The sequence below is a fragment of the Glandiceps talaboti genome, chromosome 5, assembly GCF_964340395.1.
Source record: "Glandiceps talaboti chromosome 5, keGlaTala1.1, whole genome shotgun sequence".
Taxonomy (NCBI): domain Eukaryota; kingdom Metazoa; phylum Hemichordata; class Enteropneusta; family Spengelidae; genus Glandiceps; species Glandiceps talaboti.
In genome coordinates, this window is record NC_135553.1 from 12,258,060 (window position 1) to 12,327,132 (window position 69,073).

Consider the following 69,073-nt stretch of genomic DNA (forward strand, 5'->3'; position numbering starts at 1 on the left):
TTTAACTTACCTCGTTACATTGATTTGCTGCTTATAATTATTCATAAATCTGTACAGGTTGGTGTATGACGTCAGCATCCGATCTCAGTAAACACAGTGTTATTGAGATCAATATGAACTGGTATCCAGTTAATAAGTTGAAACTAAGCGTCGTCAGGCTCTACAATAATCTTACTAACAGTATTATATTATAATGTTACAAACGTTGTTATATTTTATCGTCTGACTCGACATAGACCCGCCACCACGTTGGAGGTCTATGGACTCGACAAAAAGACCACAACTCATCGTCTGTCAAGACAAAAAATGAAATGCAATTGTTACATTTTACTCCATTGGTATGCCTGAAACAGTATATGTTGTTACAATAAAGCAACAACGATCTGCTTGAGATAACGTAATGAAAACGTAGCGTTTCTGATAAAATATTTTGTTAGGAGACAATGTAAACAAATAAGATATAAATCAAGCCAGATGATAAAATCAGATTGATCCTGACCCGTACAGATTGATATTAGATTAGCAGGCCTTTGTCACTACAAAAAATAATATGTAACAGAAACAAAATTGATTAACTATGTGGCCATTGAATGCAAGGTATTGTCCAATCAGAAATTAGGACTCCTTAGGATGTGTTAAAGTGTTTCAAAAATTATGTCGTGCGCACGAGATACTATCTCGTGAGCACGACTTATAGTATGTCGTGCTCACAAGATAGCATCTCGTGCTCACAAGATAGTATGTCGTGCTCACATGATAGTATGTCGTGCGCACAAGATATTATGTCGTGCTCACGAGATTATTTTTTATTTTTTATTTTACAAAATGTCCCTTACTGGCTTTCATAAAAAAGAAATAACGAAACTAAAAATTCTCACAAAAGACAATCGTTCTGGGCATGATACGGAAACAACCAAATGAAGAGAGTTTTCTCTATTCTTTGGAAAGGGGACCGTCCACAAAATGGAAAATATCACATTTACTGAAAAGTAAATACCTGGCGTATTTTCATTAATACGATGTGTTACACAGTTGTTTTCCTTTGAATCAGTCAGCTGCAGTATAACCAATTCTTGTCTGTACTAGGAGCATGTGCCACGTTCCCCTACGTGTATGCAGATATAGACCATCATTTATTAATCATATTATTCAATTTTGTTGATTTACGAACAAGTAAAATGGAGCTTACAGAGAAGAGTAATTCTACTGTTAGAAATGTTGTCATATTAATAATCGGAGTTTTCATCGGTATTTCATTCGAATATCGTATGGTGAGTATAGTTTCAAATTCGCTCTGCATCCCTCCCTCCCTTGCTACTAAGCATACACCCGAAAACGCCATTCGAAGCTTTGAAGTCAATGCACATGAAATAAAACGTCGTCTGACTCGATAAAATCATGCTAAATTTGGTAATGTTAAGATTTTCGTCCAGTTAGAAGACGTTCTTAAATGGTTTCTAATTCAGTCACCATACAATATGAAATTATTCCAACATTATTAGCCCGAGTACTAACTACATTATGTATTCGATGAACAATCATGGTGTTTCAGACATTTTTGTCCGTAATATTAGATTAGCCAGTCCCGAGAGAATATAATGGTCCATGTTACTGACTACATTCTGTCAATATTTCTATGCGCATTTCAGAAAATCTCAAGTTTATCACATAGATATACAACAAGTGGCATTGCCAAACCACTGAAAGTGTCAGAAAGCAGTTCTCGATTGGCACAAAGTCACCCAAAAAAGCAACACGTCTCTAGAAATAACCTCTATCCTTACAAGAAATACAGCTCGTTTGCTATGGACTGGATAGGTGTGATCGAGGAATTTGAGTTGTCACATAGCAACTTGAAGACAAACTTTACCCTGAAGAAATTTCCAAAGGCGTTGGTTACTGGTAAAGGGTCTTCTGGATTATTTTCAAGCACAGCATCAAAGTAAGGACAATTAAACGCATATTTATGTTAATATGTGCATTCATTTTGTAGTGACTAAAACTGTTTTATGCGAGGAGCCAGTCAACCGGATTGTATTACATCGAACAGGAGGTTGTTAATGTATCAGGTTTTGGAACATCCTTCCCCCAAACCCTTGACCCCAACAGGCACCATCTGAGAGAGGATATATTAAGGGCACAAACCCGCGGGTTTATATATTATTGCTACGTTTTTAAAAATCATTTGTAGTATTCTACTTACTGAAGCATACTTAACCATCACTTGCAATTGACTGGACTCAAACCTGGTATTAAGATAGAACTTATTAATGATACGATGACGTAATTTATCATACGTGCCCTTATAAATGTATACGTGTCCAAGCTACAGTTTCATTACATCCTTACGAAAAGGTAAATGTATTTTAGACACAATTGTACATGCATCACTTTATTTTTCGACTAATGCAAATTTTCGTCCGACGACTTTGACCCAGGATCTGGTGTGCGCTAGCTCTCATATACTCTCAGGAGTTAATATAGTTGCAGATCAGCGCCATGGGTAGGCTAGCTAACGGATCGCAAACAGTTTTTGTTCCTGAACTCACGCAATAACTTTGAGATTTTGATTTTGAAAAAATTACAAACAGACTGTCAGACAGCTGAGACAAAAAATTCTTTGTTGAATCATTCACCTTTTAAAAAAACATGTTCAAAATGATTTATTGTTTTAAGGCGCAGTTTTGATATCGTCCCATTTTGAACTGTTTTAGGTTGTACCTACGATATCCGGAGAAACCAATTAAAAAGGGCGAGTATGTCCATGTCATCGTAGAATCGTATGACAAATATGGTAATAGACGTTTAAAAGGTGGTGACTTCCTGCAGCCATTGATGTTCAATCAAGAATTACACCAGAGGACAGCAGGGAAGGTTATTGATCATGGAAATGGTACCTACAGTGTATACTTTTATGCTGCCTGGAAAGGAAAAGCAAACATCATGGTTAACCTTATGTGTCACAGGGAAGCTGTTCTATTTTTAAACCATTTGTACGCCAATGAAAGTACACACCATGGTTTTGCAGGGCGTTTTCTCATGGAAGTATCATCCGTGGGTAATACGAGTCAACCTCAACAATCGAAGCCGTGCAGTCTCTGTAACGAACGAACATGGGAAGACGCCTGCGCATTTATCAACCCACTATCCCTAGGGAGAACGGCATTTGTTTGTGAGAAGCCTGACAATTTGTCATGTGATACGTTAATAGGATATGATCCAAATGTTAAACATATGGATCATTATACTATGGAGTTAATTAAGGACAATTTAAATCTTTTTAATGTGTAAGTACATAATAATAATGTTTTCTTAGATTTATGAAATAAGATGAAATGAAATGAACGTTCATTGGGCTTCCAGCATTGACGTTTTGATGAATGTGTGCTGTTACCGATAATCCCAAGTTTCAACTACAAAATCTATTTTTGGCTTATTTGCATGACGCCAGAGTTCACTAATTTAAAAAAAGGTCGTATTTTTACTCGGCACTTTGGACACTTGTTGCTGTTGTTAGTTGTAAGGATTTCGTAGCATGGGACCCCGTCGATTTCAAGTTGGTTTAATTGCGTGATTTTGGAGTGACCGATCTCCAACACGGTACATGAAAGAATCGTTATTGTGCTGTGAATAACGAAATTTTGACATGTTTTTGTCTTATAGTAAAGAAGCATTGGTCCCTGTTGGTAAAGTGATCCCAATAAACATTGCTGGTGAGAATTGTATATATTGTTGTATAAAGCCCATAACTCACAGACACAACCCAGACGTCGACAGACGTACAATATGTATGTATGTATGTATGTATGTATGTATGTATGTATGTATGTATGTAAGTAGGTAGGTATGAGAAGAGACCACCAGGAAGGGTCACAGTTTCGAAGGGTCACTGGTTGAGGGCGCTCCGCAGAACTAACTAATAAATAATTAATAAGGTAGTCATAGTAGAGCTGACACCAACAAAGAACAGTAACAAGTGATTTAGAAAAGAACGACACCAGCTTTTCAAATCATTACTTTATTACACAGTAGGAGAAAGATGTTTAAAAAAGTGTGAAAGCAAACAATAAACAACAAATAAGTATTTGTAAACATATGTGACAATCCCAAGCCCCTGTGGTCTGACTTCTTTATTGGCTGTATTATTTTCATCCGAATTTGACATTATCGAAATAATGTTTCTCAAATATTTCAATTTCTTCTATTGAAGATTCTAGTGTACAACCTGAGCTTCCTTCATGTGGACCAGACTTGCCAGTCCCAATGTCCAACGGCTATTGGAAGAACTATGAAACATTTATACCCCTGATGTGCAAAAGTCAACAGTGGACAAAGACTGACATAGCGAAATGTGTGACGGGAAAGTATTTGCATTTTTATGGCGACTCAACTTTGCTTGGCCGATATACATCTAGTCTGCCAAGTGGACAGGGAGGGTTTAAAGTGGACGGTATGATGCTTGGTTTCAGAGCTGGTGGTGCTGCAAGGCGTATAGGACATACGATTTTCGAAGCGGATTACATTGATACACACATATCATGTACCACTTACACGCCCATGTTAGTAATCAATTTTGCTTTCCATTTTGGATCCTGGGGAACAAGGCCCTATTTGGACCGACTCTTCGCTGCAAAACTCGCTATGCTACGACTATTTGACCGATGTCCCGGTTCTATTGTCATCATTAAATTATTACATCCAAGAGACAACACTCGACCTGAACAGGCCGCTCATAGCTCTAACTATAGATTTCACGATATGAATCGAATGGCACGTAGGGTGTTCGGGGGACTTGGTATACGATTTCTGGATATCTGGGATATGGTTGCGTCACATTCTATTGCAAACGACGTTCATCCACCTGGAGTTATTTGCACTCAAGAGATCAATCTTTTGTTTTCCTACATATGTCCAGACATGGTTCAGAAACCTATTTTCTAAACTATTAAAAAACCCTATCAGAATCTCTGATGCAGTATAGTGCCATTAGGCATACATTGGAAATGAGAAATAATAATTGTTCATTTATCTATATTTGGGGTAAAATTGTTTTTAAAAAACTTGTAATAAGAAGACGGAAAGATCTAACCTCTTATAGAATCAAAAGTCGGGGTCATCATGGAAGATTTGTGTCATACATATTCGATATTGTTTGTAGTCTGCTCAATATTGATATTCCGAAGCCTACCTTGGGTACAAGAAGTGTTCAAAGGAGAAGATATTTTCATGATTCTAAGTATCACTAGGACAACACAATATAGTTACGTTGAAACGGTTCGGAGAGAGACATTAATAATTAATAATTAATAATTAAATCATTGTGTGATGGAGGTCTGTATAGGAGATGGATCAACACGGCGTCGCATTAGTTTGCAATTTACCGAGAAAGCCCCCAAAATAAAAGTTAGTAGTGATCACTCTCGGGGAAGATTAAATCATTGACATTAGCAGTGAACTACAAGGCCACATTTGTGATTTACAAGAGTGAATTGCCATTTTAAATAAGAAATTCTAATTCATAAAATCTGAAAACAGTCTCACACGTTTTCCAAATCGTTTAATTCAAGCAGATTATGCATGGTGGTTTTCAAAAAGGGGATTGGTAGCTATAGTGACTTCGTTTTTGTTCAAACTCAGATCTAGACCACCAAGATTCTAACAACTATTGTTAGCAAAATTGCCATTGTTTCTTTGCATGTGTTTATCCTTTATTCTGTTTTATCAATGGTAATTTTGTCCATCTGATTATTTAGGTTTTATTTATTGAGATTTTGAAGGTTTATAGGCAAAATATGTTTAGTTATGAGGTGTATTATTTTTAATGCTTTTCAGTTTTATCGACTTAGGTACCATCTCTTTGGTTTTATCCTCTATTTGTTCATTTTATTAATGGATATTTTGTTCTCCAAATGATTGAAATAGTGAACTGTTTTGAAAGTAATAGGCGTAGATTTTCATGGTGTATTATTACCATTATAATTTTCAAATTAAACATTACTTTTTAGTACATAGATAATATTTCTTTGAACACCTTTAGCCTAGTAAGATTACGGTTTACTTTTAACATCGCAGACCATGCTCTTGTAAATTCTATGAATATTTTACTTATTTATTTCATCATAGGTGATATAATAGAGAGAAATTATACTACGTATTAACTCCATTGTCATCAGTAGTTCATGGTGATATTTTTGAATTATGAACATTTTGGTAAATGTTTACATGACATGTTGGGATAATAAATTATATTTCCAAGCAAGAAATCTTTGAGATACAGTTTGCATAGCGCATATGCTGTGTGTGTGTGTGTGTGTGTGTGTGTGTGTGTGTGTGTGTGTGTGTGTGTGTTGTCTGTAGGGAGTAAATATACATGATAATTGAGCAATATAATTTTTTTATGTATAATCTTCAGCGAGCATTTACTAATTAAAATGGCCCATCCAACATTGCGTATCTTACACAATGTGTTTCTTATTCATTCATTCATTCATTCATTCATTCATTCATTCATTCATTCAATCAAAAGATAGATTGCGAAATGCGTTCTATATATTCAACCACCAATTATTGGGGGTTTACAAAATGGGTTCAATATTCAACCAATCATAGGGTAGATTACAAAATTAGTCTATCTCCATTGAATAGAATACAATTTATAACATTTATCGAACCAGAGATCCATAACTTTTAAATTCATGTTCACCCAATCTCCCGTTGCTACATTGTAAACTTTGTTGTATACAAAATTAGGTGATGGAATATAATACTTGTATGTATGTATGTATGTATGTATGTATGTATGTATGTATGTATGTATGTATGTATGTATGTATGTATGTATGTATGTATGTATGTATTCTTCTGTACAACTGATATCAATGCATGTAATACATTCCTGTATATATGCTTGGAACTCATTTTACAAACTACTCCATGATTGGATAAATATCAATCACATTTTGTAAGATACGCAGTAATTGGATGATCATATTTATCCTTGTATTCAAACAAACACAAAACATACCAAGTCAATGTTTAGTAAACATCAAAGAAACACACAAGACATACCAAGTCAATATTTAGTAAACTTTAAAAGATTTTGTTTTATTTGTATATAAAATCCATAAAAGTTATATGACAATATTTTCAAGATAAAACTGTATGAAACACAATGTAAAGCAAATACTTCCTGATATTAATGAAAAGCATGCACAGCAAAGATTAATTGTTGCTTATAACTGGACTAACTTTTTTCCTATATCTTAGGTTAAATAAAACATTCAACCCAGTCTTATTTCACTCTTTTCTTCAATGAAAAGACAAGATTTAAGAAACATGGTTACTTTTTTTCACATGGACATACCATATTATAATCTTATATGATGTATGACCAGAAAGTGGTGGGGACATATTTGGGGTGAATAATGAACCCCAAGATATGCAAGTATCAGAGTGGGCTCAGGATATTTGCAAGAGTGCTTGTTGTGTTTTCTGCACCCATAATTATACAAGCAAAGTGAATGTACAAGTGCAGCAGGAAATACTGCAAGCATGAGAGCAAAATCTCCCGAGTACACACAACATTGGCACAGATGTGTCATTCGGTTTTGTTAATTTTATAAAAGTTTTTCCAAAACAGCAAATTTCATTAAAAATGTAATGAGCATTCATTTAATTTAATACACATGGAAAGTTTTTGGGGTCATTTGCACACACATATGCAATGTTTTGGTATTATACTGCAGTGCAAATACCATAGTATGCACCTACATTGGTGCAAGTACTCACAGGTACATAAACAATAATAAATTGTATAGTTATGATTGGATGTTAAACTATATTATAAAAATGTCCAATTTCATCATTACATCAAGAAACCCTTTTGCAAGACAAGGTTCACATTTTTAGAAATCTGTGAAAAAACTTTGCATCATTCCATACTAGTATATTCAAAAGCAGGAAGACATGATAAGTTGTTATATATATGTTATATATATATATATATATATATATATATATATATATATATATATATATATATATATATATATATATATATATATATATATATATATATATATATATATATATATGACAGAAGACGAGTCTGAAATTACATTATGGATTTACACTACGGACCGTTTCACCAGAAGGATGGTCGGGTTGTAATAGTAGGGTGTAATAGTAGTCGTTGGCTTTACATTCTGCATTATATACATAACTTATGCGTGTTCATACACGGCTGTGTGTACACAAAAATTGTAAACAAAGCTTATGTATTATTAAGTAAGAACTTGTTAGTGTGCCTCTATTTACTGATTAATTTTGTTCTGCTGTTCAAGGTCGTTGATTTGTCAGCGGTTATAATAAAATATTTTTCCCAGAGACATAGTTGGCATTGTTCGACGATCCTTCTGGTGAAATGGTCCTTAGTGTAAATCCATAATGTAATATCAGACTTGTATTCTTTCATTTTTATGTATGATAGCTCTCCAAGGTGATTGAGCTCTCTACTTGGCGAAACAGGAATGAAACTATATATATATATATATATATATATATATATATATATATATATATATATATATATATATATATATATATATATATATATATATATATATATATATATATATATGATCTGAGTGTCTGATGATCGCAATATGCGTGAAACTCCGAGTTACACCCAAGAAAGAGTTCCAGTACTACCAAAACTATATATATATATATATATATATATATATATATATGAGTGTCTGATGATCGCACCATGCGTGAAACTCCGAGTTACAACCAAGAAAGAGTTCCAGTACTACCAAAACTATTACGCTCTGCCACTGCGGTATAGAGCACTGTCTTAGCAGATTGATACTCACCGAGTTATATATATATATATATATATATATATATATATATATATATATATATATATATATATAAATATAAAGCTCCCTAATATGTGAAGATTCTAATACCAACTAATCAAGGGTACCAATGATAATGTATTGTCATACATGTAGTGCAAACAAGTATGTCCAATTTCCAGAATTTGAATTTGTTAATAACCTGGCATTTGTGGAGTAGATATCAGCTCTATCAAAGAGATTTACAAAATGCCATCGACTAGTAGACTTAAAATGTTGTCTAGAAGCAAATGTTAGATAAGTTTTGCAAAAGTTGTATACTGTGGTCATTACAATGTACACATATATTCACAGTATAATAGTATGACCATTGTTATAAATAAAATAAAAACACCAACTCTTAAAAATAAGACTATATATTAAAGAATACACAACATTTTTTATAATTGCACAGTCTAGGTATTGGACGGTCTCAACTTGCCTTATGATAAAATACTCAAGAATTCTATAAAACTACTTGAAAGAATATTAAGATAGAATGTGCCTTAGTACGGGGACAATTTCACTAAAACTCAAAGTTGCTTCGAAGTTTGCCATTTGATAGCTTCTTCCTGGTGTTTTGGAACCCATAAACGAGTTTGGGGTTCACCATCTTGTTTTCAAGGCAATTTGCAATATTTTATTTTGCCCACAGAAATAACTAACTCAGTGATCGGTGGCCATATTGGATTCAACAATGACTCAATTTTTGATCCTTGAAAAAAATTGTAGTATGACCACTTTTTTCTTGATTTTTGGGTAAGTGTTTGCTTGATCATAGTAACAGCAAAAATTTTAGGATTCTATTCTCAATATGCATACTACATTAATAGCATGTTAAATTGATTCTTTGTACTTGTATCAAATTTCAAGATGATCTGTAGTTGTAAAAGTGTGTACTAGTTTGATCAAAGTACACTAATAGAAAGCTAAAAAGTCAGTTACAAAAAACAGTGATTGTACATAATCTGCAATATCCCATTTCATTAGATGTCATTATGAAATAGTACGGTCTTTAGGTGTACAACACAGGAATTTTGAATTTCAATTTTTTCAGTAAATTTTACATTTCAAAACTTTTAATTGAAAGCCTGAACATTTTAATACAGTTAGAATGGAAAGATATCACTGAGACAAGCCAAAGCAGCTATATTTTGTACTTGAAATTTATATGCATGCAGCTGACAGTCTGTGTGTCTTGTCAAGAATCTCAGTGGATGCTATTATAAGTTTTTTAATGTTGTAAAATTTATATGTTGCATTAATCATTCAAAACACCTATGCAGAATACCAAAACAGCATACTATTTTGCAATGGATTGTATACAGTTACTGAACCCCTGCATTGTTTCTGTAGTGCTAATATAGAATAGTTCTAAGATAGCTAAATGTTAAATTGTGTAAACTTGAAGAACATTGGTAGTTGATTGAACTAAATACACAAGCACAACTTACTTCGATAATATTAACATTATAATTAAAAACACTCAAAAAGTTGAATTGGTAATGTTTTTCTTTGATTGAAGGGAAGAATAATTTCTTAAAAAATTGATATTCGTCTTAAGGTTGATAACGTATTCTGTCTAAACGGCACATGCTAAAAACTCAAGATATGGCCTGTCAAAAATTGTGATGGAAAGGACAAATCTAGTACTCGTATCTACTGTTGTGTTCACTGCATGGACTAGAAAGAAAAATCTGTGTACATCACCAATTTTATGATCTCGGTTTACAAATGTAGTGCACAACTTATCGGTCATAAACATTTTCCATTCAAAAGTGATTATCATAAAATTTCAATAAAAGAATAACAAAGCATTGAAATTAGCACAACAGAATAATAACTAGCCTTGGTTTGTGTACTATGGCTAGATTGTATACGAGGAATCTTTACAATGTGCATTTTCAATCACTTAGATAAGGAGTACAAAGCCCCTTAATTTGCTCACTTTTTCTTAGATGGAATGGAAACAATGAATACTTGAAAACATATGATTAAAATTGACAAATGATGATTGTGAAGATCAAAACTGAGAATCTACTCCAACTATACTCCTGTATTAGACTTCAAGTCTACATCAAGCACACACACTTGAAATATGGGGGTCATAAAAAGACAAAAGAATCACAGCAAACTACCACTAGAGTGCATGGTTGCAATCAATGCAAACAACTGCAATATTCTTGTAATATTGTAAAATTATGAATATCATTAATCAAACTTCAGAAAAGAACAGTCTAGTATCAAAACACAAGAAAAGCTCCCATTATAAATTTATAATATACAATTCTTTTGTGAAGTCTACACAATATAATAGTAACTTTTTTTAATCATTAGATTGCATTCTTGGTTCAGTTTTATTTACAAGAAAATTCTAAATTTTATTACGATTAGCTTGTTCAGTTATTATTACTACAAAGTATGTCATTCTGTACATATATTATGATAATTTTTTTTTACATTTTTCTTCTAATTTTACAATTCTTTCAAGGTATTTATTTAAAATACACTGAACAAATATGAAAATGATATTTCTGTGATAGTATACCAAAAACAAGTACTATTTTTGTACCGATGTCAAAGTTCATATCACACTGGTTGAAACCATTATTTTATGTGGGTATGAAATCACTACAACCCAAGGGTGAAATGGTAATATTCTTTAAAAACTAAATCCTAATGGTACAGCAGATAATTTCAATGATACACTTATGCATATTTATTGTTTTAATATTCAAATTGATTGCTAAACTGAGTTTCATTCTCTTATAAAATTTTATTTTGTAAAATGTGTGTACTGTTTTGCTCTTACGATTTGTATTTATCTCAATATCAAATAATGGTTTCAACCAAAAACAGGACGCAATTATATTTTGATTATTTCACGCATATCTAAAAATTCACAACTTTTAGTTGGACTCAATTTACACAAATGTTAATGCAAACAACAGAGGTCAAAATTCAACTTTTTTTTTTGATTTAAAAGATTCAAATGTGATAAAAAACACTGGCATACATTTTCATAAGTGTGTACTATAAAGACGTCCTTGGTTGTTCAAAATCTTCTGTGCTGACAGGCCATGGATTTTCATAACTATTAATTTCGGCAACTGTAGACCTGCAATGGATGAAAAGTATCATCATGTCAAAGTTGAAAGGTGAAAGGTGAAACAAATATGGTAGCTGTGTATGCATTTTTTGCAGAGGGAATCATGGGAAACCTATATGAACACCATCTGCTCTGCCAGTGTGTGTGTGTCATTTTCTGTATCATATTAAATGCCAAATGTTTCTTAAATTTTTTCTTCTCCTTATTTAATACATATCTTTTTTTATCCTCGTTTCAAAATATATACAACTAGAATACACAAAAATACTTAATATATGTATAAGATAGTATAGATTCTACGAAAAAAAGTGTTAGTGACATCACAATCCACAGAATTGAAAAGTAATTACAGCAGAAAAGTGAGTGGCTTTAACATTTCACTCATCGGACATGACATTTTTCCACAAACAACTTCAAACCCAAAATAAATGTAATAGAAGTGCTTTGCAGAGTTGTGAAATGTAGAATCAAACAAGTAAAGTAAACAACTGATATCGTTAAAGCAATTAGTTTGAAAGTAAACAATTGATACCATTAAAGCAATTACTTTGAAAGTAAACAATTGATATCATTAAAACAATCAGTTGGAAAGTAAACAATTGATACCATTAAAACAATTAGTTGGAAAGTAAACAATTGATATCAGTAAAGCAATAAGTTGGAAAGTAAACAATTGATACCATTAAAACAATTAGTTGGAAAGTAAACAATTGATATAATTAAAACAATAAGTTGGAAAGTAAACAATTGATATCATTAATGGCTGGGATTTTAAGCCCAGGTTCTTCTGGGATCTTACATTAGTCTTGAGATTTACACTATTATTATTCCCTTGCTGTGGATCATTTTTCTTTATAGTTTTACCAGACAACTAATGTTCACACCAGAATTTTAATCCTAATCCAAACTTGGCCTTTAATGCTATCAAATCCATGTGTAATCATTTCAGAGAAGCAGTTTCTACTGCACTGTCAGAAAAGCAATGCTTCTTACTCGTCGATGTGACGGGGTACAGGACCGCGTTATGTATGTGGTGGTGCTTCTGTTATGTTAGTTTGAGGTGAAAGTACGTCTATTAAGTTTATATCAGAAATGTCATATCCCATCAGTGAAACACCACATCAATCCAGATTCTGCTGTAAGTTGAAATGTGAATTGCATCTATGGTTGGACAGTGAAAAGAGCCAAACTATGTTGCAAAGAATACAGTAGACTAATAAAGTGAGAAAAATGCACATAGAAATTTGTTTATCAAATCTTACAACACAACATGTAGTGGTAAAATCAAATCCCCTTTACCTTAGCCATGGTTACATTCCAATATAAAATGAATGGTTGGCAAATGTCAGAAAATAAAAAATCCAAAGTTTCACATTTTGCAAGTCAAAGTTGCGAGGTAGTATTATCGGAACTTATAGTGAAATATAATGGCTGGTTTACTTTATACTTTTAATATATACATGTACTGTCTATAAAATGTTGCTTTTTGCCCCCCCCCCCCCCCCCCCCCCCCGCCCCCTCGAAATAGAACAAGCAGAGTGTATATATTAAGCTTTCTTTATGTTTGTGGTTTACATTTGCATAAAACAGTAGTTAAGGTACAATTTGTCTCGGGGATGAATTTCACAGAAAATCAAAGTTATTAAATTGCTCACAACTGAATCCCTCAACCTTTTATCTTCCCATAGATCTAACATAGTATTCGGTGGCCATATTGGATTTAAAATAGCTTAATTTTGGTAATATCTTTTTCTCTATTTCTACAATTTATACAGTATATCCCTGATTTTTTAAAATGGTAATGGGAGGGAGATTTCTTTAACAAAGTCACAGCAAATGTTTATTTCTGAGGTACATTTCACAATTAACTGATCTGGTATAATATAAATAGTGCTGAATAACATCCATGTCATTAAAATAAGTCTCCTGGAATTGTGGGCACAGTTGATGGCATATTACAGGTTTTACTTAATATGTAAATTATGTCTGTGTGCCAATATATAGTTAAGTACTGTGGCTGAATTTGATTTCTGCAAATAGCGAGTGATGGACAAGTATATTTCAGTATGTACAATACAGGATTATTCTATACATTTTAATATACAGCAAAGATACAAATTAATATTTCCAAGAAAAAACACATTACCTTTGAAAAAAATTATAATTCATAACACTATGTATGTTCATTATGGACGTACTATGATTCATACATACTTAGGCTCTCTTCTACCACTTTTGATTGAGAATCAGACATGTTTTGAACAAATCACTTGTGCTTTTTAAGTGTCTAACCTGGATCTGACAGAATGACCCAAATTTGCTAGACGTGTTGAGTAAACTGGATTTGTGGAAAGGTTAGCTTCTTTATATGCAAATTCAGGAGTGAAAGTACTTGTCAGTTATGTATGTCTAATATGTCTGTTTGCCAATCAAAAGTGCAAGAAGAGAGCTTGTGTGTGAATGATAATTTGTAAGGACCTGGTGAATGTTCCAATAACAGTATACAGTTTTTTTTTTTTTTTCAAATTTGACATTTTAGGCCACACTGGTATACTGACTAAAGGATGAATGATTTTTACCTGCTACCTCCATGAGGTGGTATAAAACCATATTCATTTTCTGTGTTATTTGGTCTTGGTTTATTGATTGATGTATCAGCTGAGGTGTTTGCCTGACCGTCTCTGTGTTTCTTGGCTGCTTCTTCAGCATCATACAGTAGACTTCTATCCCTGTGATGAACATGAACAGAATATTGTGTTTAAAAAGTAAAGGAAGAGTGTGGAACATTGGACTTACTAGATACTAACAATAAATATACATTTGCAGTAAAGCTACAGAGTTAGTCAGACATACTGCTGTCATAAGTTTTTGGTGCTGGATTTATTTTTAGCATATCCCCCATCATATACTTTACTATATAGAAATAATGACATGTGTTGCTTATACTGTTAGTGACTAAAATGATGATGAAAGTTCACACTAACCAATCACTGGGAACCTTGTAATGGCTTCAAATCATCCCCTCCTTATGTAGTTATACATATTTCTTATGAATATTCATCTATATGCCATCAGTTTGAATCAATCTTAGCCACCAATATGCACAAGTCTATGCACATTAATTAAAGTCCAGGGTGTGACTCCCAGGTTCTCATCTTAGTGTTTTCTTATGCGTGTAGCTATGAAGATTGCTAAAGAATTATTCTTTCTTTTTTTTTAGCTCTGAACATTAACTGTTTTCATACTTAAACTTCAATCATAGTTTGAACCGGACCTATAAAAAAAAGGAATTTCCTTCTTACCTTGGTTTACACTTGTAGTACAGTAACACAAACAAGGTAAAGATGAAAGCCAAGGCCAAGATGACAATAATGGCTATCCAGTAGTCAGCCAGGATTCCTGATTCATCAGTACTAGCACTACCACTGGCTGCGTCAACTATTGGCAGAAGAAAGTAACTTGATTGAGTAATGATAAGCACTTTACATCAGATTATGTAAACAAGTCTTTGTAGAAGACACTGTCTTCAACTACTCATGTAGAGGGTATCTCACATTTGTACAAAGTTTGAATTAATTTGAAATTAGCTTTCACATGTTACAGAAGGACAGAACATATTCCTATATAAAAACTTGTTGAGATAAAGTGTCCACAGTCCAACAACGTTACAAACAGCTGACAGTTTGGGAGTATAACCCTTCTATGAGTTAATCCTGACATTAATGAATGTGTAAGAAATCTCTACACTTTCTTATAAATGTACTGTTATATAGCCCATGGCGGTGGGGGTGGGGGATGGGGGCTGCAACCTTATAAAATATTGCTGAGATACCACTTACATATCATTAACTGTACCTGTCAAGTTCATTGTACATATGAACCTCACAGTGCACAGTAAAATGAATATAATGTGACAAAAAATAATTGTGTATTTCTGATAACATGGCCTCAGAAAATAGGGTACGTAGCTCGGGAATTTATTCTATTTATCTTTAACATTTTAATTGTTTTTATTGTTGAAAAATATTGCTTCAACCCAAAAGCAAACACAATGTTGGTCAGAATACCGTTTACGTTATAGTTTGATGAATTATGAACAGACATAAAGAAAATAGGTGTGCATGAAGGTCAAGAAGCAAAGAATTTCGTATCTTTTTGTTTTAAATGTTTAAAAAAAATGTTAGGGTCGGCGGCTTAAACTAGGGTTATTGAAAACACATTTTTTTTAATTTGGTCTAAATGATTATTATATGACTATTATATAGTAATGTATTACCTGGAAAGTAAATATATAATACTATTTTACACACACATCTTTCTGAACAGTTTTTCTAATTTTGGTCACAGTGATGCATTTGAAAAGCATACCTCTTGTTTCACAGCGGGATCCTCCAAACGCAGCAGGGCAGCTACAGGTGTACGCGTTTTCATCAGATATGCAGTTACCACCATTCATACAAGGATTGTCAGCACAGGGGTCTAGAAGTAAGAAACAGAATTATATCCATGATGAATTCAGCAAAGAAAACTAGCAATTCAAACTTGCCATGATTCAAAGAATTGCAATGAATCGCCGAGAGGACATTAGCAATGATAATTCTCCTTATTCTAGTAAAGGTGTACCAACCATCATTTTTAACAATACATTGAGGAATTTTTTTCTTGAACACCTGCTTTATGTAGGAAGTGTATAAAATAAACAAGTCTTCAAACATGACGCACCCCCTCAAATACTTAAAATCTATGTGACTATTAAATGGCAATACCATTTCAAAGAAAGTGTCAATAAATAAATACTTTACAGTAACCGTCACATAGATAGATAGATAGATAGATAGATAGATAGACAGATAGATAGATAGATGGATACACATAACGTGACAAAGATGTTATGGAACAGAGAACCAGATATAGTGCATTTCCATACCTTGTCCTATTTGGCAAAGCAAACCAGAATAACCTGCTAGGCATTCACAATGGAATGAGTCTCTACCATTAAGACAAGCTGCACCATTCAGACAGGGTTCTGATGCACACTCATCGAAATCTGTTATTGCATATACAGAAGGTAAAAAGCAGAGTTAGATATAACTATGGGGGGGGGGGGGGTGTACTCACACAGTAAGTATCACATGTACTGCACTTTTGAGATATCTTTTTCAAATCATGCACACTTTTGACTCTAGATTTTTCAAGCATGATATGGAGGTTTGATCCTCTCTTTGATTGCATGACTTTTAACCCCATACATTGTTTCTTTGTTGCCAATTTTCAAATGTTACCAAGATTTTTCACAAAAATATAGTTCCAGGTTGCTGATTTACTCTAGGCTTTTGTTTGACTCCTATTTACAGGCAGAATGTAGACCTCTCCAGGGACAGAACATCACAATGTGACTGAAAGTCATGTACACTTTTCAAATGCTAAGACTAGGATGTTGGTTGTTTTTCTTTGATTAGTTTACTCACTGTGTCCATGCAGCCATCATAGCAATGGAACTATAATGTTTATTCAATCCCTTTTCATTAGGATTGACTGACCACTCAATACCATTCCATTCAATATATTCAGATATTTCATTCCATTCTCTTCCGTTCTAATCTTCCCTTTCCCATTTTGAATTCTATACTATTCTCATTTGTGTTTCTATTTTCTTTCTTATCTTATCTTATCTTATCTTATCTTAACTTATCTTATCTTATCTTATCTTATCTTATCTTATCTTATCTTATCCTATCCTATTCTAAGGTCACCATGGTTTTCTTTACTATCTATTTTTCCCAATTTCATCCATTCCAATCCATTCCATTGATTTAATTCCTGATTGTAAGATACAAGTACATACCTTCTGTACATAATGTCCCTGTATATCCATTCGTACAGTGACAGATGAATGTGTCTCCATCGGGAACACAGGTACCATCATTCTTACATAGACCAACGCTACATCCTTGGCTGGGAATTTCTATACAAAGAAAGAATTCAAAATCAAGGTGCTGCAAATCTTCTTGGACAACATAGTCTTCAATTTTTGCTGACACAATATCTCAAAATTGATATTAAGACTACATCTCAAAATTTATCATTCAATTTTTATTTCAAAAATGTCTATGTACATGTACACATAATTTTCTTTTAAACCAGTGTTAAAGGGCCCTGGAGTTTAAAGTGGCTATATGGATGACATCAGAAATGGGTATTTATTTGGATTTAAGAACAATTATGCTCTTTTCCACTTGAAAAACATAGACAAATGTTATTTATTAAAATAACTTGACTTTGCAAAAACTATTTTTTTTTAAGTGTCAACATTTTGTTACTGTACATGCAGCAAGTAACTTATAAACAAATTAGGTAAACGTGTTTATTATAAATTACAAGTAATCACAAGTAATCAAACTATTTATGCATGGTGACATTTCTATTATAGTGAAGTGACCGACATATGCATAGACATGACATAGTGATACCTTCTCCCCCAGTCTATGAAATCGAGACAACTTACCCGTTTCACAGAATGTACCCTCATAAGATGGTGGACAGAGACAGCTGTTACCATTACTATTTGTTACACATGTGCCACCATTGGCACAGAAATTAGCACTGCAACCTGCTAATGTAATCATAAACATTCACTCTTATTAGTCTCCTGAGCCAAATTCATTCGAAGTTATATCGCCATTTTCCTTTATAAATTAATGGAAAAATCCAGTCAGACCACAAACATTAGAAAAGAAGTCCCTAACACCTATCTTCTGACTTACTTCTGCCTTTCTTTGTCTTGGCACAGATTATGGCATAAACTATGATGTCATTTCCTGCAAGGTTTTCTAACAAACTCTTGGAAGATGTAGGAAATCCCAAAAAATGGTAGAACACATGTATTAAATGTGCAGTAGGGCTTCTTTATAAGATTTCAAAATTAAGATACATTACCAAGATGCTATTTTAGCACCAAAATTCCTATATAAGTTGATACCAGTAACAAATAAAGTGTGTTTAAGGCAGTAATAAACCAGACTGTGTTATTCTTTTAAATTTTTATGCCAGCTGGATTGGGGATGGAAAGAGAACATTTTGTTTATCACCAGCGTGCAAAATTAACGCCGGTTCTTCGGTCCGACACCAACAGATTTCCGTCCGGACTGACAGTTTTCAGAATTACAACAACTTATCGGTCCTTATGACCAATTCGAATTTGGAGTAAATAATAACATTTATTCAAAGATATATCCAATTTCACCTACATGAATCTGATCTTGTGTTACCTTTTTTACTCTCGACATCTCGTTCAAGTCAAGCGACAGAGCTAGCTCAAATGAGAATATTGATATTGCATTACCCTGTATGAAATATCACATCTGTGTAGTCAAATTTATCAGAGAACTGACTAAAAATCTAATTTACAATTCCTTAAAATAACCAATTTTACTTAAAAACAAAAAAGGTACTAACTTCAACTACTGTCCATAGGTGACTGCAATGGCAACAACCTGAACACATGCATACTATAACCATGGCAATGGGAGTTACCCTGACATTACAAGTAATACTGTTGCCATGGTAACTACATACTGCTCCCATGGCAACTGGGTACACACTACCTCAAGTGCAATTAGTAGAACTGATACGGGTTGACTTACTTGTTTCACTGCATGTAGGTCCTGAAAATCCCGCAGGACAGTTACATGTGAACGTAGATCCAGTTTGTGTACAATAGCCACTATTTTCACATGGATTGGGGGTACAAACACTTGTTCCTGCTGTACAAAAATAATGAAACTATTGTTAGTCTTCTGAAAAATACATAAGAACATGACTGTATACAATGTACCTCATTCAATGAATGTTCTTATATAACCTTACCTTGTTCATAGAATGTTATAATATAGCTTTGCTCACAGATTGTTCAAGTAACACAGTGACCTTACCTTGTTCAAAGAATGTCGTCATAAAACCTTACCTTGTTCATAGAATGTTGTAAATATATCTTACTTTATATACACAAAATGTGTTAGAATATAACCATACATGTACTTTATTATCTTTGTTCACAGAATGTTCATGTTTCCCATAGATTGTTCAAGAATACCCTTACCTTGTGCACAGAATAGTCCAGTATACCCTTACCTTGTTCACAGAATGATCCTGTATACCCTTACCTTGTTCACAGAATGGTCCAGTATACCCTTACCTTGTTCACAGGATGGTCCAGTCTGAGTATACCTTTGCCTTGTTCATAGACTGTTCTAGTATGTACTTACCTTGTTCGCAGAATGCTCCCGTATACCCAGGAAGACAGTTACAAATGATTCCAATTCCTGCTTGTTGACTGTAGTAACAAGTTGCACCATTTTGACAGATGTTGTTAGAACCACAAGTTTCTGAAATGATGACCATAATTATGCATTTAAAAACTCTCAACTATTTGAAGGTATAACAAAGGTAATAATGATTGCCTAAAAATCTTCCACTGTCAGTTGGTTTGAGTGTCATTGAAAGTGTACATTATGTAAAAATAAGAGATGAGGATGCAGTTGTATAGTGAATATTGATGAGTCATTACCAAAAAGGAATGCAATGGCATTACAAATCAATGGCAGCATGCCTCAGTGTATTGCCTTTCTCTATACTTACCAAGTTGAATTTCACAGATTGTTCCAGTGTACCCTGCTGCACATCTACACACATATGTACTGCCACTTTCAACACATGCACCACCACTCAAGCATGGATTGTTTGAACATGGGCCACTCACTAGAATGGAAAAACATAATCATGCATTGTTAAAAATTAATCAGTGGCAAGCAGTGCTGCTTCTGTTTCCTGTATTGAAATGAGAGATAACACCCTTTGTTGTGTGGTATAATGTTAATTAAAAAGTCAGTTTTTTTTTTGCTTGAATGTATAAAAGAACATTAAAAGACCCATTGGGAAATCTGACCCAGACAGTGGACAGGATGGATAGGAGACATCCAGACAGTGGACAGGATGGATAGGAGACATCCAGACAGTGGACAGGATGGATAAGAGACATCCAGACAGTGGACAGGATGGAAGTTTATCAAGAAATGATGACCAGGAGTATAAACTTTTCAGAAAGAAGAAGTAAAGCAGATGTAAAATGAAAATTGTCTCAACTGAATGCAGTACAGTTTTAATTTCATAGTCTAAATATTTCTTATGAACTGAAAAGATGTCTATTTGTGCATATAACCATTTATAGAAAAGAACTCACTACTCTTAACTGGGTATTACATTTCCTTATACTAAGTAATTATCATTATTACACATGTACTAGTGATTACTTGCACCAGTGTACACACATACTAGTGGTATTTGCACTGCAGTGCAACACACGAAAACATTATTGCATATCTGTATCATATAAATGATATGCAAATGATGACGCAACTGTTCATAGTACATAAAAGCACATGATGACACAGTATCATTTTTTATGGAAAATTTGTTGTTTCGGATAAACATATGTATTAATAACAGGACCCCATGCTGCATGAATTCCAGTGTGGGTACTCAGGCTTGTAGTGTTTTCTACTGCATTTTCACTTGCTATGCTCATGAAAATATGGCCACAGGGAACATGGTAAGCACTCGTGTAAATATCCTAAGTATGCCACACTTTATACACTTGTGCATTCACTCATGCGTCATGGGGGTTTTGTCATAGTACTGCATCAGTTGATATCCAATCTCATAATGAAAACTTTTTCACATATCATTCAATGTTTCATTCGTGCTACAGTGATGTTTCTTTAGCTTTACCTTGCCAAACATCAGGATAAATTTATGAGACGCTCTCATTCACTTGTGCGTAATTGAAATTCGACCGTTGCACAGAGAATAATTTAAGTTGAAGGTGATATTATATTGGAAATACTCAGACAGAGGTAATGGAATAAGGATGAGAACTTTAGAATCACCAAAATCTAGCCTGTCTACAGATATTGGCTCTGATTTCTGGTAGGACATAAGATAACAGAATCTCAGTCAATGTCAGTGGACAGGCAACCCCATAGCACCATTTGTGACTGTGCCTGCCAGATTTCTCATAACATACATTATCTGTAGTTAATGAAGCCATGCATTTAATAGTTAATGGCAATTTATTATAACATCTACCTGGGATTTGTAATTGACAAAATATGCCCATGTAACCACTTGCACATTGACACTCAAAAATATTTCCACTCTGAAAACACAGTCCTCCATTTTGACAAGGATTGCTAGAACATGGGTTACTGACAATGACTATGGGAAGAAAGTACATAATCATAAATACATAGTGAAGGAGATAAAAAATACATTGAATAATATCTGTGATATTATTAATAACTCTATACAAAACATGAACATCACAACATGAACAGATGGTAAACAAACACAGATGGTATGACAACAATGTATGGTATCTGATTGGATAAGCATCTATGTTATTACACCAGTGTCACAAAATTATGCAAATTGCAATTGTTAATGATGCAATACCAGTTTGAATGAGCCAATAAAAAGTTGATATGCCATAATCAGCAGATGGATCTTCCATGACAATGATGTGGACAGGATGATTGAACAACTATCTTCAAGTGTTCGATAAGAAGAGATATTGTCGTGAGACAGAAACAAGAAACTCATTACAAGTCTAAAATGATAGAAATACACATTCTGTGAATGATGGTGTACCATGGATATGCCAAATCTGAGAGCCATGTAAGTGTAAGATAACCATGACAACAATAACCATGAGGACAAGAATTTATCAAATGGAGTGAATTCGATATCATTCCCATGCAAAGATCTCATTGTCAAAAGTTAGTCCTAAAAGGAACATATCATAAGGTACAAAGATTTATACCCATTTCATCATCATGGTAACAATAACCATGACGACACTTTACCAAGTGGAGAATATTTGCTGTATCATTCACATGCAATGTTTCCAAGTGTAAAAGTAAATCCTCCAGAAAAACCAAAAACGTACAAAACCTTGAGAGATAATATTAATAATAGCCATTACATCTAATACAACACTCATTGTTCTGCCTAATGTAGGAAAGTGGAAACAATGATCTTCATTACACAATGAGATATTACTTGCAGTGTATAGAGAGCTGATCATGTGCATAACATGCCTGTACACCAATCCAAGGACAAGGAAATCTTTTCCTTGCTGTGACTTGCCTATATGAGAGATCTTACACAATAATGTTCCATTGTTCACCACATGATGGTTCCAATTCACCAAATGATAAAATCTATCATTCCATCAAGATAGCTTATTCTATATTATGGTTAATGTTCCAAACCCAATATGTTTAAAAAACCTGCACCAAATAGAACCGAACTGCTCAGGATAGAATATGGTTGTTTTTACCAAATAAAGATAATCAGGATGTATTTTGATGTTTTGCTGTTAAGGGCACAGGTTCTCTATTTCAGTCATTCTGACATTTCAGAAGCTGTTTTTCTTTACAAACACAAAACTGCAATATTTTCATAAGGTGATGCCCTTATTTCCATTTGAATGGTCAGATGTCTTTCTCAAGTTCATGTAATTTATCTTCTTGTACTTTATCACATGCACTGGTATAATTGATCAACACTTTTAAAAGAAACTTTGAGCAAAGCACAAAATCTGCACCCTTCACAATAAACATCATAGATATCCCAATCAGGAGAAAAGCAGTATTTCAAAAAGCATGGAACATTACAATTTGGGATGCACATGATAATGAACTTTTAAATTGTGAATTGTGTCCATGCACAGATATCTGCTTTGTTTGATTTCTACCTTGGGTTTCACAGGTTGTGCCACTATAACCACTTGGACACACACACCAAAAACTATTTCCAATTGTAAAACACCACCCTCCATTCTGACATGTACTGTCAGAGCACACACTGTCACTGTCACTTCGCTTAGTACGTCTTATAACTTTGAAATAAAAGTAAGTAACAATTACTTGAATGTTGAAAATATATAAAACTTTTATCCCAAAAGATATGTGTAAATTTAGCCCCGCTTGATTAACTTCCATGCTTCAACCAAAAAATAAACACAAACTAAAATCAAAAGTGAAACCAAAGTGAGAAGAAAATTAAAAAGAATTATCATTCATGCCTTTGAGTAGATTTTTACTACATCACAACAAAATCCTAGTTAAAATTACTAGCTGAATAACAGATGATTTTAATCAATCAATCAATAATTAATTGATACATTTTATGAACTACGAAAATGACCTGAAGCTGAAAAACTAAAAATATTGAAAATTTTATACACCAAGTAGAATAGAAATTTATACAAAGAATTTGCAAACTGAAAATATTGCAAACTTTATACACCAAGCTTCTGCAAACAGAAATATTAAACTTTAAAGACCAATATTCCGCAACCTGAATATATTGCAAACTTTACAACCCAAGGACCTGAAACTTGAATATATTGCAAACTGTACAGACCAATTCAAGATTCTGCAACCTGAATAAAGTACAATCTTTACAGATCAAGACTCTATGTACTAATATTTTGTAAATAGACTTCAGACAGACAATATTCAAACAACCCAAAACATGTCAAATTCTTGCAAGAAAACAAGCAATCATATAATATTTAAGATTCTCATACAGGCAAATGTATTGAAACCATTTCAAACAAACTCGAAACCAAACAGTTCCACTTCAGAATTAGTTCAGTTGGCTGCTAAGCAAAAAAGGTCTGATTTGCATTACACACTTGCTTCATACATTTGTAACGGTAAATTGTAATAAAAAAATGGAAATGTGAAATTTAATATCTAATGTCAATGCCCTTTATATATGTCTATACCCATTCTTCAGCAATCCCACACCATGCTCATTATAATGTAAACATTTGACTTCACAAATACCTTTACCACTTCCATGAATCCTTATTTCATGCATTTCCTCAAATACATGTTATACTATCTATATACCTGGTCTTTTAATCTGACACCTGTATCCTGAATAGCCATGGGCACATATACATTTAAAAGTTGAGCTCCTCCCAAAACACCAACCTCGACTTTGACATGGGTTACTAGCACATTGGCTAACTATGAATGGAAAACACACAGATAACAAAGGTGAAAGGGTATATTAGACATACATACAATTAATATACAGTTATACAGAGACAACATTTATGGAACTTTTATATTTTGGGATGCATTTAACAATGATCTTTTGAATTGTGAAAAATTTTGCCCATGCATGGATATCTGTTTTGTCTGATTTCTACCTTTTGTTTCATACATGTAGGTTGTGCCTACATGATAACATAGGTACCAAAAACTAGTCGATCCAGTGGACATGCATTGACACTTTGCTTTAGTATGTTGTATAACTTTGGAATAAAAGTAGGTAACAATTACTTCAGAATGTTAACAAATCCCAAAAGTGCTTTGAATATACTTTAAATATATTTTGAAGATTTTATAAATTTAGCCACACCCGATTAGTGTTCATGCTTCAATCAGAAAAATAAATACAAACTAAAAACTTAACTGAAGAAAATAAAGAAATTATCAGTCATGCCTTTAAGTAGATATTGACTATATATCACAACAAAATTCATGTTAAAATTATTAGCTGAATAACAGTTGGTTTTACTCAACGAATAAGAAATTGATAGATTTTTACAAACAACTATCAAAAAAACCTGACCCTGAAAAACTGAAAATATTGCAAACTTTATAGACCAATATTCTTCAACCTGAAAATATTGCAAACTCTATTCACCAAGATCCCACAACCTGAATATATTGCAAACTTGACAGTCCAAGATTCTATGAAGTAAATATTTTGTAAACAGATATCAGACAGGCAATGTTCAGACAACCCAACACATATCACTGAAATTCTTGTAAGAAAACAAACAGAGAGATTCTCAGACAATCACCATGATGAAAATCATTCCACGTAAAAATTAAATAGTTTCAAAACCATGCAAATAGTTCAATTTTACTAATTTTTCAGAATGAATTCATTTTGTTACTAAGCTAAAAAAGATCTTGCATAACACTTGCATCATACATTTGCTGAACAATATCAAAACACACAAATCAGTAACTGTACATTGTAATCCATTTTCTACAATTGCACTTTGAAATTTAAAATCCAATGTCAATACCCTTTGCATCATATCCAATCTTCAGCAATCCCATAACATGCTGATTATAAGAACTAATTGAAGCAGTTGATTTAGCAAAATCTTGTAGAAAGTATGTACCATTTGTAACTTCCACGAATCCTTATTTCATGCATTTCCTCAACTACATATCTATATACCTGGTCTTTTAATCTGACACCTGTATCCTGAATAGCCACGGGCACACATACATTTAAAAGTTGTGCCCCTCTCAGAACACCAACCTCTACTTTGACATGGGTTACTAGCACATTGGCTAACTACGAATGGAAAACACACATATAACAAAGGTGAAAGGGTATATTAGACATACATACAATAAAATAAACAGTTATACAGAGACAACATTCAACATAAGAAAGGAAAAAAACAATAACATGGACATACCAAACAATATTCATTAAATGTATGAATCAAATTTACAAGGTTACTACCAGACATTTCAAGTACTTTTTCTCAGAACATGACATGTCTGAAAGAGTATAATGATATATAATAAAGGAAAATACTACTTGTGATTTATACATGTAGATAGTACCTGACGATGAAAAATTATGTGTTTAGAAGAACAAAAGAAAATAAAAACTTCTCATTTGGAATCGCTAATTTTTGGAAACATATACAGTACATCTTGATGGTGTGATGATCTGTGCAAACTTATAACTGATGGCTGAATAAATGTGAGGAAAACTTGACCAAGGCAATAATTACTCTTGCATCAGAAATATACCCAGTCGATGTGTACAATGACAACCACGTCACCTACAACAGAGCTTACACTGTTTTGTATATCATTTGGCTTAACAAAAATTGAACTCCAAGTGAAAGGTTTGTCATTGATCTGCTAAAATAATGGCTTTCAAAGATCTTTGTCAAGCAGGACATGAGACTTTAACATTTTTGTTGAGCCAGCCCATGAATTGTAGCAATGTTAGTCAAGGTTTGTAAAGGTAGACAACACTTTGTTTCAGGTGACATAGTGTTCATTGTATTTTTGTACAACAATAGCAAAGATATAAGGAATTATTAGTACGAAAGTTGGAAAACGAAATTAAAAAGTTAGTAAGTGAAGTTCCTATAGGTCTGAAAGAAACACAGATAATGTCAAGTGATACTGACAACTATAGTGTACATGTTTGAGAGCAAGAGTGCTCTATAGAGTCAGGATAGCATGTTGCAATTTTTTGTACCAATAATATACAGATTTCTGACACAGATAATTGTAATACATGATCGTTTATATCAGAAATATTTATCAGAAAAGTTGCAGCGTAGACAGATCAGCTGGCTAGGCTGACAGGAAGTAGAGAAGATTTTGTAATTTAGAGATTTTTGTTTCAAGTCAGGACAGTTTTGGGAAGGCTTTTCTAAAACAGATAGTATAGCCTGTTATAACATACTGCTAAAATATTTATTTTGATGCATGAAAGAATCAGTGGAACAGAATTTAGGACATGTCAGAAACACTTTAATTTGGCACAAAATGCAAGTAGCTAAGAGAGTAAATACTATACTTGTAAATAACTCATTCAGTCAGTTTGCTGTATTCAGGCAACTATTGTTGGCACCCGTCTATAGAAATATGACTACATGTAAGTATAGCTGAATAGAAATTGACACTTGTTCAGTATGTTAGCAGGTCTTGTCCGTGGAAAATGCTTTGCACATATCCAGTTAAAATAAACCCAGCGCCACAAAACATATGACTACAGTACATCACAAAATGTTTGCCAGAAAAGTTTGCCATGTGGACAGACCAGCTAGCTAGTCAGAAAGGAGGTAGAAAAGATATCATTTAGTAATACATGTCCTACAATATTAAGTGAAGACATGAACCACTTCTAAATGAAAGTTAGATACCAGAATCACCACTCCATTGGGTGATGAGGACTTTGCTAGTAGATGAACAAACACTGAACAAGGAAGAGGGGAAGGGGAGGGTTGAGGATCAATATATTACCTGCAGTTTCACATCGTGTTCCTGTGTATTGGGATGGACAGCTACAAATATAGGAATTGGCATTGGAGAGACATGTACCACCATTCAAACATGGACTGCTAGCACATAGATCTGCTGTATTCAAAATAAAATGTTTGATATTATTGTGATTGCTGTGTAATCAACCTAGACTTCAAAACAGTGGCAAAGCATTAGAAGCACCAAAAGTTTTAGCTATTATAACTACCATTACTCTGAAAAATAAAGATATGATATTGTTGTGTTTTTGCATGTGCATTTATATTTTGGTACAAACAGCATTGCTTTGGTGTTTCACTCATGTGACATGACATTGTTTTACAGACAACTATTAAATGTAAAAGAAACAATTATAAAACCTGGTGAGCCACAATTAGTAGAAAAACGGATGTTGTTAGTGTTGCATTATGCATTATTGGTCTAGCAGTGTCATATTGCATGTTACGGATGGCCCAAAAAATCATGCTTGTATTATACAATGAATTCTTGAAGCTTTTCATGAACATTTAGTGTATACAGACATATATTGAGCAGCTGCAGTGACTGAAAAATAGGAGCTATTTTGAACTTTAGTGTAGCATTGGTACATGGTGCGCACAGGCAGTTATTATATTTACTAGCTAATGCTGCTTGTGCTATTAATAGACTGACAGATTCCTCATTGTGGGCATCCCATATAGGTTTTGTGGAACATCCTCAATGAAGCTCCCTCAGCCTAATTGTGTTACATTGCCTGCTGCAATTACTGTATCAAGCTGAAAGTAAAATGTGGGATAACAAATTATTGAATACCATACACAATAGACTGAACAGTATTGACTATACAATCAGCAAACAGGGTATCTTTCAATCACCATTGGAAACACCTAAACAAATTAAAAATTTGATGTTAATAATGATGTTCTTTGGTTTTAAGGTTGCATCATTGTAACACTTTAAAATTGAAAGACCTAGTTTCGATTTGGATTAAGATTTTGGTGTGAAAAACAGTTTTTTAGCAGAGCTCCATGTACAGATAAGGTTCGTCCACAACAAAATAATGATCATATGTAACCCTTATGGCTCCACAGATAAGATGAGTAAACCTAGAATTCACAGCCTGGCCTTTAATATACAAAATGAAAGTCTGATTATCAGTTTCAAAAATTTGTCTGTTGGTGGAGATCTGATCATTGGAAGTAGTAGTCCATGAAAACAAGCAAAATTACATCAAAATTCATTATACTCAAAAAAAACAAAAAACTTAGAAAGTCAGTGATAAGTGTTACTTTGGCTTTATGGTTGGCAATCTGCAATCTGTAGAGAGCTGTTATAAAAAAATGAAGTTTGTGAGAGAGTTGTAACAAAACTCAAAGTTTGTACATACCCAATGTCTGACATCTTAAGCCTTGATAGTCTGGTGGACAGTCACATACAAATGAGTTACCAGTGGTTGTACACATGCCATTGTTCTGACATGGATTAGGACTACAGGCATCTAAAACAGAAAATGAATTCCAAAGTTAGTACGTACTCCAGTATATTTCTGAAACTTTATCGACAAACAGAATCTATATTCAATGCATATTAATATTGTTCATATCATACAGGACAACTGTATCACAATTTTTTAATTTTTTCTGTCAAATTTGATAAGTTTGAAATTGAAAAAAATTGTCAATTATTGAATCATTTTTCTCATCCAAAATTGTGTTTATAATATACTTTGATAGATTTCAACATTGGTATGAACTGAAACATTGGTGTGAACAGCGTATACAGCTGTCAGTTCATGACAAATTTGAATAATTTCGTTTCTGTTTTTTTTTAGAGAAGACATGTGATGTAGAGGTGGTGACAGTGACTTTTTGTGACTTGCTGATATCAAACAAAGCAGTTAGGATGAAAATAGCCCTTTAATAGGTATTTCACATCAAATTCTTTGAGAAGTTCTCACTTTAATAACTGGACAAAAACATCTTATCAAACAATTTAGTGTTATGTTATGCAATGGAGAAGTTTGAAGTAAAGTTGATCATTTGGGGTGATAGGAATCCAATCTGAGAGTACTTACTGACTACGAAGCTATCACAGTTTCTGCCGGTGAATTCTGATGTACAACTACATGTATAGGTGTTCCCAGACCCTGTACATGTTGCACCATTCAAACATGGATTACTATAACATTTATCTGCAGAGAAAAAAAACATCACATTTTTAGGCCTACAAAAAAAATTGTTTGGTTCTGGTTACCCAACCCCACCTAGTTTTTCATTCTGTGTTTTACGTATTTGAGAAAAAAATAACAAAATTGCAGAAACTGTGAAGTCTTGCAAGAACTAGTGGATGCAGAAACTGACATCAACTTAAAAAGAGCAATGGAAAACATGATTACCTGAACTAGACACTCATATATGATAAAAAATATTTTAAACAATAAAAAATAAAAAATCTAACTACCCCACCTATTCTAAAATTGAACGTAATCGGAACCACACAATTTTTTTGGTTAGGCCCTATTACTCTGACAAGCTTTAAAGAATGGGGTGTCACACCCCTGGAGAGTGACTAATATTGCTGTGATTACACTTGTATTTCACTACTGTATAAATTTACAATACTACAGTTGCAATCAAGGTTTCAGCTTTAATACTAATCTAGACTACCGGTAATACTTATATTTAGCTATATGGTAGATTACACAAATCAAGATAGTGTAAATACTGGAAGTCCCCAAAATGTACCCAGCTAACTAATGAAAGTCATCAGAAACACCACACTACTGTGAGTATACTAACTTCCATTCAATAGCTTATATCAACATGTCACAATAATAATTTAAATCCGTGTCTATTTTAGTTTAATATGTGAGACCTCGATTGCAGTTGTCATAATTTGGACAACTTTAACATCATGAATTATAATTTTTCAATTTCACAAAGATCTTAGATTTTGGTAAATACACTACAACTTATAAACAACACTGAGCTTTTATATAATCATGGTGACAGGTCATCTTTAGAACAGAACTTCACCAGTTTTCAACCATGGATAATCACACATTAAACGTAAGTCTTATTGAGAAATAACCTCAGAACTCTGCAATGTACCAAGCAAGCATTGATGAATATTTTTTGGGATAATTAAAGCATCATCTTGGTCCAATTATAATGAAGTATGTGTCGTGGCATAAAAGTTTGGAAGTTTTAAAGTTCTGTTGTTACTTTGTTCAGGAAGTAACTACACTGAGTGATAATACTTACCCATGCATTCGTCTTGGAACTGTACAGAGAACCCAGTCATTGCTTTACTGTTATCTGTTGTGAACCTGACCCACAATTCATTGGTCAATGATGTCATCGGTTCAGGAATTTCTGATCCACTCAGATGCAAAAATCTTGATGATATTATGCCTTCATTTAAACCACTACCAATTTCCAAGGAATCGTAATTTTCCTCGGTATCAAAGTCAGTGAAGACAATGACAACCCTATGACCAGGCTGTGCTGTTAAGTGCCACAGACACGTAGCATCATTCTCATAATAAGAGGGGTAATTGGGTGATTCTAATGTCACCATGTCACACTCAGGTATGTCAAAATCATGTCTGCATCCTACAGCTGTAATAAAACAAATAACATTTTAATATTACCCATCTGTGAAATTTTTAAATTCTTAATTAAACTGGCTCTGTGGATGGGCATGGAAATTTAATGAGCTAAAAAACTTAAATATGTTTTCTCATTGAAAATACAATGTGACATAACTTAGACAAAGTATGTGTTTGTAACTCAATACTTTGCACATAAACTTTAAACAATGTACAAGTTTGTTGTACATACAGGAAGTGTAAACAAACTGAGTAAACACAAATCACTTGTAATTGCAATTTATTACAAGCAATCACATTATTTATAGATGGTGACGTTTTAATACATAAGAGGAAATAAACTGATGTAATGTAATGTAATATATGTACACTACATGTGTTTACCCAGCATCAATGTAACTATTACACTACCCGTATGTGTTTACCCAGCTACAATGTAACACTCAAATGTGATTCAATTGGTGAAAAGATTTGTTTTGAATAATACCTCAGACATGGCATTGGTTGTCAGTGATAATGCCAAATATTTTTGATATTGAAAATGTTACGTCTGGTCATCTTTAATTGATTGATTTTGTTGAACAATAGTATTTGCATGCAATGACACCAGACCTTATAAACCAGTGCCCAAGCTCACACTGAGCAACTCTTCAACAGAAAAACAATTGACAGTTGATTCAATTCTAATGATGTTTATCAGTGTACACTTTTAGACAAAACAGTCGCATCTTGGTTGTATTTACCTGTTTCACAATTCAGTCCAGCCCAACCTTCAGCACATGTACACTTATAGCCACTAAGTAGGTCTTCACAGAACCCTTCATTATTGCAGGGATTTGGAAAACAGTCATTTATGTCTGTAATATTCAAAGGAAAAAGATTACAATCATATAAAAGAATTTTTTGTTGTCAAGTTAGGGAGCTTAATTACAGTAAAGGTATCACTGGTGTGCATCATTCAGGTAATGAAATGAGGTCTAGTAACTATTTTCACATTATATTTTGGTCAATTTTTGCCATCTTAGTGCGCAAAACAGACACATTATTGTACACATTGATAATGTACAATATACAAATTTCCTTACAAGGGAAAATTCACCTGATCAATAGACTTGTGGCTTACAGTGATTGATAAGATGTTTGGTTATTGATTTGTACCATTTACTGATTTCAGATGTTGTTTCACATTGCCAGATATAGTTATCACCCTTTTCCCCAAGTTTAAACTTTCAATTTCTCAAATATATGTCAGACCATATTGCCCTTTTTACCAGCCCCTCTAGTGTTCATTCTGAGAAATTGACATCATTATGTCCTAAAATGATAAGCCATAGAATTTTATTTGACTAATTCTGTATTACTTGAAAACAAAATTTAGATGTGTATGTAACATTAGAATGCATGCAGTTGTCTAAAATCATGTACTCTTTCATTTGATGGTTATTGAATTTGAATGTCTGCAAAACATTTTTAAAAGTTACCAGCTTGAGTTCATCACCCAGAGAGAAAAATATAAATCTGATGGGCACAATTGTATGACAAAACTTCCTACATATAAAATAATTCAACATCAGTCTAGGAATTGTGTAACTAAATTTTTTAATCATGTGTACACAATGATCAGACTGTAGTGTATTTGTGTTTGAGTAAGTATGATTCATATCTGATGGGCATGATGAGATAGATATTTTTTTCATATTTGATGTATGCGATGAAATAGACTCTTTTGTATGTGTCCCTCAAAATTCAGGATGATCCCAAACTTAAAAGGAACAGTGGCCTACATTTTGGAAAGGCTTGGTGCAACACTATGAAAAAGTGCTAAAACATTGGGAAACTTATTGGTATGAAACCATAAATGTCTGTCAATGTTCTGATAACAAAAAGATATGACAGTGAGACAACAACGTAAACTATAAACTCACTAATGTGGCAGAAAGTGCCAGTCCATCCGGATTCACAGGTACAAGTGAATGCATTGTTGCCATCGTTACAGTAACCATTCTGACATGGACTGCTAGCACATTCATTGACATCTGTGGAGTAAAAAGCAACAGTCAAACTAACAGATCACATAATGATCTTATCAGGTCATATTTCAGTAACCAAATTTGAAATGCAAATGAAGATATTGACCTTTGTCATGACACATTGTGAAGGGAAAATTGTATACATTTGCTGAGTCTATTACTTCCAGTAGAGAATTATTTTGTGAACAGCGCCGTCAGTGGCCAATGTATACAATCTTTTGTCTTTTTGATACTAGTAATTGGAATGTAGCATATTCATATTGTATAAATATTACATAAATATTTTTATTTCAAGTTTACACATACATGAAACTAAAAAGAATAGTCTCCAAATCTTGACCTAATTCATTGCAAGTCTTCTCAATTTAGAGTCAGAGTACATTATATTACCTGTTTCACAGTTCTGTCCAGTTTTACCACTTGGACAGAGACAAGTATATGAATTGACACCTTGTACACATACACCGCCGTACAGACAGGGTTGGTTTGCACACTCATCAATATCTATGGCAAAGAAAATGATCACAGAAAAATAAATTGACAGCATTTTCGTCTGAAATAAATGCCCAAATCATCTGTTGACACAACATGGAAGTACAAAGTGAAATATGATTATTTGCAATAATACTAATAGCAGCTGATCAAAAACATAAATCATATAGAACATCCAATACTGAAATTTTTTTAAAAGATTTCCTGTTAATTTCAACTACAAATCAGGATACTGAATCAAAAAATCAACTCAAAAGACGAGTTCTGATTGTGGTGTATATCTTACCATGTTCACAGTTCTTGCCTTCATACCCAGCTGCGCAAATACAGATGAAGTCATTAATTCTGTCTTGACAAGTGCCACCATTGTAACAAATGTTGTTGGTACATTCATCGATATCTGTATTAGATAGAAAGAAGGATCAAAAATTAAACATCAATCAATCAATCAATCAATCAATCAATCAACCAATCAATTAAAGAATTTGTATAGCGCCAAAATCCGATATGATTTAATGTTTTGCTTGTGCTGAACAGGAAAAAAAGTACATCATTGCGAAAGTTGGAAAGCTCTTGCAAACAGATGTATCTCGATATCCTTCTTGAATTTATCAACAGTGGGTGATAAAACATATTATATATAAAGGGAATAAATACAGCTTTACGTAAAATCTATACTCATCAGAGTTAATGCCATCTCATAGAGAAGCAGTCCATTGCAGCAGTTGTCTACAGATCAGAATATTGTGTTAATCAGTGGTGGGAAATTAAAACTGGCTTTGAAGGTGCCATAAAGTCTTCTCCTTTATCACACTTATATCAACATGATATACATTGATAAAAACAATAGTGGGTGCCCCTGATGTAGGTTCATGTCAGTTTGTTTATGTCTGTAAAAGTTAGTCATATCATTCCCAGATATAAACAAACTGGTAAAAGATCGCATGACTACATCACAGGCACCTGCTGTTGTTTTTGTATATCTATCAATACATGCCAGTTTGATCATGTTGTAAGGAGAATAAGACTTTTCAGCACTTTCCAAGCCAATTTTAATAGTCCACCACTGATAAAACAATGTTCTTATTAGTGACATTTCTAGATAATTGTTGCAAGGGTTGTACCTAGTTCGTTTATTTGTAAAAATAGATTGAGAAATATTGTTCAGGAATTTAAATTTTATACATTTCTATAGGTTTGTGCTTGGGATAATAATTCCACAACATTTAATACCTTCCCCTCCCCCACCAAGGCACACATCCTTGAAATGTATACACAAAGTGACAACCAACCCTACATCCCTTTAAAACTGCGATATTATAAAATACCTGACAACTTATACTTTGGCAACTAGTATATTTGTTTAGTAGCTTTGCTGTGTTGATAAGAAGAGAAATGGGAACTATTTTTTGTATATTGAGTACTTACTGATTTCACAATTGATACCTCCAAATCCAGGTGCACACAGACATACATATGCATTGACAAGATCTGTACATCCACCTCCATTTAGGCACGGATTACTGGAACAGTCGTTTATGTCTATGAAAAGGGTTAAGATACAAGGTGATTATAGTGAAAACAAGGTTGGTGTGGTGTTACAGTGATGAGACATGGTTTTTTTTAGAGAAAGATAAAAACTGACAAAAAAGTATGTCAAACTCTAAATTGATGGTACCAGTAGTTGATATCCTTGGCATATATTCATGATGGGTCACCTAGTCTGTAAGGTATGTCATGACATATCACATATAGCCCTCACATATCGGTCAACCCCGAAGGAGGCCAGTGAGTGCGGAGTGATGCGACATATCTTACAGTCTGCCCTAATTGATATAAATAAAGTCCTTTACTTTTTGTATACATCGTTGCATGATCAAAGGCTGTATCAGACAGATCAAAACATCACACAATTACTTCTAATTTACATGTACTGTTCCAAAGTAACTAAATTTCACTTTCTTAATGATTCATGGCTGGACACAAAATTATATTTTCTATACTGCACTTCATTGACACTGACAACACTTGTTGTTGTTTTGAAAACACAAACTTCAGGGGGATGATTCCCGAGTTATACTGCATGTAGTCTGTAATTTAAGATACACCATGACAACCATCAGCCTGTAACCTCTCTCATAGGATTTGTCAATGTGGGTGAAATAATACTGCATATCTAAGAGTTTATACTGTAAAGTTGTGTCAATTAAGTGACTTACTGATAGTACAATCAGTTCCAATAAATCCAGCCTGGCACTGACAGGTGTAGTATCCGAGGCCTTGCGAACACTGACCATTATTTTGACATGGATTGGGAAAACATTCATCAATTTCTGAAAAGAGAAAGATAAAAGTCAAATCTAATGTGATCAAATTGGAATCTAAGACTGAACAATAAATGAAATATCAAATTTGAATATAAAAAAAAAAAGCGGAATTTTAAGCTTATAAGTAATGAGTCTAGTGATATCTGAACGGCATGATATTTTAACTTACCAAGTTCACAGTTACTGCCAGTATATCCATAGTCACAGATACAAGTGTAGTCGTTGGTATCATCAATACACGTTCCATAAATACAAGGATTACTGTCGCACTCATTTACATCTAGGGGTAACATTAACAAATATATATATTAGATTGTTTTACTTAAACAAAAAAATTAAAACGTTTTATCTATCAAAATGTTGAGGAATGTCATCATAATGATTAATATGTTCGCTGAATAGATCTAGCAACTAGCATACACCAATATTTGAACTTGTGGTGTATTGTTCCATTTTAGTATATAGGTATTAGTTACCACCTTAATATATATCTGACCTTAGCCTTTCGTGAAAGAATATTAATTTGAAGGATTATACATATTGATAAGGACTATATTGTAAATAATGAATTAATTACAATCTATCCTACTGGTCCAGTTGGTATAACTGGATGATTGAGAACATTCACGGACTGCATTCAATTTGTTACATTTGCATTTCTTTTACTCCCCAGGTATTTAGGTGTGAATTGAAATGATCTCATGGCATAATTGGGGAATGATGTACAGTATAAATTGTTTATATAATATTGACAGCAAATGGTAGCAAAGTATGTACTTACTATCAGCACATATATCTCCTGTCCATCCTGGTGTACATTCACAGATAAACTTGTTGAACGAATCTCGGCATGCTGCACCATTTGTACATGGATTGCTAGTACACTCATTGAAGTCTACATGGAATGACAATAAACACATTACGGTCAAGTAATTATATAAATTTTATCAAGACGCTGTTTAGACAGACTTACAGGAGAAATGAAGATGCCTTTTGGTGTTTCATTCATGGGACAAGACGTTTTTAATGCAAAGATAGACACAATTTGATTCTAGACTAACAATAACAGAGACACCACACAGCAAAGTCCTTTACCCATTTACGTTAAAAAGTGTTACAGTATTGTTATTCTTTTACAGTGCAGTAGTATTAGGCCTCTGCTAAAAATGGCAGGGAGGGACTGATCCATTTTCTTTTTTTCCCTACGTTTTTGAACTGGTAAAAATCAACAGCTAAGTGGAGTTTTAAATCTTCTCCATAGCTGTTTTTGCAGATAGGTGTAAAACTATAAATGAGAAATGAAGTGGTACTGAAAACTCTGAACTTTTAAGTTGTCTAGTATACACCAAACTTTAAATATAACAATGGTACATTACTGGGTGACAGCTAGACTTACCATCCATACAACGTGGTCCAGTCCATCCGGAGGGACAGGTGCATGTGTAACTTCCGGGATAATCCGTACATACACCACTATTCTGACAGGGATTACTATTACACTCATCAACATCTAAGACATATAAAAAATGTGGTCGATACAAGTTTTAATTTTTTTCATAACTCATGTAGTAATTAACAGGGAAATGAAATAATGATCCATTCATCCATCCATCAACTCAAATGATTGATCAATCAATCAATCAATCAACCAATAAAACAGCCAGCCAGCCAACCAACCAACCAACCAACCAACCAACCAACCAGCTACCATTCAAGATTAGTAGTATACTGAAATGCCTGAATGAATAGAATATGTTTTGAGGTCACTCTTGAAAATATATTCATTTTAATTTTAGTTGGTTTCTGCTGATGAACATGGTATACTCCAGTCATCATCACATTGTAATTTTGGTAGTAAAAAAATCTCTTGTACTTGATGTTACATTTCACCTGGTAGCAGCAGATGACATTAACTGGTACATTTTACAATAATGAAGTGCTTGTTTTAATTTTTAATTTAATTTTTGATACATGTAGAATAAAGATGACACAGTCCATGAATTTGAAATTTGATGAGCTAATTTCACTAAGAAAAGAAGTTGCATCATTATGAGTATAACTTACCCATTTCACAGTTGACACCCTGGAAACCTGAAGGACAGTTACAAGTATAGGACTGGAATCCATTCAGACATGTACCGCCATTCTGACATGGATTGCTTTGACATTCATTCACATCTGTGGAGTAAAGAAAGAGAACTCTATATTCAGAATGAAATAAATATTTTGAGAATTTTACGTGATCAAGCCAGCAGGTTTTGGAGATTTTAATGAGACAGACAAACAGACAGACAGACAGACAGACAGACAGACAGATTGAAAAACATTATTTCATACTGAGTTGATTTTTTTTACCTGCTCAAAAATCTTACAGAAATGTTATCAACATGTAGTTTTTACCTTGATTACAGTTGACACCACTCCATCCATCAACACAGGTACATGTATATCCATTTTGACCATCATTACAAGTACCACCATTCTGACATGGGTTACTTTCACATTCTTTGATATCTGGGGTAAGAGTTGGAAAATAACACAACATGATTAATACATTCCAGTTCAAAATTAAAGCACAATAAGACTTCTTCTCAAAGCAGCTTTTTTTTCCATAAATTTAGTTTTTATGTTTAACTATGATGCTGTAAACAGTTGCACTTGCTGAAATCATAGATGTTTATGCTGAAATGTAGAATTTGATGTTATGCGCCCTCAACGGTCAATGTGGATAACCCAATCTCTTTGTCGCCTGTAGAACAATAAGCTTGTAAACTACACTGTTAGCAATGCATTTAACCCATCTGTTGTGCAATGCCCAAGATCTACAGATCTAGGAAATCCAAGAAGCACCCCTAGGTCAAGATACTTTGGACAATATGTATGATTGCATAATGGTGCATTCCCCTATCAATGGATAGAGGCCAATGTTTTCTGATCACCAATGTCTTTTTATTATATTTGTTGACTCATCAATGAATATTCCAGACCATTTATTTGACTGTTTACATACAGTCATCAAGCCAGTATACATATTAAATCAAACAAATACTGAACAGACAATTACACTAGTGAAAAAAGGTTCAGCCATTTCCAGTAACGTTTTAGTCTACAGGTATTTGGGAAAAAATTGTCAAACAAAACTGAAAAGGTACAGTTACTTGGGATTGAACAATTCAACAGATCCAACAGACCATCATCACAAATGTGAATAATTTTCAGCTGCAGAATGGTAATCAGATTCAAGTTCAAATTCAAATAGAAACTTTAGTTGTGACAACAACTATCAGTACATGTGTATACTAATATATGCAACAAGATCTGTGTGAAAGCAGGACTTTCAGAATTACTACACTGGATGGTACTCCTGACTTCATATACCGGTCGGTAATCCGGGAGAAAGTCAGATTTTTTGTTGCTGAAAGCTATGATACATATAAAGGTCAGAATACGTACCAAGGTCACAATTAATACCGGTCCAACCATCTCTGCATGTACATCTGTATTCATTGACTAAATTGGTACATATACCACTAACGCATGGACTGCTCGAACACTCATCGATTTCTGCAAGAAAACAAACAATTCACAAATTTTTAAATCAATGGGCCTCAAATACACTTTCTTCTTCTTCTTCTTATAAAGTCCAGGACGCAGTGTTGAGTAAAACTGAGTAAAAAACTTTGAACGCTTGAACTTATAATTTGAGTTCAAGTGTTCAGACCAAAATGGTCAAATATACACACAATGAAGAGCTTACGGAGGTGTGAAACTTGTTGAAGGTTCAGACAATTTTTGTAGTCATCTACTGCTGTAAGATTCACACCATTTGCACAAGATGGCTATTTTTATGACATAATATTGAAAGTCATGATTTAGGTACTCTGGGTATACCCAGTTTTTATGCAGCTGTCTTTGAAAGGAGTGTCCCAGGAGGGCACCCGAGACAACAGAAAATGTGGGCTAAAACTTTGAGCATAAGTATGCAGTACTTTAAGCAGACAACAAAATGTGTCTAAAAAGGAATTCCTAAACATAAAATTATCCTGAACACCATAAATGGGGATATTTGGATGTACATGCCATGAACTCAAAATGATAAAACTGGGAAGGACATGACAGTTATCCAAATGAAAATACAGAATTCAACAACAATAACCGTGGTGTAGTTCTAATTTCCAGTCCAAAGCTGCATTTGAACAGTGGTCTTAGTGGCCAAACTTTGCAACCTTTTGTTTTTCTGATAACCACTTTATATTACAGTGACCAACTTGCATATATTATATATATACATATAATAAATAGTGTGAAATATTATTATACTATTATTTTTAGGGGAGAAGCCTAAGTGCTGTAAAATATGATAAAAATTTAAATTTGAAAATTAAAAATTGAACTTACCAAGTTGACAGTTGGTGCCGGTGTAGCCAGGTACACAGGTACATACATAACTATTAAATGCATCAGTACAGGAACCTGCATTCTGACAGGGATTGCTGGCACATTCATTCACCTCTGAAGATACAAAACAAATATTGCATGTATGAGTCATGTGACAGTCAGGTGACATATAGTATACTGTTTCCATGGTGAATTTAGAATGTCGAGCATATGACCTCAAGATCTAAAGTTGCTGTTTTTCATTTGACGGAGCCTGGACCTCAGCTGTAGTTTATGTTTTCAAGTTGACCTACCTGTCTCACAGTTGTAACCTTGCCAACCATCAGGACAATCACACTGGTAGGCGTTCATCATATTTAAACACTCCCCTCCATTCTGACAGGGATTACTTCCACATTCGTCGATGTCTAGAGAGATAAAACAAACAAATACACAGGTAAACAACCAAACAAACAAACAAACAAACAAACAAAGAATATGAAAAACACTGCAGTTAACTAACATTAAGACATCCACATAAATGCAGTTGTTTGCTTACCCTTGTGCTCATATATGTATCCTATATTGATTGAAACTGGTCGGGCAGAGAAGTTAAAATTGACAAGTGTGTGTGTGTGTGTGTGGGGGGGGGGGGGTGCTAGCTTAGCACTTTTCATAGCACTTAGGTTGGGCCCATATTTTCCTATATCTAATCTCCTTACATATGTTACTAAGAGGATCAACCCAGACTGCCTGTACTATCAGCAGCTACATATCTTAGTCATCTACACATAGATAATATTGGCCAAAATAACCAACAAAGAACGACATACCTGATTCACAGACTGGACCATTCCAACCTGGTTGACATAGACACACATACTGGTTCTGTCTGTTGTCACAGTATGCATTGTTCAGACATGGGCTGCTTTCACATTCGTTGATTTCTTTGAAATAGACAAAGAAAAGTTGGTAGATATAAAACCAGTTAGAAATTTGTAAGGTTCGGATGATACTAGTATGAACATACAGTACTCTCATCCTAAACTTAGTAAAAAACAAAAGTGATTGTCTCTGATATTCTAACCACTGGTGGCGCTCTTTACTGTTAGTTGAGAATCAACGCTTTATAACCTTTTCTTGTTAATTTGGTTTGGGTCAAATATTGTAGAATAAGATTGATTGCTGAATCTACAATATGCAAATTGCATGACTTCATGAAGCCCCCTCCATTATCATGATTATCCGTTGATTTTTGGTGAGAAAACTGTTGTGATGTAGAGGTATTGAACTATAAAGCTCTAGTTCAGATTAGGATTAACATTTAGGTGTGAAAAAAGTTGGTCCCGAAGAAAAGGATGATCATACCTAACGTAATGATAAGTACTACTCCAAGAATATGGGATTCAAAGGTTGAGTTTTAAATAAAGTACAATGTAAGACAGTAAAAGTTATGACACATACCTAGTTCACAGTTGATTCCTGCATAGCCAGGTCTACACTGACATTGATACTGGTTTATACCATCAACACATGTAGCACCATTCTGACAGGGGAAACTAGAACATTCATTGACATCTATGGGAGAAAAAAAGGACAAAGAGAATGATACTCCATCACCTGAAAACATGTCTCCAAATGATATATTCTGGAGAAGCAAAATTAACAGTATGTCATTCTCCTTTGAATTAAAGATTGATAAATTTTGCTGTTACTTTGTTCAAGAAAACTCCAACCCATTTTCAGTTAAAATCATAGAAATATCAGAGGTCAATGTACAGATTTAAGAAAGCGGTCAAAATGATATCAAAATTAAGACATTTTCGACTTGAATATGACCATCGAATACTGTATTAATTCTGTGAGAAAAAAATGATTATCGTTGATTTCCTTGAAAACAAGATGGTAAACCCCAACATTTTCTTTCATTGTATAAACTGGACCAGAAACAAGTATTCATATGGCAAAATTTGGAACAAATTTACAAACTCTGATTTTCAAGGAAAGTGGTCCCTGTGGTGCATTCTGCCTTCACTATCAGAAAGCTATAAAACTTTGACAAGTGAAAGGTCAAAAGGTCAAAGGTGAAAGGTGGTGACACTTACTTGTTTGACAGTTGGTTCCCGAGTAGCCTGGTAGACACGTACATATATACATGTTTACAGCATTGATACAGGTAGCACCATTCAAACATGGGTTACTAGCACATTCATTGATATCTGAAATAACAACAAACAAAATCTCAGCTATCACTTTACAAGTCTTCCTTGCTTACGGGGGTTAGTCAGTCAAGGAATGTATGATAAAAACCTGGTAGAGTCACATCCTTTCAAGTATATCCTTGATACAGGAATTATCCCTTTAAGCCTCATGTCTCCTTGAAACAAACTTTATTCCATGATTCCTGACTTATCATTGGCCCATTCACTGTGTTGTTGAGATACACCATCAGCGGGTCATTACCTCGTGGCTCTCATATCAACAGCTTGTCTTGAGAATAGTTTAAAAGCTGGTAATTACACAATTGAATGTGTTTGTCTTATATAGCTTGACTGATCAGTGTACAGTGCCTACAACCATAACAACTAGTCAGACTATCTATTCAAATGAAGTCATTATGTAAATGATCACGCATTACTGAGATGATCACAGGAGTTAACATTAAAAAAGATTAGCATGATTAGTGTAGTGGCATGTGATAATAAATTTACATGTAATTATGTACATTTAACACACAGGTGTTTGATAACAATTTTTGGGGGTGTGGCTATCTGAATCAGTTTAACTGCAGGCGATGTAATACAATGATATTTTCACTATGTTCCCTGTATCAGGCCTGTAGTATACACTACTGCTACAGAATTTACATGACAATTTTTAGTCCAAAGTTTAAAATAATTTTCTTTCTTTTTCTTATTCATTTCATTTTTAAAAAAAACATTGTTGCTACATATTTTGTGGCAATTTTGATTCTAAAGTTTGCATTTTTTTTCTTTTTCAAAAAAATAAGTTAGTTAGTATGAATACAGCTATGGGAATAATACTACGATGGGAAACAGTACATTGAATGAGCTGCTTAAGATATTTCAATGTGTATTCTTAAAAGCCACTGGTTGGAATTACTCACCGACATCACAATTATCTCCTTGCCATCCAGGTGCACAATTACAGGTGTATAAATTCTGTCCATTGATACATGTAGCACCGTTCATACATGGATTACTGTCACATTCATTGATATCTATAGATGCAAATCAAAGCAGAAAAACGTCACTAGCAACAACTTTGTACAATACAACATAAGAATGTCTTTCTAGTTTGTGAATCTAGCACCAGTCTTATACCAGCATAGTGTAAACAGATAGGGTTGTGCAGTCGTTAACCATCCCGTTGTGAACACATTGAGGTGTTGGTGTAGCTGCTGGTAAGGTGTTCATGCTAGTGTCAGTCATAGGATTGTGCAGTCGTTGACCATCCCGTTGTGAACACATACTGGTACTGATAGTAAAGTCATTAAAATGATCATCTGAAAAGTTTTGTTTCAGTAATAAAGTATTTCCCATTTCTGACAACATAAAAAAATTTAACATCAAACAGGAAGGCATCAAATATATGTTGGTTTGAGAGTTTCTTATTACTTTGATAATAGCAGATTGCATTCAATCAATTGTAACAATTTTTTTTTTTAATTTTCACTGTAAGCAGAGTCAATTTTATATAGTATAAACATTAAACCATGAATCTCTTCATCATGGCAATGCTTTGTTTGAAGTGTATCATACAATATGTGAAAACATTAATCGAGGCCCTAAATTCTATTTCTATTCCAAAAGCCATTTCTGAACAGCACTCCTAGTGGCCAAACTGAGTAATCTTTTGTTTTTCTGACAACTGGGAAATGGCATATTGAAAGTGTGTTCAAACCTTGTTGGCAGTTGATTCCCATCCATCCAGGCATACACTGACAGCTGTATTCGTTCTGGCCATTATGACATGTACCACCATTCTGACATGGGTTGCTAAGACACTCATTACGGTCTAGGAGGCAAACAAGTAAAACAAAAATAATGAAAGATGATATTTAACAGATTTTCCCCTGGTAATAAGTGCTATGGTACAAAATTCAATTTGATTTATATATACTCCTTCAAAAAATATGTTCACCCATAGATGATTCATTACTGTTCAGGGTGTATGATATTATGTGTATGTTATTGTATTTAGCAAAACATTTTTAAAAAAATGTTCAGTTGCAGCCAGCGCAGCTAAATGAATGCTTACTAATGAGTCATGACATGTGAAATAATATTAATCTATTGATAAATAACAACACAGCTGAAGGAGATATAAATGTCATATTTCACAATATATATTTCTTACCTGTATTACATATGGTTCCAGTCCAGCCTGAAGGACACACACATGTATACTTATTTAATCCATTGAGACAAGTAGCTCCATTCTGACATGGATCGCTAGCACATTCATCAAAGTCTGGAGGGGGGAAAAAGTTACCATAATATCAGTATATGGCCCCAGGACTGTATGGTCATTATGTCCTTAACTTTTGTTATTATTCACTTACTGCATCTCATTCTGACTTATTAATAATGACATGACAATGTGTGGACTCTAGAGGGCGCTTTTGTGGAGCATATATTCGACTAGCACGTGAGGAACAGATTAAATACTGCAGTGTGTCATGCAAAACTTTGATGAAGTCCTCTACCAGCTCAACTACTTATCAGCTTTTATTTTTTTTGATTCTGCATGTCTTTCAGTTCTTTTTACAAAATTACAATAGTTGGCTGATGTTGCTTCATTGAGATTCATGTCCATGATAAAAATCTTAACCCTCAGGTTTCTCAATTAGGGGCACCTGGTGCAACAATTCTTTTTAAAAATAGCAACAAAGTGAAAAACGATAGTTTTAAAGTCAACCATTTTAAAACTAAAGTATAACATGTACAGAGAATCAATCAAAACCCCCCTACGCATGGCATCACTACTGGAAAATTAAAGTACCTTGGTGCAGCATATTCATGGCTCAGCTCTGTTTAATATAGTCAACCATGTGACATAAACAAACTGTGATAATTTCAGTGTGTTGTTACCTTGACTACAGCGTATTCCTGTGTATCCCGGCGCACACACACAACTCCATGCATTCTGACCATTGATACAGGTGGCGCCGTTCATACATGGATTACTAATACATTCATTCACATCTATGGGAAATATCAAGAAAATTCATAGAATTAAAATGTAATTTCAGTGGCAATTTTCACAAAACGTTCATTCTTTGTTTTCTACAAGCTATTTTAAGACACCGGTAATGTAAATAAAATCTTTGATTGGATATTTTCCGTTGATGTAATCGTTGTGAAATCACTTCATAGTAGCACTTTTGATGATGATTTGTCTGGGAATTTGATTTCCCAAAACAGGTACAAATGAAAAATAAATCACACTCAATATTAACACAATTGATTAGCAATGGGAAATATACAAACAGAAGGTGTATTTCATTGAAATGATCATCATTGAAACTAATCTTTAATGTAAATACAAATTTTAGTTACCCTTCAATCTTGAAATGATTTGTTTAAAGAGATTATTTCGTGAATTTTTTTTCTTTTAAGTACAGAAGTATTTAAGTTCAACTTCTCCACCTCATTAACATTACAGTCTATGTCAGACTAAATTACCAGGAGCTACCTGAGAATGATGTTACAGCTGGGTTGAGAATGAAATCAAAATGGAGAAGGAAATGATGATGTGATTGTCATGGTATGTTACCTTGGTTACACAGTGCTCCCTGCCATCCTGGAGTGCAATAACAGGTATACCGATTGATAAAGTCCCTACACGTAGCACCATTGTAACATGGGTTGCTGGCACATTCATTAACATCTATAGAGAAAGAGATAGAGACAAGATTTAAAATATTGACCAACACATATAATAAAGTTTATTTTGGATTTTTAATTTTTAAAACAACTTATCACATTTTATATTGGAAATACAATGTCAAACAACATACATCAAGTCCTTGTTTGTATCTCAATAAATTGCAAAACAGTGAAAAATATGTAAAATGTATGTTATTGTACATACAATAACAAATCTTTTACACACTTTTCAATGTTTTGAAATTTACTGAGTTACAAACAAGGACTTCATGTATGTTGTTTGACATTGTATTTCCAATATAAAAATGTAATAAAGTTGTTTTAAAAATTAATAAATACCCATTTGTGATCCATATGGCCACTATAACTTATCTTATAAGAAACCAGTCAATATTTCCTATATTTTCCCATCTTTACTTAAATCCAGTCAATAATGTCTATATTTACCTGTCTGACAATGTGTTCCAGAAAACCCGGGTAGACAAGTACATGTATATCCATTCAATCCATCCACACAGGTGGCACCATTAAAACATGGGTTGCTGCTACACTCATTGACATCTATGGTAACAAATCAAAATAAAACAGATACAAAAGTTAGACCAAATTTTAGCATTATTCACATATGTTTTTCTAAAGGTCTCGATAAACATTTCTGTTTTAGGAGACAACATTTCCCTTGACTATGAAGTAGATTGTATAAACCACAAGATAGGGAATGTTTATGGGGAAATTCTTATACAGCCAAAGTTGTAATTGAAACTATTTTCTCCTAGGCAATTTTCAACATATGAAGACATACTAGTGGTATAGTCTACTTTCTCTATCTACTAGTTTTCTAGAGTGTAAGATATGTTGTGTCCTTCAGTCCCAACCAGATTTTTCTGACATGGTACCTGATAGAGTGGTATATACACAACGTATCTTACAGACTACAATCTCTCTTGATGAGAAGGTTGCATTGACTACATTCAGTCACAAACATCAGCAATAGAACTTTACGGCCCAGACCATAAGGTCTTCTCTTTTTCCTGATGTTTGTGATGCCATACGATGCTGCACCTTTCCCATAAGGAAGTGAAAGTATAACTAAACAATACCAACATTATAAATAACAAACATTTCAAGAAAAAGTTTCAATTTCAACACTGTGGCTTGAAAGACATGACTATAACACATCTGTGTTTCAAAGATTACATCACCAGCTATTCGATAAAACTTAAAATGTACATATCGTCTTTAACATTGACAATCTGACATTGTCATTGTACAAAACCCAGCAATTTCCTGATGAAAGAAAAAAAAAGGATCACATTGTTCCAAGAATGAGTGCAATATTTGCATTTACTTGCTTAGTTATTGTTGACATTTGATTTATAAATTATTGGTATATTAAAATCATAAATGTCAAAAATATTTACACATTATCGCATATATCTAATTTATATCACTTTTATTTCCTGACTTTATATAGTGGTTGATAAGCTGTATGAAATCCCACCGCCACCAATGAGGTTATATTGCAAGTATGAAGATGGCAGAAAATGGTTTGCTCGGTGGTTTACAGGTTATCAAAATTTCCCTTATTCATGAATGGAAAATGCAATTTATGTTACAGCATGTGAGCATAATAGCAGGCAAGGCAGCTGAAAAATGATGTCATGTGAATAAATTAAAATGAGCATTAAAGGTGAAAGGTCAAAGGTGAAAGATGACAGGTGAAAGGTGATAGGTGAAAAGTTCAACATTGCACCATATTAACACCAGAGAATGGCAAGAATCATGTACACCACTCACAAATAAAATAAAATAAAAAAATGACCCCATGAAAATGTGGATGAACAAAAATAAAGGTATCCAGGTACACCAGGGTGTCAATAGACTTGAATCAGGTTTCTTAGTATTTGAATTATACCCTTGAACTTCCCAAGAAGTCTGAAAAACATGAAAGAAGGTGGTTATCATATGCCATAAAACGATTTCATCTTAGAAAAAAAAAAACATTAAAAAATTATCAACTTTACAACAGCAACCTATAGCAAAGGTGTGAACATGCAAATTATATGTTAATTAAATGATATGAAAAATAAGAATAAGTAGCAGTGCAATTACTGTGCAATCTCTTGACTTTTTTTTGACATTTTTGGCTTTGTTGGTTTGTTAGTAGTGTATTACTTGCAGACTATGTACAGTAAATTTAGACTATCTTTTAAAAATTCAAGCTTAAAAAGTTTACAAATCAAGATATAATATAAAAAGGCTTTAAATACATCCCATTAACAACTAAACTTGTATGCATTCATTCATTGATGACATTATATATTAAATTAATAAAAAGTATAATTTTTTGCTTTTTAACAGAAATTTGAATTTTAAGATTATGATTAGCAAGAGCAAACTCAAAATACCATGTATTAAACCAGTACTACTATTAACAGTGCAAACAGAAAAATTTGCATATACTTCTTAGCCAATGAGATTGACTCTTAGACTTTGACTTCAGGAAAATAAAAGTTAATTAATTTATTCATTTACATATTTAAGGGGTTTCTATTACAAGTGAATTAGTTGCATATTTGTGGACATTTTCTATGGAAACTGTGCAATTGAGATTTACAATTCATAGGAAATCAGTGCAAAACACAGCTTAGAACCTTCACTGGGTTGATCTTGACTATACATGCTCAGTACCTCAGCATCATCACCATGCATGCTCAGCACCTCAGCATCACCACCACAAGTATATTCTAAGTATACTTGAAATGTACTTGACACTGAAAAAGTATACTTTTAGTGTAGAATAAGTATACATTAAGTATATTTTTTACTGTTAAAATTTTAATAAGGGACATTTAGGACTTTGTCTAAAAGCTCAATACTCAAACTTAACATTCGGTTTCAACCATTTCACTTATATATAGCAACTTCTCAACCAACTCAGATATTATAAAGTTATGTTGTGATTATGATTGCTGCTGCATGTATCAGATATATTTGCCTGTGATTGGTTGATACAGTCTATTGAGCAGCAGCTGATTCATTAATCATTAATATTCATAATACATAGGGATGCTACTGACATCTAGTACAGTGGGTAGATTTGAAATCTACTAGGAATTTTCACTACTTTGTGACTGACACCGTATCAATGTAAAGCAATGAAATTCATTTTCCTATTAAAGTATGCGTAACAAGAACAGCCAAGATCAACCCAGCAAAGGTTCAAAGTTATGCAAAACAGCAATGCCTGTTCTGTGACATTGGCCTCATTGTGACATTGGCCTTGCTGTGTCATTGACCTCTGTGTTAATGCCCTCTCTGTGACATTGACCTCTGTGTTAATGCCCTCTCTGTGACATTGACCTGTGTATTTAGTATGTCTTAGGTGTAGATTACCTATCTCACAGTTCTTTCCAAGTCTACCCTCTTCACAAACACAGGAGTAGTCATTCCTCATGTTAGTACAATTACCATTATGTAGACAAGGACTGCTGTCACATTCATTGATATCTGCAGAGATAAGTAAGAAAATCATAAAAATATAATGTCTGTCAAATTTCTTTTTGAAATGTTCCCATATTAAAGTAAGCATTCCAAATCATATAAATTCTGTTGTTCATGTTGTTTTACAGGCTCGTCTGGGTTGAACATGGGATTCAATCATGGGCCTTTCTTTAATGATAAGGTCTTTAATATCTGATACAAATTACAATCACAAAAAAATATGGTCTGATAAGTTTATTTTGGGTATTTTTTTCACTTCAAGTGAAAGCATCTCACAAATATCATATGTAGAACCAATGTTGTCGGGAGTTGATTTCATATCGTTATCTTATATATATCAATAATTATATCTTCTGAAAAGTTGACTTTCCCAATATAAACTCTTTTAACAACATGAGGATGAATTTTTTTTTCACTAAAAGTGAACTATGTATATTTGGCTATATTTTCAATTTTATACACATAGCTAGCTCTATTAACCCCAAAAATAGTTTTCATTTATGTGAAATGTCATATATGACTCACAACCTTCTATGAATTATCACATATATTTTCAATACATTTTCCAGCAATTTTTCTGCACAATATGACATTGCATGCTCTGTTCAACCCCCAAAACAATCAATTTACTGGTACACAAGCGCTATTCATTTCAATTCAGTTATATAGTCAGCCATCTGGCCAACTAAAAAGTGAAATGCTGTCATTTTTACATCTCACATGGCAGGTAAAAGTTGGATAAATGATAAAAATACCTTCTTCACAAGTCAATCCTGTCCATCCTTCAGTACAAACGCAAGTAAACTTGTTGAACTGATCAAGACAACGCCCGCCATTTTGGCAAGGATTGTCTCCAGCACACTCATTAACATCTGAGTAGATAGAAATATCAAGTAACATAATCAGTGTGCATGTATGTACAAGATATCACATGGTTAGGTCAGAGGCACATTTCTATAATTAGGATTAGAAGTTAGGGTTGAAAAACAGTTGTCTGACAGAGCTCTAGAAGAAGTTGGTCCAAAACAAAAGAATTATATGTAACTCAGATCTACACTAGTAATACAACACTTATAACCTAGGAATGAAATTTGACCTTTAAAGTACTCAAAGAAGACACAAGCAAAGTACAAGATATGATTGTACAATAACAACGACAGTATCACAAGTTGTGCAAGACATAATATTTTGGTTATCCACTAAAAGGAAGTGACAGTTGTACAAGGGTTCCCAAGTAAGGCAAAGAAAAATATGGATTTACACTTTGAACTTGAAAAATAGCACTCCTAGTGACCACATTGTTACATTCTCTTGTTTTTACAAATTGCTAAAATATGGTATATTATAAAGATATTATCATCATGTCCAAAACTTGTTGATAGTAACTTGTCATCACATACCATAATTGAATGGTTGTTTACCTGGCACTAAGATTTCAGTCATAATAATTGTGGCACTGATTGATGAAAATTGTCTTGATGCTATAATAAGTTTAATCTTACCAAGTTCACAGCGGGTTCCTGTCCATCCAGGTCTACATGTACAGGTGAATGAATTGATACCTTCAGTACATGTACCACCATTCAAACAAGGAATAGTTGCACATTCATCTATATCTGCAAAAATAAAATATGTCAGTATGCAAACTCTTTAAACTTTATTGATAGACACCGTATGTATGTATGTATGTATGTATGTATGTATGTATGTATGTATGTATGTATGTATGTGTATAATATGTGCGTATGTATGTATGTATGTATGTATGTATGTATGTGTATAATATGTGCGTATGTATGTATGCAAGTGTGTGCATGTATGTATGTATGTATGTATGTATGTATGTATGTATGTGTATAATATGTGCGTATGTATGTATGTATGTATGTATGTGTGTGCATGTATGTATGTATGTATGTATGTATGTATGTATGTATGTATGTATGATTATCATTATTAGTTTTACTCAATGCAAGATAGTAATCATATGTAAGTTGTGCCTAGAATTCTTCAGTGTGTAAGCAATTGATCCTCTGGATTACAGAATTTCAATAATATATTTTTACCTTGTTCACAGTTTGATCCGTAATAACCAGGAACGCAAGTACAGAAGTAACTGCCGACAAGATTCACACACTCTGCTCCATTCTGACATGGAGTGCTTTGGCACTCATTAATATCTATGGAAAAATGCAAAATGGAAAAATATTAATTACTTCTTCACCCTGAGCAAATAATTAACTTTTAAAAACAAGTTTCAAATACAGAATTTTAATTTGTTGCCAAACTCTACTTGATGGTAGCGTAAGACATAAACATACTACATCCCCTAATTATGGTATTGAGATGTCAGCAAACTTTGAAGTTTGGGATTTGCTTCTAAAAATCTGTTTGACTCTTTGAGTAGAAATTCTCATTTGATACAAGACATAAATCATAATAGATACATAATGCCATCACACAGTGTTCACTGGATCAATTACCACTGAAAACATTATAATGAAATAAAACTTACTTTCAAGGTTTAAAATCACACTGACAGATTATTTTTGAAATTATTAACACAATATATAGTTAACCTATCAACAAGTATTTCTAGTAAAAAAATTCTACAAAAATTAGCATTTACAAAATTTTTCAATTTGAACTTCTTGTTTTATCAAAAGACAGCTCAGACATAGCAAGGAGGTTTAGTGCCCCTACCTTGTTCAGAGGGAACATAAAAATTATAAGTGGGAGTGGTAAGTGTCCCAGTTACCTTGTTCAGAGAGAACACAGAACCAGAAGGCTCAGTACAGAAAGAACAGCAACTACAAGAGGGCTCAGTGCCCCTGTTTGTTTGTTTAATAAGAGAGAAGATAGAAACAATACCACTCAGTACACCTGTTTCCTTATTCAGAGAGAACACAGAACTAGAGGACACCTTTTTCAGAGAGAACAGAGAAGTTAAAAGAGGCCTCAGTGTCCCAGCCAGCTGTTGCCTTTAAGCGAGAAAAGAGAAGATACAAGAGGGCTCATGTCCCTGTTACCTTGTTGAGAAAGAGCACAGAAGTAGCAAGAGCACTAATTGGTGTCCCTGTTACCTTGTTTAAAAAGGCATTTTAAGAGAAGTTAAGTCTCAGTGTCCCTGTTACTTTAAAGTTTGTTAAGAGAGAACACAGAAGTAGCAGGCTCAGTACCCTTGTTCCTTGTACCTTGTTCAGAGAGAATAGGGAAATTACAAGTGCATTCAGCACCATGCCACCTTGTTCAAGGAAACATAAAAGTTGAGCTATATATGGTGAAATAACACACATTATCAAATTGGAATAGCAATTAATTGTTCTTACCTATCTCACAGTTGACTCCAGCATAGCCATTTAAACATGAACAGCTGTAACTGTTTTGACCATTAATACAGGCGCCGTTATTTAAACAAGGTCTGCTATTACATTCATTAATATCTAAAGATGGAAGTAGACAGTACAAGCAAAACACACATAGATGAAGAAATGGACGTAACACCACATGATAGATTTCACATAACATACGGTACTGATAGGTGATAACTCCACTCAATGTTTAGTAGTCTATTATAAAGTAACAAAGATTGAAGTTACTTAAAGCTTAATTAAACTGTTAGATTGGATTTAATTATTAAATATAACAGGAAATATGTAGTAAATATACAGTAAATCTGCAAATTATATGCTAATTGAATGCAAATCAATTCTAATTGAAACCCTCCCTCTGATTTTCACATTAGTGGACAACCCTAGAGCTGATAAATTATTGCATGGAATGGCTGGCACTGACACTTTTTTTTGGCTTTTATACCTTAATCCCAGTTTCTTGAACAGTGGGTGAGTCCACCTTGCCAAAATCCAAGATTTGGCTCTTGTGAGCTGACTATTAAAATGGATCTATTAAATACATGCAATAATTACTATATCAAGTATTAATAACATCACAAAATTAGACAACATACAATTAGTGTATTGCAATATATTTGGCTGATTGATCATTTTGTATCATATGCAGTTACTGTACGCATCTCCCCCCCCCCCCCCCTCCTTCCTCAAATCTTTAGATTGTTAAGATCACTTTGTGTTGAAACTATGGGAGTGATAAATGAATTGGGATGGCACCCCGGGGCATTGTTAGTACGGGTATGAGCACCCATGAAAACTAATCACCAAATTATCATGTTACCGGTAGAAGCAAAGACATGACATATACTGTATATACCTTACAACACCAGTTTGTCAATGGTTCAAACACACTGCCAAAAACCACATTGATAAAATAACAAAACCAAACAACACAAAAAGAACATAAATATATTGATGAAATAAATAAATAAATAAAATAAGACACAGCTACAAGGACTTGATGTAACAAAGACAATTGACATAGGTATACCTGGAATAAAGTACATGATGTATTATACAAAGAAACCCTTATAATGCATGGTTGGACCACTTAGTAATGTGTATATTAATGTGTGACACCTTGAATGACCCCTTAAGTTAGTAGTATAATAATATTATGGAAAGTCAAGTATATGAAAGAGTCAAAATGTTAAAGGAGACAGTTTTTATTGTGAGATGATGATAACACAAAACGTTGTAAAGATGAGATGATGGGAGATTTTATGATGACGAGTGTTTGATGTGCCAAATCTAGCAGACATAATGCCAATTCTTCGATACATACCATCATAGACTCTGTTATAGGTGGTGTACGATGGATTGCTATGACGACCCATTGTATTACCATTGCCACAGCCATCAAATATATAAACCCTAGGGAGGGGACACAACACAAAACAAACCACGAGGGATGGGTCTATATACAGACAAGTTACTCTTTTGCCAATATCAACCAATTCATTTATACTAATTTAGGTTAATTTAAATATTTAATTACTATCTCTAATATCATTGATTCAAAATAGTCAGGAGGTATTTTTTTAAAATTATTAATCAATAACTGCCATTAGAGTGGTAGACATCCATATACTAGTACTTGTAGAAGAGGAATTCTCAGTACATGTAATAGCATTTGACCTCATGCTATTATTGTCACAGATGCACATGTGAAGCTAATGCAACAGAAGTCATGAAATTAATGACATGCCTAGGTGGTAAAATTCTACTTCTGGTATTAACAAAAATTGCTTAACTCGCTGGATGAATGACAATGAATTATGCCCTCTAGTGTCAGGTATTGGAAATGAATGCTCTGTTTGAATATTTAATGAGATATCCTATCCTATAAGTATCTATTTCATAGATATGTACTGGTAGGAATCATCATTTTTACTCTTTTCTGTTGAATACTGTGTTAGCTATATATATAACCTTGTAGTTATTCTCCTGAGCAGTAGCTTGACACTCAAACGCCTTAATCATGTATTAAATGAATAATTAATTCAAGAACTAATCAAATTGAGTTGACACAACAAGGCTAACATTTGATTGATGGCAGTATGGATTCACAATACAAATAAGCTTGATAGTGTCACCATGGCAACACAGAAGGGTCGACATAGCAACACAGAATATGGCACCTTAACAAAACGAATGATGGTTTCGATGGTCTACATTATATCTGCCGATATCTGTGAATGAAAAGATTATAATTTATGAAATATGAAATAATGATAACCTGCTTCATGTATGCCCACATGCTTTCACCTGAGTAGTGATGCTGAATTACAAAATACCTGAACCCCAGACTGAAATTGTTTAAATATAAGTGTTATTCAGTTTGTTTTCGTGTTAATATTACCTATTTCACAGTGGGTTCCAGTCCAACCGTCCACACAAGAACAGGAGTAGGAGTTGGCACCGTTGATACATGTAGCGCCATTCTGACAGGGGACACTTTCACATTCATTTATGTCTGCAGACAAAAAGTAAATGATATGTCTTTATTATACAGTGTGTACACAGACTAAGTTATGATAAACCCATAATAGGATTACAGTAGCTGTAGAGCTCCATAAGGTCTACGTGTGCCTTTATCTCGCTACTCATTAGTCTAAATGTACATATTGAAGAACTGTGTAAGCCCTTGTTGCAGTATTTGCTTTTATTGTCAGCATTACGGCTTATTGTGTTTTGAAATCCCTGATGAAGCACACTTGAATGCAAAGCCTTCTTGTTATTCATTTTTTGGGTGAGTTTCATCTGTATATAGCAATTTTGAATGTATATTTATATATATATGACAATTATCAGTCGTCTGATGATCACTGAGGAAGCATGAAACTCTGAGTTATAATGACTTATAGCATCCTTACTCTTTTGAATTAAGTCTCTCTCCCTCCCTCCCTCCCCCCTCTCTCTTTCTCCCCCCCTCTCTCTCTCTGTCTCTCTCTCTCTGTCTCTCTCTCTGTCTCTCTGTCTCTCTCTCTCTCTCTCTCTCTCTCTCTCATTCTCTGTCTCTCTCTGTCTCTCTCTCTCTCTCTGTCTCTCTCTCTCTGTCTCTCTCTCTCTCTCTCTCTCTCTCTCTCTCTATATATATATATATATATATATACATATATATATATATATAATCTCAGTATATGTAAAATGTCTATGCTGGAGTAAACATATGTATCTAGAGCGGTAATTATTATTATATCTTTTTATATACCAGTATACATATCCCCATATACAATGATATTAGACAGAATGACAGACAAATAGGTATTCTGCCTGGTCTTCTTAAATCAAGATTTAAGATTTGATTAAATCTCTGACAGTCTTTGATAAGATTTGCTGTATTGAAGCCTGTACCAATAAGTAATGAATTTGACTAAGTTTGTCATCTGAATGTGGCGAGAAATGCCAAGACATACTAATAAAACTCCAGTATGATTTCTTACCGTCATCACAGTTTGTACCGGTCCATCCAGGCTGGCACTGGCATCGGTATTCATTGACAAGATTCACACATGCTGCATTGTTCTTACATGGATTACTAGGGGTAGTACACTCATTGATGTCTGTAAGAATGTAAACATAATGGCAAAATTTTGATATTTTAACAACTGAAGAAAGCCATCTCATATTTGTCTATAATTTCATTGCATATAATGACACACAGAAGCAGTTGAATCTGACAGTGAACGAGTCTCAATAATGGCAAAACTTTAAATCTGAGAATGGACAATTGCTTTTGTCATATATTGCATGTGATGATAAATATATTTGAAATTGTTGAAGCTTCTAGCAAAGTCAGCAAAATGTACACAAAAGAGCAAAACATTATAATTGAGAAAAGGCAACTGTTTTAGTAAATACATAGCATAGATTGACTTTAAGCATTACACATTTGTACATACCTGATTCACAGCGAATTCCATCATACCCTGGGGAACATATACAGCTGAATTGGTTTTCTTGATTGACACAGGTGGCGCCATTTTGACAGGGATTACTGACACATTCATTGTAATCTAGAAAACAATAATATCAAGATTTGATAACACATCAAATATACACCAGTCATATAAAAGTGACAATGTTAGAAGTACAAGCATCCAGAAATTATTTCCCTCAAGAATATTGTACAAATTTGCTTAAAAAATAAAAGATGAAAATATTTTTCAAAGATATGGTAAAGCATCAATGCAAAATTTATTTATCTTTGAGAGGCAAAAGCTGAGTTTATAAGTGTTTGGGAATAATTTTTCTGCATATTCAAAAGGTAATTGCTGTATTCCACTTACATAATGAAGCATGCTGAACCATCACAAACGTGGTACTAGGATATAACTTGTAAATGATCCAATGACATAATTTTTCACAATACATACAAAAATGTCAAGGAATTTCCTACTATGTAATTAACTGTTGAAAAGTTTTAACTGCCAAGGAGGTAGTTGTAATGTCATCAAAAAACATACATCGATATTGACATTATACTAAAATAGTGTAATAAAATTTTATGTAAGTATTTCACTTGAGCAAATTTCAAGCTTTCATCGTAACCATTCATTTGTAGATGCTGTTGCCACAGCAACCTAATCTTAAATATCTAAAGATTTCTACATACCTAGTTCACAGGTGAGCCCCTGCCAACCACTAGCACATTGACATAGGTACCCATTGATGAGATCAAAACAAGTACCACCATTTAGACATGGATTACTGTTACACTCTTGGATGTCTAGAAGTTCAAAAGAAATGTAAAACATTAGTAAGACTTGTATACACTAATAATGAGGTATTCTTTAAGATTCATAGTCAGAAGGTCAAATCTACTTTGAGTTCCCAAGGGTTTTTAAATCTTAGGTTGATCCTCATCAAAATTGGGGTGACTATCACCATGATACCAAAACTAGATTTTGTGAATGAAAAATACATCAATTTTTGCAAATTAACATGAAGATGTTAAAGTAACACCAAAGGTTGTTAGACCATTGACCAATATATCCAGTCTTTAGATACATTAAAATACATAACACAGACAAAGTGTATGTATGTCTGCTTTGGTCATGGTCTTTATAGAACCTTTGATGTTTTGTGTTTTTTGTTGCTCTAGCTCTAGCTGCAACGTTTTTGAAACTGTCTTGTTAGATATAATAACGCACTAAATATCATACACCATGCACAATATTGAATCACCTGTATGGGTACATGTAGTTTTGTAGCTGTATACATAGTACGGTACAATATATCCAATCAAATCAATTTTTGAGTCTGCACCCAAAATCAGTGCTCCAAATGAGTCACAATTTCAACTACACTACTTACAGATAAAAATTTATTATGTACAGTGTCTAATTATCGGTATATTTAACAATTATATTGCCGGTTGTCTTATCCCAAAAATAATACCCCAGTTTCTGCTTGTGCAGGTTTAAAAGCCAAAGTTTAGAATTGTAGACTTACTTGTAGCACATGTAACACCAGTCCAGCCACTAACACACTCACATGTGTATCCATTAACACCATCATTACACTGTGCATTGTTTTGACACGGGTTACTTATACATTCATTAATATCTGGATGGTAAGAAAAAGAAACAAATTATCTATCAAAATGAAATCTGTCATTTTTTTAAATTCTGTATTACTAGTCAATTTGATTAATTCTCATTATACCTGTTTCAGTTGTGTATTATTATTCAGTCCAGCTACATACATTAAATTTGTCGGATTTTTTGCCCCCCCCCCCCCCCCCCCCAACCAACCCCCACCTCCTACCCCCACATCATTTTTTATTCTGTCTGAAGGATCACAATGGCAGTGTTGTCTATTTTCTTGTACTGTCCTCAGACCTATTTTAAATGTAAAATGCAAGTATTTCAAAATATCATTTTTTCAAATTGAATGTAATTTCACCATTAATAAGGTGATTTATGAGCTATAAACAAAGGAAGACAATATATTAGTTTCTTGAGTTAAAAACTGAAAACAACACTGTCAAAAAATCATTTATCATTTGTTGAATTCGCAACATTAAGCAACCACTGAGTGTCTTTACAAGCCTAATGTCTGAGAAATGTTGATCAACCGTCATGAAATATTTTCAAAGCATAAAATTACAACCAATGAGTTAATTGTACCAATTATAGTACATGATGATAGCAGTCAGTAAACTCACAGCTTTACATTAGAGTAAAACATATTAACACTAATAGTTGTGTCTTTTTAAATTCTAAATATTAAATGTTAAATTACTTGTTTCACAGTTAGTGCCAGCAAATCCTGGTGCACAATAACATTGGTATCGGTTGGTGTTATCAATGCACTGACCACCATTCTGACAGGGGATACTGGAACACTCATTGATGTCTGAAATAAAAAAAAATAACAATCAATCAATTCTGATCACATTGTGTTCAATCAAAGTATTTAAATTGATCCACAAATATTGGCAGAGTTGCATGAAATTAGCATAACTCTCACCGTATAGACCTAGCCGGTCTTTGCGCTAAGTTACAAATCAATTATTACTTATCCCATTTGCCAAAAACAAATGTTTTAAAGGAATCTTTTGAGTAGCAGTGCCTACACTTTACAATCAACTACCAGCTGCAATAAAACCTATTTCCAATATTAGAGGTTTAAAATAGCATGTCACAAACATTTTCAGGGTTATAAATAGTTGACAATAGTTGACAATGTAAATTTTTTCAGTATGTACATGTCTCCTGTATTTGTCTGTTGCTGTTCGTATTTTGGTCTGTTGTATGCTTTGTATCATAATTGAATATTTTGCAATTGTATGTAGTTTCATTTTCTGAATTGTATTGTTATTATTCATTTTTATGTCTGTTGTATATGTTCTCGACCCTCACGAAAAAAAGGCTTCTACCTGTGAGGTTATTATTATTAAATTTTATTTACACTTGATAGACTTTTGAGCCAAAATCTCTTTTCACACATTGCCGAGATAAAAATATACACATATACCTATCGAGTCTAAATAAAGTTTAGTTATTATCATTATAATAATAACTAAATAACTTATGATGTTCATAATTTCTATTATTTTTGAGAGAGTTTAGTAAAAAGATTTAGTGGACATACACACAGGACAGACCCTATCCTGGTTTATGTATACATCTGTCGCTTGATTGGGACTGCTGAGATTCTCCCTGATCAGTCTATATACCGCCGGTAACTGACAAGTACAGAAGTACAAGCTCTTTAGTGAAACATTCCATAGGGAGAACACTGTACTGGTGTTATCAATCTTAGCTTCAATCACAGTCCCTCTATCAGTTACGGTACATGTACCCGTGTCCAGAAGATGAATAATTTTGCTAAGCGAGGGCCTAAAAAAAATTGTGTGGTTCCAATTATGCTCAATTTTTTAAAATAAATATTTGTTCATATGAAGTGTCGTTTTCCGTTTTTTCCATATGGTCTCTGTGTTATTGGTTTCTTAAATTCTCATCAAATGTACAGCCATTAAAGATTGGAACAACAGTTTTATATTGTCTTTTTAAGTTGTTGTCAGTTTCTGCAGCCACCATTTCTTGCGAGACTTCACATAACTAAAGTTTAGTATCAGCAGTGAAAAACTAAGTGGGGTCGGGTAACTGGAACCAAACAATTTTTTTAAGACTAAACAAAATCTCAAGATTAAAACTTGACTACTACAATTATTTGAGCTGTGTAATCGTATGTGTAGGGTAATTAAAGTGTGATTGATTGATTGATTGATTGATTGATTGATTGATTGATCGATCGATTACTGATTGATGGACAGATAGATGGGTCGATTGACTGATAAAGGGAATGTGCTTCAACTTGCACGATATAATATGACCTGTATATTTAGTAAAAACCTTACCAACTTCACAATTAGCTCCTGTAAAACCAGCCTGACAGATACACGAATATTCATCGATTGCATCAACACAGACACCATTTTGACATGGATTACTTTCACATTCATTTATATCTGAAAATAAAACATACAGAACAATTTTAGCTGCATAGTAGTAGTGTATCATACATGATACTGGTACACTTACCATGTACCGTGTTAACATTTAGACTTGCTTGCTTGCTTGCTGCAAACGGGGTTTAGGAACATTGTAAGAATCGATTCCAGTACCCGTCTGCAAGCAGTCTTACAACATTATACTTGTAATTCATAGCTAGTCCTACTTGCAGACTGAGTAAAGTCGGAACTCGATTCTGACGATGTCCCTTTCCTTCCCCGTCTCGATAGTACAGTTCTCCAAGAAACTCTACTGTGACATTGAAAGTCTGTATAGATATTACACTTATATGTCTAAATCTCATCGATGATTGCCTTGACAACACAGTACAATGTAAATCGGGGTACAAACCGTGCACAGTCCTGGAAAATCTCACAACATAAACACTCCCGCGGGCTCTTGTTAAATTTGACCTTTGACCCATTAGTCTGGTGACCTCAGCTCCGCCCTGTACCATCGTTTCTCACTCGAGTCACTGTGTGGATATATAATATATATCTGTATGCTATCGTAAGATTATCTCTAAATGTACTTACTCAGCTGGCACCTAGTTCCGCTGTAACCAGGTTGACATGTACACGAATATGCATTTTCCAAGTCATTACACTCTCCACCATTCAAACAGGGAAAACTGCTACATTCGTCAATGTCTATGAGGACAAACCAAAACATGAAAATAAAAAATAAGTGAGAAAACTGAAGAGAAGCTTAATTAATAATAGATGCAAGAATATCATTTTCCAAAGATAAACAGAATTAAAAAAAATGTAAAGCGAAACAAAAAGTTACCCTGGGTCATCGACTTATTAAATTGTGGGTAAATTTATTAAAACTCGTGTTACACACCGTTACATTGTAAACAAAGACGGCATTTTGCACACTTCTAGTTTATGCAGTTGCTGAACACTTTCAACAAATTTTGATTATTCTGTCAGATCCAGTTTAGACACTGAAGAAGGTCAAGTGATTTGTTCGAAACATGCTTATTTCCCTCTCAAACATGGAAGAAAAGAACTTGTGTACGTATGAAAGACTATAAATATGCTTAGGGTCGACTGAGGACAGCTTACAGTTACGGGAGCCATACACTACTTTGTTGAATCTTACCGGAATGAATAAGTTGGCACTGCCATTAGCTTCATATTGAAAAGTTGGGAAAAGCTCTAAATATAAGTTTGTAATATTTTAAATGAACTTACCAATGTCACAGTTGACACCCCGCCATCCACTATTACATTGACATTCATAGTAATCCACTCTATCGATACACGTGGCGCCGTTCTGACATGGGTTACTGTCACATTCATCGATAGCTAAGAGGGAAAAGATAAAACGTGAACACGACATCTGATACTCGATGTGTAGCTTAACAACAACAATTTGATGTGATTATTATACTATATATATAGCTACTGATCATGGAATTAAAAGCGTGATAGACAGTTTGGTGTTGTTTCATATATAATTAGGTATTTGTTTGTAATTCCCATTATTCGGCAGTAATTTAGTGATACAGTGATAAACTGAAAGAAGTTTTTTGTTATTTATTCTGAAATATTTAATAATTCAAACCAAATAATTTATTTCATAACAACGCGGTACACACGCATAAAATAGTTGACACGTTACCCTTTTTAGCCAAAGCATACATTTTTGTGCAATATTACTTTACACTTTATTTGTATTCAAAATAATTGTGGCCAAAATGGCCAATATTCCACAGATAAAACATTCTTATCAGTAACATTTCTAGAGGGTTGTAAAAGTCTGTAAAAGACACTGAAAGGAACATATACTGTATATTATCCATTAAAATCCGACTGTCGATAGGTTAGTACTGATCTCTTGAATTTGAACTCACCTATTTCACAGTTAACGCCTTGCCAACCACTGGTACAGGTACATGTATACTGGTAACGTGAATCATAACAGGTTCCTCCATTCTGACAAGGAAAACTTATACAATCGTCCAAATCTGTGGATTATTCAAGAAAGACGAGTTTTAGTAAGACGAATGGCCCCCAATTGATTGCTAATTGTTCCTAATGCAGTTATTTCGTTGAAAATATAACTTGATCATAATTTGTGTTCGCATTTCGGATTAGACTTTTGCTTTGGATCTTCTGTATTCATAACTCCATTTTATCATTCTGGTGAATGCCTATCATTTGAATTATGGGCAGATTGCCTTCTCTTTGAAGTGAGTAACCTTCTTACTAGATATTCGGCTGTAGTCGTTACAGGCATAAAATAACTTGAAATCAGTACTGACATTTTCATTGAAACTCAAGCTTGAAATTTTGTAAAAGCGAAACTAATGTTTTCGTCAACACCTGTAAACTTGTGTTCACAATTCTGAGGTTCTAGGTTGTGAACGGTAGACAAATATTTAATTGTCTATATTCCACGTACCTGCTTTGTAGTTGAGTGACCAACCAGATCTTTGGTTATTGAAATCAGAACTAAAAAGAATCCATGCGTGATCTCCTGTTACTGTCAGTGTTGATGGTATTGTACTTCCAGAGTACTGAGCCAGGGCTTGTTGATAATCAGCTACAGGTCCACTCCCATATTCAAAGAAATCCTTGTCTATTTCTGTGTCGAACGAGGTAAAGGTGAAATCTATGGTCTGAGCACCAGCTATACGAATCAAATAAACACAAGACGATCGGGCATCGTAATTGCTCGGGAAGTTTGGCGTTGAAATGATTCCTTCTTGGACGTAGTGATTTGTTCCGCAGTTTTGGGCTAAGGAAGATAAGAAGACGTAGCATAGTTAACAGTTTAACCATTAGAATTGCTAGCTCTATTTGGATGGTTTTGATGAGTTAGTCTTCAAGAAACGTGTACGTGTACTGTCAAAATAGACCTTCTAACAAGTTTAGGTAGAAATCTCCAACACCCATAGACATTTTCTCTCCAATGTCTATGCAGTAACCTCAAAGTAGGTTACTGCTGTGGTCTGAATTGTGATGTAATACAAGTACATGTTGATCACATCCAAACACAGGTGGCATGTCTTCAAAGTTAATGATTACAAATGTCATTATTCCATGTCAGAAAGAGATAAAATGAAATAGCAAAACTTACTTGTTAGTCGGATGTCACAATTGGTGCCATGGTAACCGTATTGGCACTGACAGATGTATTTACCCGGTATTTCTTCACACGCACCATTGGGTGAACAAGGACTACTCAAACACTCTGTGAAATTAGAAAAAAACAACATTAAAATTAATTATAGTTTAAATGAGATTGAATGCAATGAGTTACACAGTGACGTTTGCATAAAATTAACAGCTTATCAAGCACTTGAATATCATCAGAAAATAATCGCATATAGTCGCAACACGTGGTGAACTTTGTGTGTCCATGTTCCGAAGTTTGGGCAGGCAATGTCTTACAACCGATGAAATCTTCTTGCTATAAAATACAGAGCAATAGCCCCCTTGAAGATCAATGACAAATGCTTAGTTGTACCATACTTGACATATATGTTTCCAAGTTAAACAAATATTCCACAAATTTGTATAACAAATGCGCTTTTCAACACATCCATTTTCAAAAGTATCCTTTATTTTCTTTTAAAGAATGGCTCCATATTTTTATTCGTGTGTACATAAGATAAAACTGATGCATGCATATGGTAATGTACTTAAAATGTCGCCACTACTCTCCTAGTATTTACTAGCTTAATTGTTCCACTCTTAAAGCAAAGCTCGTTGATGACTGGGTCTATACCTAGAAATTCACATAATATCGCCGCACTTTCAATCAATGTAAAGGGTGAAAAAAATACGTGATTTCTCGTATCTCGTTCAAAAACAAAAAAGAAAGACTCAATCTATCGATCGATATTGTATATATGAGTCTGTTCTGATAGGATTATAATTGATGGAAAACTGGCAATCATGTGACCTGAATAGTAATCCCGGTTCGTATACTTTGTCTCAGATATCCTTCTTTAGCATTTTGCTTGATTTTTTATGTCATTTTTACATATTTAGTTATTCATCCACGTCACAGTATTTTATTTCTTGTGAATTAACCAACGATTTGATATTCATGAAATATTACTTTTCTTTTTCAATCCCCATATGGTCTAACGTTGAAATGAATGGCTCTTGTTATGATGGGTTGATTTAATTTACAATTCTATATTCTGGTCATATAATATATCATTCGCACCACGTTACAATATCTGTATGCATATTTGAACCACAGCAGTTGTAAGTGTTTACTTTTTGCAATGACAATATTGTATGCAGTTGAAGTGTAGAAATTAGGTACAACTCTTTATTTGCATGTACATACTCCAGATCTAGAAGCTGAGAAATGTTATACGCTCTCACGAAGCATCGTCGAAAACCACAGCCTCTTTTACGGCACTGTAGACGCACCGTTGCTTCAGCAGAAATACATATGCTTTGGCTAGTGAAAATGTCACGAAGGGGGTGACGTTCTACTTGTATGCCGCAAACAGGCCACTGGCCGCCATCTGAGTTTACGACGTTGTTATATGTAGAGCAATTTCTACATTCTATAGCTGGTAATAATTATTCATTAATCGAAATAATGCATAGCCCAGAGTCATACAATGAGTTACCATGGCAACATGAAATGTAATATCCGGTAGGAACACTCACAAAACATGACTGTAATCTTTTTTTTTTCAAAATCGAACTTAAAACGTAGCATCGTATGATATTTTAAAATAACCAATTAATTTGTGTGTATCAAGTCATATTGTAATAACCATATTATGAAATGAGGTTTCATATAAAACCATTTGTGTATAAATTGTTAGCCCTACAACTATAATCTATGGCAATTACTTTAGGTCTCCATAGAGACATGTATTCCCTACTTACTCTTAATTAGAAATAGTGAATAGGTGGCAATCAAAACATTATGGTGATATTCCATGAAAGTATAATATAGCTATAGTACGTTATTGAACTATTGTTAACATAGTCGAAGAAATTGTTCCCTTTACAGTTTGATGTAATTTGAGTATGTTAATAGATATTACCTTGCCCCGTTCAATTTATGGCACAACCGTCAATGGATAGTTTGATTGCCATGTATTACCATGTACAATAAAGGCTGACTAAGTACTTCTTGAAAATAAAACGTTTTTTTTTTTCTTAAACGATGGTGTCGTTAACACTTAAGGCCACCATATGGAAGGCCATTGTACATTTGTACTCGCATATATCGTTAATATTACTTGTATGGGTCGCTCCCATTCATTACATACCACATTAAATCGGATGGTGCGTGTCTCTCTCTTGAAAGACATATTGCCTCTTAAATCAATAGTTAGACTTTTACAGTACATTTGTGTTATGTTTGTAGAGAGTGCAATACGGTGTTGCATGCTTCATGTTTAACAATAACTGACCTAAATGATGGCCTGAATGACTGACTGACTGACTGACTGACTGACTGACTGAATGAGTGAGTGAGTGAGTGAGTGAGTGAGTGAGTGAGTGAGTGAGTGAGTGAGTGGGTGGGTGGGTGGGTGGGTGGGTGAGTGAGTGAGTGAGTGAGTGAGTGAGTGAGCGAACGAACGAACGAACGAACGAACGAATGAATGAATGAATGAATGAATGAATGAATGAATTGGCGACTGTAACTGTTTGGTCAGTGAACCGCCCCACGGCCATTATCTTTTACATGAACTTGACCTGAAGCTTCGAAGAGGGTTAAAAATATAGAGAGAATTTGAAATGTTTTGATGCTCTTAGATTTTGATTCCATGGGTGATTAGAACGAAAATAGACCTGAGAGCCCAGTAGTGAGATTTTAGCATAGGGCGTTGTCGTTAGCTATAGGGAAGACATATTATATCAATCCCAAATCTCAGCTAACAATTGCAGCAATACAAACAGATAGAGTGCCAGTCTCAATAACTATGAAAGACAGTCACGTTTTTGGTTCAAATAGTAAAGAAAATATGTGGAAGGAGAACAGCACAGCAATTTGACAATTTGAAACACCGAATGTAGTTTTGTTCTTAAATTATTCTGTTTAACGTCGTTTATTTAAAAACTGTTTTGTTAGCTATAATGATTTATTCGTAATTATATCGTACACCCTAAACAGCTTTGAATCACATGTGGGTATATTATCATGATGATAATACCCTTGCAATTCCTCGAGTTGACGTTCTTATTGTTTTTGTTTTATGATATTTCGAAATCACTGGTAAATAACTTTTTAAAAAAAGTTCCATGACTAAACATTCGATTATTGTGGTGATTTTAGGGCAACACATTCCAAAAACAGGGAGCGTTTCAAAGGTGAACGCACTCATTTGAAAAGGACGATTTAATGCACTTTGGAAGAATGGCCGTGTTTCTGATTTGAAAAAAGGAAACCTCAATAAGCGAACCTTGTTGCAACGACTCTATCATTTATGTCACAATAACAAAGCTACTTTGATATGACGTAAGACTGACTCGTGAAAAAACGTTTCTCTTTTATCATTAGAATTTCAAATGACACTAAAAGGCGTGAGACTTCCTGCACATGTGGATACATATTGTTGCCGTGGTAAAGTATGTGATGCAATACAATGAACACTCAATAGCTTTATCATCTTTTCAAAAGAGTATATATGACATTTCATGTGAATAACAGTAATTGTAAGGATACACTCAGTCAGAGTGGCCATATGGTAGCTGGGTGAATGTTCGTTTTTATTGAATCTACGTACTTGCCAATAAATGTACATGTGCAATAAAACTATAAGACCCCATGAACGATTTAAAATGTAGCATACATGTACTATGTACTTGATATCGATCAAACTCGTCATAGGCATTATTGGGTAATGTTGTATAAAGTCTACAATTTAGAATAAATACATGCCAAAAATACAGAAAATTTATTTGAATGTCAAATAATGCTTTTATTTTTTATCAGGTCTGTAGACATTTTGGCTGACGCCACACTCCCAAAGGACGGACTAGCATGCATAACATTGCTACAAATAATGTTTTAGCTAGCAACAATACTTTATTCAGGAAATCACTGTATATACAGTGGCCATGTAAGTGATTGCTATGTTCATCTATTGCGTGACAGCTCGTGTGGTCGCCCTGGTAGGATACTGACGGCTATTAACACTCATGTAATTTTTGAAGAGTAATGTAACTTACTCTTGACTGGGATGTGCAACAATGAGAATAACAAATACCACTAATTTGTAAAAGCTATTTT

The 69,073-nt window shown here is 33.8% G+C and overlaps 3 protein-coding genes across 3 annotated transcripts; 1 reads left to right on the forward strand and 2 right to left on the reverse strand.

Moving 5' to 3' along the window:
* Window positions 1-1,178: 1,178 nt before the first annotated feature.
* Window positions 1,179-4,941, forward strand: LOC144435355 (NXPE family member 3-like). Its single transcript, XM_078123950.1, has 5 exons — window positions 1,179-1,271; window positions 1,650-1,942; window positions 2,715-3,287; window positions 3,664-3,713; window positions 4,211-4,941. Exons 1-5 carry the CDS (start codon window positions 1,179-1,181, stop codon window positions 4,939-4,941), a joined length of 1,740 nt encoding a protein of 579 aa, XP_077980076.1.
* A 6,948-nt stretch (window positions 4,942-11,889) lies between these two features.
* LOC144435356 (uncharacterized) lies at window positions 11,890-45,835 on the reverse strand. The gene is made up of 39 exons (XM_078123952.1): window positions 45,796-45,835; window positions 45,377-45,490; window positions 44,921-45,034; window positions 44,124-44,237; window positions 43,102-43,215; window positions 42,461-42,574; window positions 41,830-41,943; window positions 41,311-41,424; window positions 41,018-41,131; window positions 40,073-40,183; window positions 39,020-39,133; window positions 38,684-38,797; window positions 38,016-38,129; window positions 37,401-37,514; window positions 36,789-36,899; window positions 36,512-36,625; window positions 35,721-35,834; window positions 34,579-34,692; window positions 34,191-34,304; window positions 33,696-33,806; window positions 32,514-32,627; window positions 31,424-31,780; window positions 30,235-30,351; window positions 29,548-29,658; window positions 28,164-28,277; window positions 26,344-26,463; window positions 24,990-25,109; window positions 23,825-23,968; window positions 22,156-22,284; window positions 20,650-20,769; window positions 20,277-20,396; window positions 19,656-19,775; window positions 18,518-18,625; window positions 17,858-17,977; window positions 16,940-17,059; window positions 16,381-16,491; window positions 15,315-15,450; window positions 14,592-14,741; window positions 11,890-12,021 (listed from the first exon to the last, which is right to left on the reverse strand). The coding sequence occupies exons 1-39, from the start codon at window positions 45,833-45,835 to the stop codon at window positions 11,937-11,939; spliced, it is 4,713 nt and encodes a 1,570-aa protein (XP_077980078.1). The 3' UTR covers window positions 11,890-11,936.
* A 201-nt stretch (window positions 45,836-46,036) lies between these two features.
* Window positions 46,037-51,943, reverse strand: LOC144435357 (uncharacterized). Its single transcript, XM_078123953.1, has 6 exons — window positions 51,915-51,943; window positions 51,168-51,284; window positions 50,305-50,418; window positions 47,356-47,469; window positions 46,796-46,909; window positions 46,037-46,224 (listed from the first exon to the last, which is right to left on the reverse strand). The coding sequence occupies exons 3-6, from the start codon at window positions 50,363-50,365 to the stop codon at window positions 46,037-46,039; spliced, it is 477 nt and encodes a 158-aa protein (XP_077980079.1). The 5' UTR covers window positions 50,366-50,418; window positions 51,168-51,284; window positions 51,915-51,943.
* Window positions 51,944-69,073: the final 17,130 nt, after the last annotated feature.

Coding starts and splice junctions, on each gene's coding strand:
- LOC144435355 (XM_078123950.1), top strand. CDS start 1,179: ATGGAGCTTACAGAGAAGAGTAATTCTACTGTTAGAAATGTTGTCATA. Junction 1,272..1,649: donor TTTCATTCGAATATCGTATG/GTGAGTATAGTT, acceptor TGCGCATTTCAG/AAAATCTCAAGTTTATCACA. Junction 1,943..2,714: donor TTTTCAAGCACAGCATCAAA/GTAAGGACAATT, acceptor GAACTGTTTTAG/GTTGTACCTACGATATCCGG.
- LOC144435356 (XM_078123952.1), bottom strand. CDS start 45,835: ATGGACATGAATCTCAATGAAGCAACATCAGCCAACTATT. Junction 41,132..41,310: donor AGGTTACAACTGTGAGACAG/GTAGGTCAACTT, acceptor TTGTATCTTCAG/AGGTGAATGAATGTGCCAGC. Junction 20,770..22,155: donor TTGTCAATTACAAATCCCAG/GTAGATGTTATA, acceptor TTTCCATTCTAG/TGAGTGGCCCATGTTCAAAC.
- LOC144435357 (XM_078123953.1), bottom strand. CDS start 50,365: ATGAGGAATGACTACTCCTGTGTTTGTGAAGAGGGTAGACTTGGAAAG. Junction 47,470..50,304: donor TGGAAAGAACTGTGAGATAG/GTAATCTACACC, acceptor TTGTTACCATAG/ATGTCAATGAGTGTAGCAGC. Junction 46,910..47,355: donor TGGAACACATTGTCAGACAG/GTAAATATAGAC, acceptor CTTTCTCTATAG/ATGTTAATGAATGTGCCAGC.